This window comes from Callorhinus ursinus, unplaced genomic scaffold, assembly GCF_003265705.2.
Source record: "Callorhinus ursinus isolate GAN/ISIS: 27379988/994484 unplaced genomic scaffold, GSC_fseal_2.0 scaffold28, whole genome shotgun sequence".
Lineage (NCBI taxonomy): Eukaryota > Metazoa > Chordata > Mammalia > Carnivora > Otariidae > Callorhinus > Callorhinus ursinus.
Window position 1 is genome coordinate 15,469,811 of NW_027397090.1, and position 72,089 is coordinate 15,541,899.

A 72,089-nucleotide genomic window follows, 5' to 3' on the forward strand; every position below is an offset into this window, starting at 1 on the left:
CAGCAGGATTAATTTGCTCACAGAGGTAACTTCCTGGGTAAGATTTCATTTACTAGCTTTCTTCTCTGTCCTATCTCACTTCACCAATTCCCCACCAGCGCTTCTGGGATTACCTGTCACGTAAATGACTTGCTCAAGTCACTATTGCAAAATTTGCTTCAGGGAGATCTTACACTGAGACAGCTAAAAAAGATAAAAGTGAATATCTCTGAGGAAAAGGAAATGGGAGGGAAGATGGACTGTTTTTAGCCATGACCCCTGAACCTATTTGAATTTTTTCATTTCCTAAAACACCCCTGGTAGGAAATTGATGTCTCTGCTTGAATTGCTGAAGAGAACTTTATTAAAGTTGAACAGAACTCCCTTTGCCTGCCCACTTAGACTTTCAGGCAGTTTCAGAGACATCAGGCTTGTCCTAAGCTTCCAGTTCAGACAAGGAAATTGTCTGGAAGGTCAGTCCAGTACTCTGTCCAGTCCATGGTTATTGAATTCAGAGAAGTAGCCATCCTTGCCACAAACTGTATTCAAACCCCAGGTGTCTTTTTATTGTTTCTAGTTCTTGAAAGAGCATTAGTTGGAATCCTTTCAAAATGTTTAATTCCTTGAGGATGAAAAGAAAGCATTCCTGAGGGCAACTTTTCTCTGGAGTAATTTAAGATGATGTGAAATGGTCAATTATTTCAATCCATCTTGGGTTCCTAGCATTCTCTCTCTCTCTCTTTTTCTCAAATCCCCTTGGTGGGTAGAAAGGGTGCAAGTCAGATCCTGGTCAGCAGTAAATTAATGGTAAGGGGGTGGTAGGAAGAGAAGGAAAAACAGTCACCTGTCCTGCAGAGCCCAGTCATATTATCCTGATATCCTGACAGCTTTTCACAGACTTCATCATATTTCAAAGTCAACTAGTATCTCTGATCCATTGACTTTCACATATATTCAACAGCTGTTTCCTTATAGTTTTTTTAAGCCTTCACAAGCCAGAATCACAGATTGCCAGTCCTCCGTAGGACATGACTTCATGTGGACACATCCTGAACTTTTTTCCTCTAACACCAAAATGAAATGCCAAAACCAACTCAGGGTCATTGTCTGCCTATCCTCTATGTCCAGGCAGAGCAGAAAACATCCACAGAGTGCTGCTGGCCAAGGATGAAGTCCTCCAAGAAAAAATAAATAAACTGAGGTTAGCAATCCATCATTCGACCCCATGACACTTTTGGACTGAGAAATTGTGACCCAGGATTGTCTTCTAAACCTGACACTTAGCAATATCATTGAGTCTTTATCACTGGGATATAGGTTTCCAGTTGCTTTTATTGTTGGTCATGATGAATTTGTTTTACCCAGACACACTTCTTACTGTCATCCAAGTTGCCAAAGGAATAAATTAGCACAGCAAAATAAACTGGCCTGCAAGAGAACCCCACAGGTGACTTTGGTCCCTGGGGGCTCAGCTCCCCCAACCAGTGGCTCCCTTGGCAACCATTTTTGGGCTATTGACTATAAGGGGCATTTGAGTCAGTTCCATCCATTCATGAAGACTACTCTTCTTTGGCCCTTTTCTTATTTTCCTTATTTTTTAGGCCTTTCTCACTCCCCCTCCACTGCCCCTAGCCAGTCTGGGCTTCCTGGTACACCTGCAGCCCAAACATTTCTCCAGTCTTCATAAACTCCAAGAGTGACCCAAAGTTACCAGTAGAAAAATCAGCAGAGATGCTAAGTAGTCATCCCTGAGTACTAGAAACTACTTTCTGCAAACTGGACAGTTGGTAGGATGCAGGGTATTCCTGAAATCTTCTGTAGGCATCCACAAGGCCAAACCTAAGGAGCGTTTCCAACTCTCTAGCAGAACAGACACACTCCAAGACCAAGAGATAGTGTAACCCCTGAGTAACAGGCTTTATTTAGTAATATTTTCCTAGCAAGAGTTTGTTCCTTTCTCAGAATAGTTGAGCAGAAAAACTATCTAGGTTCTGGCTAGTGTCTCTAGAATATCGCATTTGAACCTGCATGTGTTAATATTGTCGAAGTCTATAAAATATATTATGAACTTCAGATTGCTCACATTCAGATCCCATTGGTTGTAGGTATTTTGTGGAATTTGAGTCCACTCCCTCCTCATCCTCTGCTAACCCCTGCCCTTGTCATCCCCTCTTCTAGGATTCTGAGGCTGAGGATATATGATAATTGAAACATACATTTTTGATTTTGACTTTCATTGTTACTCCATGTTTCAGAGTCATGCAGCATGTTGCATTGGAAAGAGTCCTGGCAGGGATTCAAAACACCAACATTTTAGTACAAACTACCCATTACCAGATGTGGAATTTTAGGTAGATCGCTAAAGGCCTCCATTTTCTTAAGAAAATGGGGGCTTATACCAGACCATTTTAAGGGTCTTCTCTTTTTAACATCTTGACAGTAATTCTACTATTTGTCATTAAAACTGTTTTGAGTAGATTTGGGGCACTTCTATAATCTTTACAAAGTGTAGCTAGACCATAAAGGACCCTTCAGTGTTACCCCAAACACAAACTGAGTTGGGTAGAACACCATATAAACTTTATTTGTAATTTTAGTGCCTGTAATTTTAGTCCCCAGTTCTCTCATTTAAATATGATTTTAAAACATTCAAAATGGTTAAGTACTACGCTCTTAGAAACTATATTTTTACCATTATATTTTATTACTATAAAGTGATTTCCAAGAAGGGTCATTCTGCTGCAGAGAACTTCTGGGCCCGTATTTATTTCCTTTACACCACGACTTAACCTCCACATGAAGCAGAGGGAGTCCCTTCATTGTTTTGGTTGGGTCAGCAGTGTCTTGGGGGAAGATGCACAGTTACATGGAATAGAGATGAGATCCCCCCACTTCAGCTTTGTTCCTAATCACTGAAAAGACATCAGGTGAGGTTACCATTATTCTAATCTCTAAATCCTTGCTTATAATCAGACCTTAGTTTCTTTTCTCCTAATTTACTTTCTTATAATAATTTCCTCATTCTTCTTGTAATATCACAAAAATCTGTGATTATAAGCTAGCCGAACAAAGACCACGTCATGTTCAGTATTTAGAAATATCAGATGCCTGGTTGGTAATCAGAACTTACTAATAGTAATAATAGTAATTAATGCAAATACTAACATAATGACTAAGAAGGGCTCAACAATGTCAGAGCAAAAATATTTGTCCATTCAATTATAAGTATTATATTCAATAATATAATAATAATAGTATTGTTATATTTAATAATAAATAAGGGGAAAAGTTTTGGATGATAATCAGTAATACCAAAGACAGTTGGGATATATTTTAATATAGTTGAATTGCAAAGCCATTATTTAATAGCTTTGCTTTGACTTTTGCCTCACAATTGGGAGCAAACAAAAATGTGAATGTGTGTATTTAGCAGAGGCTCTATTGAATAACAATTATTAATGGGCTCAGGGTCAATGCCAGGGTGAGAAGCAAATGCAAATGAATGGCCTGGTGGTCCAGAGGTTGCTCAGAGCCTGCTATGTTGCATACCAACACAAATCCTGTGTAAGGTCTTTAGCTAGTCAACCCTTGCAGGGCACTCAAACCCATTCTTGGTGATCTCTGGCTGGACCAAGTTAGGGATGTTTGGACAGCATGACTAAATTTAAGGGGAAAGAAATACAGTTCCAGCTTCTGGCATGGTCCATAAACCAGTGCTGGATCTTAAGCATCCCTTAGACCACTGGTGTGCTTCCCAATCACTTCTTTCCTATATCTTCCAGAAAAATCCATGCTAATGACTCAGTGAAGTGAAATTACCTTCTCCTTCCACAACCTCAAATGATTTTCCCAGTTTTGCTGTTCTTGCAGGTTCTGGGATCTTCCTCCTGTAATAGACTAATTCCAGTAAAACCCCAATGCAGATTCTTACACACACACACACACACACCTGGTTATCCTCAGGATAGAGTGCAAATTCCTTAAGCCCCAGAGCTAGTCAGGAGATAAGCTGTGCCTCCAGGCTCATTTCTTAACTCCCTTACCAGACGAAACCTTTGTCCCAGGCAAATGGAATCAGCAGCAAATCCTTGGATTTATAGCCTGTCTTGCCTTTAATCACTTTAATCAAGCTTCTTCTGCCCAGCCTGCCTCCTTATCTCCATGGAGTACTTCAATGCATCCTTCAAGACCTCAACCAAAGTTCTCTCCAACTATGATTGTATCAAACTCATATGCTGACATGTGGTCAGCGACATTTTGTCGGCTATTCATGCTTGTTTTCTCCCTTCAGGTTTCATCTCCTATTATTCCGCTTGGCCTTTCTATTCTTTCGCCATGCCAAGTCTCTGAGTCTCTGGCTCTTCCCTTTGTGGAGAGATCCCTTCCCTGTCCCCATTCCTGCTCTTCACAGGACTGGCTAATTCATCATTCAGCTCTCAGCTCAAATGTTACTCTTCAGAGAGGCAGTCCCTACTGTCCCAGATTTATAGTCCCCCCTCCCACATCCTCCCAATCATTCTTTTATCATCCTGTTTCATTTCTACTGAAGCATTCATGACCATCAGAAATGGTCTTCTTTATCTCCATGTTTATTTGTTCCTTTCCTTAGTTCTCCCACCCCTTACTAGAACGTATTCCACTGCCTAGGATGCAATAACCTTGTCTTCTCATTCACTCATGTAGCCCTAGTGTCTACAATAGTGCTTGATACAGAGTGGGTATCAGGAAATGTCTTTGGAATTATTGTATCATATGTAGGGGTTACAACTGTGGGAAGGGGTATAAATACAGTTACAAGTATAGGTTTCCTGGTGAGTGAAAATAAAAAGGTAGGCATCCTAATCAACGTCCCCCATTCTCATCTCTTCAGCAACTCTGTCCTGAGTCATCATTTGAATGTTTTTACCTTTTGTCTTTCAAAGCTGTATTTGCATGTCCAGAATGTGTTAAAGACCTAAGCTTTTCAAAGCCTTTTAGAGCGTATTCACTGGAACCAAACCATTTAGATTCAAGTCTCAGTTCTGCCCATGTATGACCTTGGGCAAGTAATTTAAGCTCTCTGTGCCTTAGTTTACACATCCGTAAAATGATGCCTGCCTCAAGGGACTGTTGGGATGATTACAATAATATATGCAAGATACTCAGAACAGTAGCTATAGTAAGTACAATATAAATGTTAGTCATTAATATTAGTTGTTTTCTGTCATGTGGAGACAGGACACAATTGATAAATCCAAATAAAAGAAGTATCTGTGGGAGATAAATGTGATGGGGAAAGTGTGTGTGACAGAGAAATGAGAGCAGTAGGACATTTGCTTCCAGGAATTCAAAACAATATAATTTATTAATTATACATTTAGATATTTGTAATACACACATTTATAGGAAATATGAAACTTATTTAGCATACCTCCATGATTTTGTGTTGATGTTATAAATTTTATTTTAAAATAGTTTAACAAAACTCATCTTGCATTTTAATATTGTAAAATAAAATCCATTATATCAAAATCTCAATCATCTAAAAATTTGTAAAAACCATGATTCAAGTTAATAATTATGTGTTTTGAGATTTGGTGGGTAAACATGATTTCATTTGTCTATGAAGAATTTACTCTGTTCCCTTCTGGCTTTTTCAAGGTTTTCAAAAGTGATCACGCCTCTTGGCAGCTGCAACTTACTCTTTTCTGTTTCCAGTATGTTCTCAGCTTCACCTTAAATAAAGTACAGAAATATGCAAGGTGACAAAAAGGTCATTAGTGTTTTGTGAAAAGGCCAAATTACTATATTCCAGTGACAAGCTGTAACACTGTGTGGAGGCATGCCTCTAAATCTCACACTTAAATATTTTACCTGTTGTCCTCAGGAGAAGCCATCTCCCAAAGGAAGGCCATTCTTTCCTTTGGGAGGAAAAAGGAATTCTGAAGACAGAGAGAGAGATCAGTCAGGGGCACCTGGTTGGCTTAGTTGGTTAAGCCTCTGCCTTTGGTTCAGGTCATCCTGGGATCAAGCCCCACCATCGGGCTCCCTGCTCAGCAGGTCTGCTTCTCCCTCTCGCTCTGCCCCTCTTCCCTGCTTGTGTTCTCTTTCTCTCTCTCTCTACCTATCTTAAATAAGTAAATATATAAATAAATCTTTGAAAGATCAATCAGATGCCATAGGTTTTACTTGACAGAAGACAGCATTTTAAGATGCAGAAGAGAAAGAATACCAAGTAATATTTTTTCCTTGGATGGTAAGCATTAGTTGTGTTTGGAGGGTTTTGGGATGGAGAAACCAAAATATAGTCTTTGCTGTATTGCCCCTTAATATGTGACATGAGAGAAAATAAAGCTTAATGAATTTCTGCTTTTTCAGGAAAGCTAATCTTTTACCCAAAACCACTTGTAAATACCCAAAATAATATTAAATGTTCTTTAGTCTGTATATATACATACACACAAGTATAAGCATTTTTTTTTAAGATTTTATTTATTCATTTGACAGAGAGACAGCGAGAGAGGGAACACAAGCAGGGGGAGTGGGAGAGGGAGAAGCAGGCTTCCTGCCAAGCAGGGAGCCTGATGCAGGGCTCGATACCAGGACCCTGGAATCATGACCTGAGCCGAAGGCAGACGCTTAACGACTCAGCCACCCAGGCGCCCCAAGTATAAGCATTTTTATAAACAATTCCTCTTTGAAGTAATAGCTAGTAATTTCTTAGGCCCAGTTGAAGACTAATTAGCAAAATTAAAAAAAATTATAATATACATTGTTGACATTCTATAAACTTTCCTTGGGAATGAAAGCAAATGTTTCTTTTTAAGTACTTCTCTTTTAGCACACAATTAATTTACATTCTAGACAGAATAGGGCAGGCTACAATTTTCAAATTATAACATTTCAACCATCTGCAATCATATTTTTTTTGCCTCAGTCTTAAATAGTAAGTAAAAATCATTATAAATTATATGTAATTAGACATGGGGCACCTGGGTGGCTCAGCTGGTTAAGCGTCTGCCTTTGGCTCAGGTCATGATCCCAGGGTCCTGGGGTTGAACCCTGCGTTGGGCTCCCTGCTCAGTGGGGAGCCTGTTTCTCCTTCTCCCTCTGCCTGCTCATGCTCTCTCTTGCTCACTCTCTCAAATAAATAAAATCTTCTAAAAAATATATGGAATTATACAGACCTCTGATGACAGACTAAATGTTTCCATGTGATAGTGCCTCACGTATGGCAAATTCTCATGTGTTTGCAGAAAGGCTAATGATAAAGTCTGTCAAACAAGGATTGGGTATATCTTGGGTTTATCACTAGTTAACAGGGCTAAATGTTATAACCTAAACTTTCAAATACCGCAAGTTTCCTGGTAGACTGTAAAGTTGTATTTTTTTTAAACAGAAAATTCCCACCTGTCTTGAAAGTCTAAAATTGTATGTTCTGTGGACTCTGATGGACCTGTAATAAAATTACTTCCCAAATATACAATCATGATGTTCCTAGAAAATAAACTTGTTCTCTATTAGTAATATGTTCAAGTGAATGCATATTAATTTTAATTTTTATGAGGCACTGAGAATTCTAATGTCCATATAAACAATGAAACAGAGTTGAACTCAGACTAATGAATTCTTAAGCAGATGAGTAACATGAAACTGAACATGTTATTGATATGGGCTTTAACATTGGCAAATCAGTTGTGTAGTTAGTTTCCAGCTTAAATGGGATTGTACTCCAAAATTTAGTTTGTGTATCAGTGTTTTAGAACTCAAAGTACATTTTCCCATAGTGATAATGCAATAAATCACTTGCTAGACCACCAACAAAAAACTGTTTAGTCCACAATATAGCTGAACTATGATACCGATAGTGCTTGACCCCAAGGGACCTTTTAGCAGAGTTTCTGTGTGGAAAATTCCCATCTTCAATGGGAATTTTTAAGAACATATAATCCTTGTATCTCCCTAGGCCTGGGAAAGAGATGTTCTACTCCCTAGTCCCAATACCTGCAGAGGAGTCAGCACTTCCTCCTTTCAGGTACCAAATCAGTCCCCACAGAGCTTTAGCGATAGTGATGTGCCCACAGATAGCCCAGGAGAGGAAAGGATGGCAAAAATGAAGGCTTGGGAAAGCACAGTTTCCAATATGCTTTGGGTTGAAGGCTCAAGAAGAAAGGACACGGGCCCCATGAGAGAGTCTTCCTGGTACAGGGATGGCTTCCGAGGCAGCAGTGCTATTTTCTAGGGCACTCAAAGCCAGAGTTCATGAGAGCAGCACGGTGAGGTGATTATTTAACAACCAGCTCTCCAGAAAAACAAATGTACATGAGTTATAAACTTATGAACATAAGTTCATTATTAATTTTACTTATATAAAATAGATGTAGCACATAATTTATAAAAAATAATGAAATGTTCAATATACTTTATTATAAATTTCACATAGCAAATGGATTCTCACGGAATGTTTTGCCTGACTTTTGTTGAACTCTCATATTCATAGCTGAGCTATAGTTGCAATTGATGAGGGAATATAATTCCAACATGAATGATGGTTGGTATTTTCATTTACCCTAACAAACAGGACAAAAGTGGAAACAATGACATATGTTGGAACTTTTTTTGTTTGGGAATGATGTAAACAACTTGGCTGAATCTGATAACAGTTTTTAAATGTTAGGAGAATATTTCCTCAATTGTTTGTGCTATTCACAATGTAATGGCTACTGACACAACAAACATTTAAGCATAATCCGCAGTATTAACATTTGCTTTATCACTTCCTTAAATCTAGATTATGGGTTGGCAGGTTTTCTTAAAAGGGCCAGACAGTAAATAGTTTAGGTTTGTGGGGCCTTACGTCTCTGTTCCAGTAACTCAGCTCTGTCATGGTAACGGGAACACATCCATAGACAATTCAGAAATGAATGGGCATGTCTCTGTTTTAATAAAACTTTACTTTCAAAAACATGTGGCCACCCTGCAGGCCATAATTTGCCAAACCCTGGCTTAGACGGTCAACAAAATAATAATTCAAGCCTTTTTGTGGTATGTGCAGATTCCATGGTATAACTATTCCCACCATGACCAACTTCATGCCACTGAAGTTGGAGTTGTATCTGTTATTTATTGTGTGTGTATATTGTATCTGCATTCTATCACCCAGATACAATAGATAAACATAACTTCAGAGTACAGATAATAGTAAAATAATGAAAAACTGATAAGTTCTGAGTATTTATTGCCATTGTTTTTAATATAATTTAATATTAATATTATTTTTTGTAATTTATTTAATTGTAAGTTTATCTAATTTAATGTTTAATAATGACTGTATTTAATAAACAGCTTACAAATTCCTGAAAATTTGATAGTCAGTTCTTGTGAGCTGGTATGAGCTGACTCCAGCATACTGCTGTGAGAGGGAGCAGAAATGTTGGTCACTGGAAGCTCAGGGAGAGGCGTCTTGTCAGAATGTTCATAAATCAAGGGTCGTAAGAAGAGGATCCTTGAATCAGAAAATGAATCAGGAATACATTCTAGTTTATCAAAGACTGACCTTTCATTCTTTGTAGAAGGGTTCCATATCCTAAGTCATACTGGTATGTGAAGATGAAGCTTAATGGAATAATAGGGAAGAGGAAGGCTGGCTTCTTCCTTCTTATTGCTCTGGTTCAAGAAAAAAAAGAAAAAAATATTAAGAATGACCTGTAAAGGGGCACCTGGGTAGCTCGGTCGTTAAGCGTCTGCCTTCGGCCCAGGTCATGATCTCAGGGTCCTGGGATCGAGTCCCGCATCGGGCTCCCTGCTCTGCTTCTCCCTCTCCCACTCCCTCTACTTGTGTTCCCTCTCTCGCTGTGTCTCTCTCTGTCAAATAAATAAAACCTTTAAAAAAAAAAAAGAATGACCTGTAAATACGTATCTCTATACTCAATGAAAAAAAATTACCTGCTTTTTGGAAGAATGTTCTCCATTTTAGAAGTTACTTAGTTCATTTGAGTCTCCTATGGAAATAGGATTTTCTTACCCACAATGCCTCACCAGATTCTGCAATTCTCAAGGGCAGAATCTGTGATTTGCCCATCTTTGTTTGATGTTGAGGCTCAGATTACTCATTTAAAAAAGATTAAGTATTGATATCTACCCCTTAGGGATTATGGAGATAAATTTGCAGAGGCCTTCTTCTATCTTGGTGTCAAGTCAGTCCTCTCTCTAACTTACATAATGGAGACAAGGATGGAAGAAATCTGAGAAACTAAAGGTAGAATTAACTATTTCTACCCTGGTTCTACAGTTACTTCCAAGTACTAAGCTATAAGGGGTTATATATACAGTATTTGGACCAAAGTCCTATCTTGGCCAACTTGATAGTAATATGATAATGTCAAAAACAAAAAGAAGCTAATTATTTAAGAAAAATTTAAAGTAAATAGCAAACATACCCAGCTGTTAAAGAGATGGCTGCAATGCCAAAAAAGGTTCCAAAATATTTGAGGAATTCCCGAGACCAAGCAATCTGCAAGGCCATTTGTCTTTCTCTCATTTCATTCTGCATCATTAGCTGCCTTTCCAGCTGAGGATGAAACAAATGACAAAGTCTGGTTATTCATCTTTTGATCCTGAGCACGGAGTTAATAATCTGCTTTTCCAGGGGATTTTCATTCTTCAGTTGCTTTGATTTGTCTTTTTTTTTTTTTTTTAAATCTCAGTAGACTTCGACTAAAGTTCTTCTGGATAGCTATCCCCACCTGTCACCTTGGCAGTGAAATCTTCCTGGAATATATACAGAATAGATGTGATATTCTTCTTCTGTGTCCTGAGGTCTCAAATGCATGTGGTCTGGGGCTTTTATTCAATCCTAAAATACATGTTCAGCATATTCTGTCACATGTGAGGAAAGATCTATGTGCCTTTAAATGCAGGTACGTCTTACTGACCTTTATTACAACTTGCACTGAAATTGTTTTGCCTTCCAAATTTATCCAACTGCAAATTGACATTCGTATGGAGTAGCAGGTCCATATCATATTATGATATGATGGTAGAAGGTATTATTCTGAGACATCAATGGAGATTTTTCTTTGCCACTATTCTCTTGATGCCTCAAGTGCTTTGTCACTTTAGTCAGTGTCTTTCACTGCAGTGGAGCAGAAAGCAGGTATAGCCCAGAACACAGAAGGAGACTGGATTTCTGGATGGATTTTTAGAAAACACACAAGAGAAGCAACAGTGTATAAACCCATTATTTTGAGAAAGATTCTTGAGAGAGAAACGTTTTTTAAATTCTAAAATCTTGGGCGCCTGGGTGGCTCAGTTGGTTAAGCGACTGCCTTCTGCTCAGGTCGTGATCCTGGAGCCCCGGGATCGAGGCCCGCATCGGGCTCCCTGCTCGGCGGGGAGTCTGCTTCTCCCTCCGACCCTCTTCCCTCTCGTGCCCTCCATCTCTCATTCTCTCCCTCTCAAATAAAGAAATAAAATCTTTAAAAAAAAAATTCTAAAATCTTGGCACTGTGTATCATTAGCAGAACCTAGAGGAGAGCAAGCATCGAATTCATGATGTAGACCATAGGTTGGGGAGGAATAAGTAATAATGTGTCTCAGTTTTCTCTTCTTGCCTTCTTTATACTGTGAGAAGAAACTGGAAGAGGAAAAAGGAGACTTAAGATATAAAGATGGGGCTTGGTTCCTTGGCCTCTCTTAAGGGTTGAAACTCTGGAGAGTTGTGATGGATTTGGGATTTGGGGATCCCTGGACAGAGAGCACTTGTAGACCTATATTCTGTCAAGAATTCTGGGAAGGGGCAACTAAAGTAGAGCAGAAATGGTTTCAGGGCAGATCTAAGCTTAGAGCAGACCTGAAAGAGGCCACCTAATCTCCCTTAGCTGCCAAGGGGTATGGAGAATGTTTGCAAGGTTTGCATTATCAACCTGAAGAGGGGCACAGTTGGTAGCTGAGAACTGAAAGCAGGTGGCTTACCAGGTAGTCACCAAAATCTAGAGACTGGGGACCCTTTAATAGACACTTAGGTAGAGGCCATAAAACAAGTGCTGGGCAGGGAAAGTGGCTGGATGTCAGAGGATTAGCAGTACCCTAGAGTGCAGAGGTGATGGCCAAACCAACCTGAAACATGGTGGAACACCCAGAACAGATCACCCAGCACTGCCCAGGTTGATCAAACAGAAAATAACTACAGAAGCCTCCTCCAACCAGATGTGCCTTCCCCGTGACCATGCCACTCAAGCTCACTTGGACTCAAACCGAGATGGGGCAGGGAAAAAAATGGACAGAGAAGGGGAGAGGGCCAAGCTGAATTTTAAGAAGTGAGTTTTAAGGTGAAGTAAGTTTTAAGGTGAAGTAACTGAGTCCCTTTGACTTGTCAAAATTAAATTTGCCCTCAGCAGTAGAAATTGAAGTTCATTTTGGGTTCAGTTAGAGAGTAAATAGTGTTTTTGCATACATGATTATTTAGCATGTGAAATTCATCCTTGCTATATTACTTATTTAAAAAACTTACATGATAGTTCATAGTATCCCTCCGAAGTGGTGTAGAATGCATGAATTAATCATTTGTGTTGTTATCAAAAGGCAGCTGAATCCAGTCATGACACAGATGAATGCAAGATCAGCGGTTCTGAATCTTAACTGCACATTGTGAGCATCTAGGGAGCTTTTCAAAATCTCAATGTCCAGGCCCACATGTCAGACCAATAAAATCAGGAGGGACCAATGAAACCAGGATCTGGAGTTAGGACCAGTCATTAGTATTTTTTAAAGGTTGCCACGTAATTCCAGTGTACAGCTAGGATTGAGAACCACTGCCTGAAAAAACTCATAGCCTAGGTTTTTCCCACCAAAGATCAAGCTGAAATATCAGTTGAAAACTGATCCTCTTGGAACTCCCAAAAGATTGGGGACAAGAGTGCTTTTTAAGATGGTGGAACTCATCTGTATGGTACTGTCATGGTGGATACGTGATACCTGCATTTGTCAAAGCCCTTTAAACTTCACAGCACACAGTGAACCTCATTGTCTACAGTAATGGGGCATCCAAGATGGGATTCTGGCACAGAAAAAGGACATCAAGGAAAAACTAGTGAAATTTGAATATGGAATTTATTTAAAAGTGAAATACCAATGTTAATTTCTTAGTTGTGACAACTGTGCCATAGTAATGTAAGCTATTAACGGTAGAGTATACAAAGGGTAGGGTATTCAAGAACTCTGTCCTCATTTTCTGTAAATCCAAAAGTGTTCTAAAATTTATTTTTAAAAATGGTTATGAACAAATCTTATATTCTGGGTCTCTTCTGAGAAGAACAGAGGCACATATCTCCATATATCATAGATAAATTGTGAAAATCAGCAGGATTGTGTATCTGCAACAAACTCTGAGCCTAGATTAAAAAAAACAAAAAAATATGCATACCTTTTCCATGGGCAAACATTTCCTGATGAAAGATGTCATTGAGCTATAATTTTAATTATCAATTCAAGCTTTTTTAACTACCTGTACTTCATAAAATTATGCTTAAAATCATAGGTCTAGATGTAAATACATTTAAAAATTCAAATTAATAAGGGGCACCTGGGTGGCTCAGTTGATTAAGTGTCTGCCTTCAGCTCAGGTTATGAGCCCAGGGTTCTGTAATGCAGCCCCAAGTTGCATCCTGCTCCCTGCTTAGCAGGGAGTCTGCTTTCCCCTCTCCCTCTGCCTGTCCTCCTGCTCGTGCTCTCTCTCTATCAATCTCAAATAAATAAATAAAATCTTAAAAGAACCAAATTAGTTAATTATTTATTACCAAACTTCTTCAGTAGCCATAGAGGGATAATTATGTTGATGCAGTTGTTAATTTATCAATAATAGGCATCATGTAACTAAGTGTACATTTTCACCATTCTTCCAATATTGACACTAATGAGAAATAAGAGCAAAAGAAAACATGTACAGTAAGTTTCCTTAGCAGTCTTTAACCCAAATCATAAATGTAAAATTCTTTATTTTATTTTATTTTAATTAATTAATTATTTTTAAAGTAATTTTAAAAGACTTGTTTAGAAGAATGTTTAATTATAACTCTGTGGTCATATGCCAAGGAATAATAACTAAATCTATGTCAATTTATTTTCCTCCTTGTTTATGTATTTATTTATTTATTAGAAAACCAATTAAAATATAGTGTATTATTAGTTTCAGGGGTAGAATTTAGTGATTCATCAGTTACATACAACACCCAGTGCTCATCACATTAAGTGCCCTCCTTAATGCCCGTCACCCAGTGACCCCATCTCCCCACCCCACCTCCCCTCCAGCAACCCTCAGTTTGTTTCTGAATTAAGAGTCTCTTATGGTTTGCCTCCTTCTCTGATTCATCTTGTTTTGTTTTTCCTTCCTTTTCCCTATGTTCATCTGTTTTGTTTTTCAAATTCCACATATGAGTGAGATCATATGATAATTCTCTTTTTCTGATTGATTTACTTCACTTAGCATAACACCCTTTAGTTCTATCCATGAGGTTGCAAATGCAAGATTTCATTCTTTTTGATGGCTGAGTAATATTCCATTATATGTATATACCACATTTTCTTTATCCATTCATCGACGGACATTTGGGCTCTTTCCGTATTTGGGCTATTGTGGACATTGCTGCTATAAACATTGGGGTGCATGTGCCCCTTTGAATCACTATGTTTGTATCCTTTGAATAAATACCCAGTAGTGCAATTGCTGGGTTTTAGGGTAGCTCTATTTTCAGCTTTTTGAGGAGCCTCCATCCTGTTTTCCAGAGTGGCTGCACCAGCTTGCATTCCCACCAACAATGTTGGAGGGTTCCCCTTTCTCCGCATCCCCGCCAACATCTGTCGTTTCCTGACTTGTTAATTTTAGCCATTCTGACTGGTGTGAGGTGGTATCTCATTGTGGTTTTGATTTTTATTTCCATGATGCGGTGGGATGTTGAGCATTTTTTCATGTGTCTGTTGGCCATTTGTATGTCTTCTTTGGAAAAGTGTCTGTTCATGTCTTCTGCCCATTTCTATTTTAAAAGAATTTTAGATCTTTTCATAATACTAATTTTTTTGTCTCTGTTATTTTTTGGTTTTGCTTTACAGAACAATTTGAAATTAGAATGTTTCAGATTCTGACTTCAGACTAGTGACCTTACAGGTCTATCTGATACTACTTTAACAATTATAGAACCATAGTTAATTTTAAATAGAACGTAATAAAAGGGAGCTAGCTTATTAGAAATAATTGTATATAGTAGGAGAAACCACATTCTGACCATCTGCATAAAACTGTTATATCTGCGGGCGCCTGGGTGGCTCAGTTGGTTAAGCGACTGCCTTCAGCTCAGGTCATGATCCTGGAGTCCCGGGGTCGAGTCCCGCATCTGGCTCCCTGCTCGGCGGGGAGTCTGCTTCTCCCTCTGACCCTCTTCCCTCTCGTGCTCTGTATCTATCATTCTCTCTCTCTCAAATAAATAAATAAATAAAATCTTAAAAAAAAACTTTGCTCTTTCTTATTTTAATTCTTCAGTTTTTTTGTTTAAAAAATATTAAGAACAGCCACAGAATTACTGATCTCAGTAATTTGTCGATCTCTTGAGTTTCAGAAGGGACAGTTACATAAAGGTCCACAGACCACTTAATGCAAGTTTTCCTTGCATTTTGTATTAATAATACAATGATTAAATTTTACTTGGACACATAAAACATTTTCAGAGCACAGAGAAGGCAATGACAGTGTCCTATAAATTATCTTCATTGCATTTTTTTATATTGAAGCCTTTTCTATTTTGAGAAATAATTAGGCCATTCTCAAAAAAATTCAATTATTTCTGTGTTTTTAGTTTCCAGTGGTCTCTTAACTTATGCATAATGTATTCCCAAGTAACAGAAAAGTTCTATTTTTATTTGCTTAATTGGGCAATGCCAAAAAGTATTCTATGTGTGCTGCCACAAAAGAGGTTTATTTTTACCAGAAATGAAAAAATTTTGTATTTGTCTTTGCGTTTGTTAAATTAACAGAAACATTATTGATACCCTCTAAACTAAAAGCAAAATCAGAATTTCAGATAAACAGAAAAGAAACTAAGATTGTTAAAGCAACTGTAATGAAAGCTCTGACAAGTAGATTTATCCTTAAATTGCTCTACAGATATTTTAAATGCTCAACATTTAATCCAGAAGGGGAAATGAGTAATAAGTTTGAGCTTTAAAAAAGGGCACTATTTTTTTATGAATGACTTATGAAAATAATTGAACATAAACAAAGTTATAGTAGTATTTAGAAGCTTAAAAGGTTTGCTTGTACAGCATCTTGTTACACATCTTCCTATAAAGATTTAACACAATTAAATCCATTTTTACTCCCAGATGTTTGTAAATAGTAAGGTCACCCTAAGTAAAAAATACAAATGCCAGTTTGGCAAAAACCCTTTATGTTAAGCTGTGGATTCCAAAATGTATTGACTCTGGTCAGATGTGAAGCCCAGCTGCATGGAAGTCTGAGAAATTTGCCTTTGGCTTTCCAGCCTCTGTTGTATTGGTAGGCACTCTGTAAGGGAGTTGGAATGGAACAGAAGTTAAACGATCCAATCAGCATTAACTGCCACAGAAGGTATTATCTCAGTTTACAGTTAAGGAAACTGATTATTAAGTTTGAGTGATTTTCCCTGTGGCTTTGCTTACTGAATAGCAGACCTGGGATTCTTACCCAGACCTGCCTGTCCCAAAGTCCAAATTTGCAGTCTATTGTAAGTATACTTGCAATAATCAAGTCAGTGTAGAAAATCGAGGTGAATGGACAAGGTATGTGATTACCATCTGAAAAGCCATTAGCGTTCCATATTAATTAATGACAGAATTTTAGAAAGACTGAATAAAGAGCTCTAAATTGACCTGGGGTGCAGACTGACCTAAATTATTCTGCTTAAATCTCTTTGAAAAAACCTCAACAACCCACTGCCTCCAATTTCTCACCAGCATTTCATGCCTCCCTTCCCTTAGTGATTTCAGTGTTCACCACTCTCTGAATGTGAGCCTCCCAAGGTCCTTATAAGACCCCCTTCTCAATGCTATATCTAATTCGTCAGAGAACTGGGAGGCACCACCACTTCCAAATAATGACCATGGTCTGCAGACTTGACTGTCTAAACATTTCTTGAGAGATGTGGCCTCCCATATCCTGTGGCACAGGCATGGGTTTGGGGCTCCAGGCCAAGAGCCCTGAGAGAGAACAAGGCCAGCCCATGGCTTTTTTTTTTTTAATTTTATTTGAGAAAGAGAGAGAGGACACGTGCATGCACTCGAGCATGAGCAGTGGGGAGGGGCAGAAATAGAGGGAGAAGCAGATTCCCCGCTGAGCAGGGACCGGACAAGACAACACAGGGCTCCATCCCAGGACCCGAGATCATGACCTGAGCGGAAGGCAGATGCTTACCGGGCTGAGCCACCCAGGCGCCGCCCCCCAGCCAATGGCTTTATAAGGAAAATAGTGTCTGTGCTCAGGAAGAGGGCAGAATGGAAGTTCTGAAAGGTCCAGACCTGCTCCCCTTCTCACAGAAAGGGATACAAAGGGATACAAAGGGATACAAAGGAATACAAAGGAAAAAGGCGACTCCTAAAAACAGATGAGCGCTGGAGCCTTTTCAAGAAAAGGTCCTTCAGATCCTCTGTTTACATTCCCCCAGAATTTCCTGCTTAGCCATCTCCTCTTGGTCTTCCAGCTCCTCGTGATATCATCACCTTGTAGTTTCCGACTATCACCGCTTGCAGATGACTTCTGAATTCTAAATCTCTCCTAGAACTCTTTTTAGTGGTAGATACTATTTCCAGCTGCCTTCTGGGCACCTCCCCTGGGACACTGATAGGCCGGTCTTAACCAAAATGTCTCTGCGTATCTCTTGAATCCAGTCTCTTTCTTCTCGGCTGTCTTTGGTCTAGCTCCAGCCCAGACCATCATTGTCCACCAACAAAAGCACAGTGTTACCGCCAACAGTGTTCTCTGTTCCTAGTTTCTTCCCCATCCCATCTATTTTTTAATACTTCTCTCTTTATCTTTATTTATACTTATATTCCTGTCTTAAAAAGGATTCTTATATTACTTTCCTGCTGAAAAACTTTCACTGGTCCTTTAATTCCTAGACATGACTTGGCCTTTAAAAATTCTACTCTGGTTTACCTTTTGCTGCATGTCCTGCCGGTCTTCTCCTTGACTCCAGCCACCAGCCTCCCCTGTCCCAACCACGGTCACCTTTCCAGCACATTTTTGCTTATGGAAGGAGACAGCCTTTGCGGTTGCATGGACTAGGTTCAAATTCTAGTTATGTCACTGACTTGCTATGTGATTGTGGATAAGACCCCTAAATGTCTTGACTCCAATTTCTCTATCTTTAGGAGCAACATAGCTATCTTACAGGGTGTTTTTATAAATAATGTGGCATATTGCAAGGGACTGGTGCACCACAGCTATTGGTGTGTGGTAGCCCCTTTGTCTTGCTTTTCCCTCTTATCTCCTGTCCCTGGTGGATACTTAGACTTAGAGCCTTATTCTTTCACTTTCTTCACTCTCTCTTTCTTGGAGAGTTTACCTGTTTTCCTGACTTTAAAATCCTCTTTGCTAAAGGCCCCCACATCTCTTTCTGGAGCCCCGTCTACTCACTGAGCAGTGCTGCCGGCTGCAGCCATCTACCTAGCTTTCCTGGCACTGTCCTGAATTCACCACTCCCTACACTCCAGTCATTGTTTCCTCCTGACCAGCTGCTCTGCCAGCTCCTTGTATTCCTCCCAGGGGATGAAAACTTTGGCTTCATATTCACCTTACCCCTCTTCTTAATCCCCCAGGTATCTAATTCAGAAATTCCAACTTTTCTTTTGAAATCTCCCCTTTTCTCCATTCTTGTCACCTCCCCTGGAATCCAAGTCCTTATCACCTCAGACCTTGGCTACTGCAGTGACCCATGCTAGCCTTATATGTCTAGCCTGTGGTATAAGTCTTATTAACAAAAGCACTGTGGTCCAGAGGTTACTGCTGCACACTCTGGGGCAGACTGCCTGCATGTGAAGCCTAGTTCTGTCACTTGCAAGCTGTCTGGATTTTGGTGAGTTCTTGCATCTTTCTGTGCCTCAGTTTTCTCATCTGTAAAATGGAACAAATGGCAGTGCCTAACTTTTAAAGAGTTGTTGTAAGGATTAAATGAGCAAATACTTGCAGAGGCCCAGAGCAGAGCTTTAATAAGGGTTCAATAAAAATTAGTTGCTATTATTTGCCTAGAAAATAGATATAAAATTTTAAGATTGATTTTTTAAAAATATCAATTCTGCTCCTGTTGCTGTCCTGCTCAAAACTTGTAATGCTTCTCTTTTTGCACAGACCAGGTCTGTGCCCTCAGACAACCTTATTTTCCGCCGCAACCCTTCCCAGCTCTGCTCGGCCTGCCCTCCTGCAGTTTTCTAGATGGGACTCCAGCCCTCTCTTCCCAGCCCTGTGACCACAGAAGTCAGAACATATCTAGGCTTCAGTTTTCTCATCTGTAAAATGGGCACAGTAACAGTACCTACCTCATGGGTTTATTTTCTTAGGAGACTAAAAAGAAATTATGTATACTGAGAATCTTTTCTTTCTTTCTTTTATTTATTTTTTTAACATGCCTGGGGTGGTTGGAAGAAAGCATGTTTGTATGGGAAGAGCAGAAGCAGCTTTACATGGTATCAATCAGAAATGCATTTCTGTAACTCTTGAAGCCTAGGGAAGTAAAAATGTGTTTCAGGGGGAAAAGACAAAATCTCCACAGAAATGAACATATTATTCCTAAAAGCTAATGGCTGTTGAGTCATTCACTTCCTATAACAGTCTGTTTGGCAGATGTTACTAACATCCCCGTTTTTCCAGAAGAAGAAACTGATGGTAAGAATGATGAGGTGACTCGCCAGTATGTGTAGTTCTGTATGTACTGGGTTTTCTTTTCCCTCTTATATAAAGACACTGTTGCTCCAGAAGTTTAGAAGTCACATGCAAATTTGTAGAATGAGTGCTTGGCAAGGCTAGAGCTCCTTCTCTGGACTGTTAATCCAATGTTCTCAATAAAACCCATCTTCCCTAATATTTATTTTCAGATAATAGGTCATGCTGTTCATTTAGGAATCGAAAAATGTTTTACATAACCTATTTAATTCATAAGATGTTTGCTTCATTGCACATGTAACTTACCCAATCATCAATAACTTCTTTGTAGAGTGAACGTTGAATGTTGTCACAGCTGGTTACAAATGGAGTTGCAATCTCCCAAAGGTTAGCCTCGCATCTTAATTTTTGTCAGTTGATAAGAACAGGCCAAAAAGAGTTCCGGCAGAGAGCGAGGTGAGAAGCGCAGCGCGGCCGTCTGTCCCGGGGCCCTGCAGGCCCCCCGGCCTCAGGCCGGCGGGTGCCCTGGGGGGCCCGGGGACAGGTCACGGGCTCTGACCCGCAGAGACCCAGCGCCCTCGCCGCAGCCGTCCGCCGGCCAGACGCAGGCCGTGAAGCAGCCGCGAGGCTCTCCCCACCCCCACTCCCACCCCCACTGCGGTGCCGATGGCGGCGGCCTCTCGGGGCCCAGGCCTCGCCAGCTGCCCACTCCCCTGCCCCGACTCTGCGGGCCCTGCGCGCAGCCCCCGCTCAGCCAGCGGGCACGCGGCACCTTCGGACGTCGGGTGTGGCGGGGCAAGAAGAACGGCGGCCACTCGAACGCCGCGGACGGCCGTTGGGGCCGCCGAGGGCCTGAGAAGGCGGGTCTGCGTGGACGCAAGCTCGACCACCCTTGGGCCTTGGAGCCCCACAGAGCTGGGCTCTGGGATGACCAGCCGTCCCCACTGGACGAAACCTCACCTTCTACGGAGAACAGTGGACAGAGGCCCAAACGGGCCCGGACGGTGAGCGAAGCCCCTGTCGACGACGGGTGGAGCGGTTAACGGGCCGTAGGCGGTTGGTCCTCGTTCTACCAGACGTTGACGTTGGAAGATCGAAATGGGAGAATTACGTACCGCATTTGGCCAATAGGAAGACCACCCTTTGGGAAGATTTACTGGCCGTTTTTAGAAGGCCTGTGTATATAATATGAAAAAGCTGCTCTCAACTTTCCCCCCAACCTTTTAAAAGAAAACTTTTGCCACATCTAGGCCTTCTAGATGTAAAGAGGTTGCCGACATATGATAAAGTAGAGTTAGAAAAATCACACGTCTTGTAAATGCCTATTTGTTTTTTTAAAAAATCATAGAAAACTAATGTCTTTTGGAAATGACTTTGGAAATGGAATTGTTAGACCACTTCTAGAAGCGACATCAGGAGCGACACACGTCCACGTTTGTTCAGTGGGTAAGAGGAAGGAGACGACCTTGAGGAGGAAGAAAAGAAGGTTCTGTGCCAGACTGGTCATATTTAGAAGACATTTTCATATTACAACCATTGTTTTGTGTGTGCGTTTTATTCCTCAACTACTGTATATATAGTTGACAATGCTAAGAACTTTTTTGAAATATCTAGTCTTTCTAGATGTTCTGAAGTGCCTGCTACATGTTAAAAATAGAGATAGTAAAAAGACATTCTTGTAAATATCCTTTTAACATTCATATGAAATGCTGTTTAATTTGGGGGGAATGGCCAAACCACCTCTTTGAATAGTACACATTGTGTTTGTGCACTGGTCCAAAGGAGGAGGGAGGAGAAGGAAGTGCAGAGAGCTCTGCCAGTGTGTTTATAATGAGGGAAGATAAACCATTGTCCTTTATGTTCCTGCATTTGGTTTTACTTAGCTGTGTATGTATATAGTGTATATACTGGACAAATGAGTCCTAATTTTCAACATCTAGTCTTTCTAGATGTTAAAGAGGTTGCCAGTGTATGACAAAAATAGAATTAGTAAACTAAAAAAAAAAAAAAGGCCAAAAAATAAAAACAAAAAGAAATACAGAAATGCTACATTTTGAGCAATATCAGGGAATCAGCTGTTCATATTTAAAAGCATTATCCAGAGGACTCAAATACACTCCTTTAAGCTAGAAAATTTGCAAAACATTTCTAACCATTTTAATAGATGTTTGTCTAAAAGCTATATACTGCTTTTACTCTGGTCTACAGTGTAATATGCTATTGCCTTCATAATAGAATATAGCAAACCAAAGTTGTTTGATGGCTTATTTATATATAAATTTAGTCAGTTAGTGGTTATATATCCTTTTCCAGGAAGGTTTGGAGGTGGTTTGAACATTAGGAGACTTCCTTTTGTAAAGATCACAGAGTCATCATTAGTTCTCCTGTGCTGTAATGCAGGAGTGCTGCCAGAGTCCGCTGAGTAGCCCTGGGCCTCTGTGTCTACCTTCTGTCTCCTCCTATATCAAGTAGTTACTTCTCATTCTTAGTAGCAAATCCTCTTCTAAGCACCAGTCTCTCCTGGATTCCCTCTCTACTCTGTGTCTTCCTTTCGTTCTGCCTCAATGATCTGTTGCCTTTAATTGTCTTAGGGACAGTAAGGAAGCAAAGCTTGTTAGAACTGTGTATAAAATAAAAATACATACATTCCTAATACATCCTAATGAAGACCTGAAAGTCAGGGGTTTCCTGTGGGTGTGTTGCATGCATTTTAGAACATGACCTTGTGATAATTATTTGGTTCTTTTGTCTTTGTACTGTTACTGTGCCCATTTTACAGATGAGAAAACTGAAGCCTAGATATGTTCTGACTTCTGTGGTCACAGGGCTGGGAAGAGAGGGCTGGAGTCCCATCTAGTATTTCTTCTTGCTTCTTCATCATGTTCCAGATAAGAGGTTGTCAAATAGATGACTTTGGTCTAATCAGATGCCATTATAGTCAAAATAAAAAGGGGAGTAATATTGTTTACACCTCTTATAATAAGAGCCAGAAAATTTGTGAAGTACTTATTTTCAGGAATTGAGCCAAAGCAAAAGAGAAGTAAAACAAAATAAAACAAAAAGACAAAACTAACCCCCCACCAAATACAATTAGTTTCCCTTCTATCTTCTCAATGAGTTGTGCTTCTAATCCTATGTTTTGATAACTTAGGGGAAATCCTGAAACTGAGGGTTTTTATCCAATAAAAAGTACTTTTGTACTTTCATATGGTTTTATTACATTCAGAAATGTTCTAAATCTAAAATAAGTCTTCCAAAATGCTTCAGAAGATGGAGGAATCCAGAGCAAGAAACAAATAAGGGTGATTAAAAGCTATGTTGAGCAAAGGCCTTCCCACCTGGTTGGCAGAAATTTTTAAAACATTTTTTTTTTTGACAAGCTGATTCTGAAATTTCCTTGGAGGAGGAAATATACAGCAAAATGGATGAACCTCAAGAATATTATGCTTACTGAAAGACGCTGGACACAAAAGACCATGTATTGTATAATTCCATTTATGTGAAAGGTCCAGAAAAAGCAAATCTGTAGAGAGACAGAAAGTAGATTAGTGATTTTCTGGGTCTGGTATTGGGATCAAAGACTTACTATATGAGCACAAGGGAATTTTTGGAGATGATGGAAATGTTCTCAAACTGGATTATGGTGATGGTTGTATAACACTATAAAATGTACTAAAAATCATTGAACTGCATCCTTACAATGGGTGGATTTTATACTATATATATCACACCTCAACAAAGGTGTTTAAAAAAACAGAAATGGGACATGGTACCCTTTCACCATCAGTCATGATAGGTAAGTAACAGCATGTGTTTATTTTTAATCATCATTAAAAACAAGGAAGATGTGTGGTGATATAGTTGCCTGACTACGTAATTATTCCTGCATCTTTAAAAAGGTCTTTTTTGATGGCTAACAGACACATGAAAAAAATGTTCACATCACTAGCCATCAGGGAAATACAAATTAAAACCACAATGAGATATCACCTTACGCCAGTTAGAATGGCAAAAATTAACAAGACAGGAAACAACAAATGTTGGCGAGGATATGGAGAAAGGGGAACCCTCTTAAACTGTTGGTGGGAATGCAAGCTGGTACAGCCACTCTGGAAAACAGTATGCAAGTTCCTCAAGATGTTAAAAATAGAGCTACCCTACGACCCAGGTATTGCACTACTAGGTATTTACCCCAAAGATACAGATGTAGTGAAAAGGGCCACATGTACCCCAGTGTTCATAGTGGCAATGTCCACAATAGCAAAACTGTGGAAGGAGCCAAGATGCCCTTCAGCAGATGAATGGATAAAGAAGATGTGGTTCATATATACAATGGACTGTTACTCAGCCATCAGAAAGGGTGAATACCCCCCATTTGCATCAACATGGATGGAACTGGAGGGGATTATGCTAAGTGAAATAAGTCAAGCAGAGAAAGACAAGTATCATATGGTTTCACTCATATGTGGAACATAGGAACAGTGCAGAGGACCACAGGGGAAGGGAGGGAAAACTGAATGGGAGGAAATCAGAGAGGGAGACAAACCATGAGAGACTCTGGATTCTGGGAAACAAACTGAGGGTTACAGAAGGGAGAGGGGTGGGGGAATGGGGTAACCAGGTGATGGGTATTAAGGAGGGCACATATGGCGATGAGAACTGGATGTTATACGCAACTAATGAATCACTGAACACTACATCAAAAACTAACGATGTACTCTATGTTGGCTAATTGAGCATAATAATAAAATAAAATAAAAAGGTCTTTTGTGTTCCACTCTCAGTAATTGTTAAAAAACATCTGAACTACTTGGTAAGGAATAATTCTATTCAGATGCAAAGACTTTATAATTTTATAATAAAACATTTCATCTTTACATTTATTAAAGAGGGGAGGAAAGACTGTTTAGCACTGTATATGTTCCTCTTTATAAATCATTACTTTTAAGCTTCATATTCCATACATTTTCTATTCTCATACTAAAACATACCAAATTTTCCTTGCAGTTGCAAGAGGTGGGGAGAATATTGTTTTTTTTCTTTCTTAATGGTTCTTTATTCTCTCCAAGTTTTCTTATTACTAATACTAATATCACCCTCCCTGGGTATGAGATGCTTACTTACCCTAAAGAGGTGCAATCTACACCACAGCAAATTTTTGGTCAAGAGGGTGAGTTGAAGTGATTTGCCTTCCTTTAAAACATTGCTGAACTATCAGCCTGTCACTGTTTTTGCAACGAAGTGGGGAGCTCAGCTTGTATGGTTGTTACATCTGGAGATTCTTTTATTTAGAAGAAAATGTATTTGTACAGAGGCTAAAATCAGAATCCAATTAATATCAGAAAGTTAATCTAGTGATATAATGATTACTAATAGGAAGAATTCATGGGGCAGGTCATCTCCAATTCTAACGAATTTTAGGCAAACCTTTAAATTAGAAGTTTCTTATTTAAACCTGATTTCAACATAAAGACAAAAGTAGGTTGTGGAAAGAATTCTTTACCTGGTTATTCATTTCTGGGAAATAATAATACCAATACTCATGTTCACATGTGATTTTAAAAATAAAATACCATCTCATTATTATAAGAAAGATGGGTATTAAGGAGGGCACGTATTGCATGGAGCACTGGGTGTTATATGCAAACAATGAATCATGGAACACTACATCAAAAACTAATGATGTAATGAATGGTGATTAACATAATAAAATAAAATTTAAAGAAAAAAGAAAATAACCATTAATTCCTGAAAGGGAAAAATTGTTATTTTTACATCTGTCCTTTTCTGATGTGTGTGGGTCTAAGAGTTCTATAGAAAGGTGAGCCTGATCCAGTCATAACCAATAAATCTTAGATTTGCTGCTGCTTAATCCCTGCAGTGACACTCATTCCTCCTGCAATATAATGCTAAATAAAAACCCAAACTGAATAGCCACAGATAAGGAGAGGTCAAATTGGGAAACATAAGCATAAATGTAGAGTTTTATGCCATAAAATTTTCTTCTATAATCCTCCTGAATGTTTTTGCTTAATGAGAAAGAGGTACATTTTTTGTTTTGGCTGTTTATTCACACTGACTTCTTTTTTTGAAGACTAAAGCCTAATTTGATAGTACTGATAAGCTAAGATGGGAAGTATTAAAACAATAGTGGCTTAGTATCAGCTCACAGTGGGCGGGGGGAAAAAAGGCCACAGAAAAGACAGTGTGTTGGAAAGGGAAAGGCATGAGCTTTCATGAAAGATACTGGCATCGTTAATTCTTAGTTTGGAAGAAGATAGCACTCCTTGTGTCAGATCAAATAGAAAATGAATTCCAGGTGAATCAAAGCTTTAAATGTACCAAATGAAATGATAACTATATCATAAGTAAAGTTTGGAGATTGCTTGTATAACCTTAGAGAAGCAAAGACCTTTACAAGGAAAGGAGGAAACACGAAGGAAGAGATGAACAGATTTTATACATTAAAAATGAAAAAGTCACTACTTCATACCCATTAGGATAGGATGGCTATCATTTAAAAAAACATACAGAAAATAACAAGTGTTGGCAAGAGGCAAAGATGTGAAAAAACTGGAATTGCTGTTGGGAATATAAAATGGTGCAGCTGCTATGGAAAATGGTATGAAGATGTCTCAAAAAAAATTTAAACATAAAATTACCATATGATCCAGCAATTCCACTTCTGGTTATATTCCCAAAAGCAATGAAAGCAGGGACTGGGATAAATATTTGTACACCCCTATTCACAGCAGCATTATTTACAATAGCCAAAAGGTGGGAGCAACTCAAATGTCCATTGACAATTGAATGAATAAAAAAATGTGGCATACACACACACACACACACACACACACACACACACACACACTGGAATATTATTCAGCTTTAAAAAGTAAGGTGTAGAAGAATATATAATATGCTACCACTGTGTGCACACATGCACGCACATGTGCACGCACATGCACACACACACGTGTTCATATTCATATACACCTGCCTCTGTATGGACTGTCTGTGAAAACTTTTTGAGAAACTAGTAACAGTGATTGCATCTGAGGAGGGAAACTAGATGGCTGGGGACAGGGGTGGAAGGAAGTTTTCACTATATATTCTCTTGTTCTTTCAGAATTGTGTGTCATATGCACATGTTAACTATTCAAACATAATTTTTATAAAGAAAGAAAACAAAGCCCCCAAGCCCCATTTCAGACTGAACCTGCACTTGAGCTATCTGGGAAGCTAAATATTTGTTTTCATACCCAACAAGAGGGCAGTGGATAAGTGGGTAATGGAATATTCATATAACGAAATATTCTGCAGCCTTAACAATGACTGTCCACATTGTGAAGGCTATCCACGACACTGGAAAATGCATAGACAATGTGTCAAATTTAAAAAGCAAGATATAGAATTTTATATAGAGTATGATAGCAGTTAGATAAACTTAAAATGTAGCACAAAAGAAATGACTGGGGAAAATGTTAAGCATGATTATGTCAGAGCCATAGCACTATGGTAATATTTTCTTCCTTCTACATATATTTTACAATTTTTTGTTTATGAGCTCTTTCATCATTTTTGTTGTTTATTTATAATTGACATATTATATTATTTCAGGTATGCAATATATAGTGATTCCATGCTCTTATACATTACAAAATGATCACCTCAATAGCTCTAGTTACCATCTTTCACTACACAAAGTTGTTACAGTTTTATTGACTAGATATCCTATGCTGTACATTACATCCATATGACTTTTTATTTAATAACTGAAGTTTGTATCTCTTAATCCCCTTTACCTTTTTCACTCATGCCAACACCCCTTTCCCCTTCAGCAATCATCAGTTTGTTCTCTGTATCTATGAGTCTGTTTCTACCTTGTTTTGTTTGATTTTTTTAGATTACACATATAAGTGAAATCATAACATTTGTCTTTCTCTGACTTATTTCACTTAGCCTAATACTCTCTAGGTCCATCCATATTGTTGCAAATGGCAAGATCTCATTCCTTTTAATTAGCGTGAAATATTCCATCATATATATAATTATATATATATATATATACACCACCTCTTCTTTATCCATTTGTCTATCAGTGGACACTTAAGTTGCTTTCATATATTAGCTGTTCTAAGTAATGCCACAGTGAACATAGGGATGCATATATCTTTTTGAATTACAGTTTTCATTTTCTTTGGATAAATACCCAGAAGTAAAATTGTTGAATCATATGGTATTTCTATTTTTAATTTTTTGAGGCACCTCCATACTGTTTTCCATAGTGGCCTACCAATTTACATTCCCACCAACAGTGTACAAGGGCTCTTTTTTCTCCACATCCTCACCAACACTTACTATTTCTTGTCTTTTTGATACTAGCCATTCTAACAGGTGTGAGGTGATACCTCATTGTGGTTTTGATATGCATTTCCCTGATGATGAGTGATGTTGAACATCTTTTCATGTGCCCATTTGCCATCTGTATGTCTTCTTTGGAAAAATGTCTATTAGGTCTTCCACCCATTTTCAATTGAGTTGGTTATTCTTTTGTTATTGAGTTGTATATATTCTTTATATATTTTTGATATCAACCCTTCTTTGGATATATCATTTGCTAATATCTTCTCCCATTCCGTAGGTTTCCTTTTCATTTAGTTGATAGTTTCCTTCACTGTGCAAAAGCTTTTTTGGTTTGATGTAGTCCCATTTGTTTAGTTTTGCTATTGTTGCCCTTGCCTGAGGAGACATACCCAGAAAAATATTGTGACTACTGATGTTATAGAGCTTACTATGTTTTCTTGTAGGTTTCAGGTTTTACATTTAAGTCTTTAATCCATTTTAAGTTGTATTTTTGTGTATGATGTAAAAAAGTGGTCCAGATTCATTCTTTTGCATGTGTCTGTCCAGTTTTCCCACTACCATTTATCAAAGAGATTGTTTTTTTCCTGGTATGTTCTTGCCTCTTTTGTTGTAGATTAATTGACCATATAAGTATGGATTTATTTCTGGACTCTCTGTTCTGTTCCATTGATTTTTGTGCCAATATCGTACTGTTTGGATTACTATAACTTTGTAGTATAGTTCGAAATCAGGGAACTTGGTACCTCCAGCTTTGTTCTCCTCTCAAGATTATTTTGGCTATGAGGGGTCTTATGTAGCTCTGTACGAATTTTATTATGTTTTCTGGTTCTGTGAAAAGTGCCATTGGTATTTTGGTAGGGATTGCATTGAATCTGTAGACGGCTTTGGGTAATTTGGACATTTTTAACAATATTAATTCTTCCAATCCATTAGCATAGTATATCTTTCCATTTATTTTCTGTTATCTTCAATTTCTTTCATCAATGTCTTCAGCATATAGGTCTTACCTTCTTTGTTAAATTTATTCCTAGGTATTTTATTCTTTTTTATGTACTTATAAATGGGATTATTTTCTTAATACCTTTGATAGTCATTATTAGTGTATAGCAATGCAGCAAATTCTGTATATTAATTTTGTATCTTACACTTTACTGAATTTATTGGTTCTAATAGTTTTAGGGTGGAGTCTTAGGGGTATTTTTTTAGTTTTTTTTTAATATATAGTATCATGTCATCTGCAAATAGTGACAGTTTTACTTCTTCCTTTCCAATTTGGATGTGTTTTATTGTTTTTTTCTTGCCTAATTGTTGTGGCTAGGACTTCCAATACTATGTAGAATAAAAGTGGCAAGAGTGCTCATCCTTGTCTTCTTCCACATCTTAAAGGAAAAGGTCGTGGCTTTTCACTGTTGAGTATGATATTAGCTGTGGGTTGGTCATATATGGCCTTTATTATGTTGAAGTAAATTTCATCTATACCCATTTTCTCGAGAGTTTTTATCATAAATGGATGTTGAATTTTATGTATTGATTAATTTTGTTTATTTTATAATGAAAGAATTATGTTAAAATGGAAAAATATAAGTAGGGATTCCTGGGTAGTGAGATGATGGACTATTTTTTTATGATTATCTATATAAAAATAAACTAGTAATATTTTTTAAAAAGAATACATCTATAATGATGTCTGGAAAACAAGGAAGGGTGCCATCAACAAGCAAGGAATTTTGAGGAATTTCTGAAAGAGAAGAGAGCAGATGGGATCAGAATGATGGTAAAATCAGAGTAGAAGAAACTAAAACCTAAAACAGACTCAGGGGAGGACACTTCTACCTATAAGAATGCTGGAGAAGCTTCAAGCTTGGGGAATTAAATAACTACCTATAAATGTAACTATAAAGGTTATCCCTGCCCTCTAACACAGAGAGAAAAGTGGCAGTGTTTGCCCCTAGTCAAATTTTCTCCGAAGTGGAAAATTTCTTGGAGGAAGCTCCTTTTCTTGGGGATGGGATCAGAGGTAGAAGAAGTATTATTGAGGCAATTCTGGACTTCAGTAACAGACAGACAAGGAGGACATTTTTTAAAAAGTAGGTTCATTTAGTCTTGAGTATGACACCATGCTCCATTCCCAAAGCGAATCTTTGTTTGACAGTTATGGGGTTCTTCAGCCTGCTCCTTGCTCAACCACCCTAAAGAGCAGCTCTTGTGTTGGCACATGTCATTGTACAAAGCCCACAGACTTCAGAGGAAATTCATGCCAGCTACTTACATTAATCAACTTACTTCATCATATATATGAACAAGCAACTAAGGGCTACCAGATAGGTAAGGGCAATCAAGAACATAACAGAGAAAGACCAAGGTACATAAAGAGAAAACCTGGAATCTGAAATAGAGATAATATGAAACACAAGAAAACTGTAGTCTGTGTTATTAGAAACTTCTTTCTCTGTTCCTGGATGTGTCTATGAGGGAAATTGCCTGCGTGGTTTCTCTAGCTGGCTTTTAGGTCCCACTGGGGTAGACCACAGAGAGGGTGAGGGCATTGCACTTGATATCAGTCAGTCCTACAATTATAATGTTGAACAAAAGGAGCCAGACACACAACAGTACAAACCATAGGATTCCAGTGATATAAAGATCAAAATCAGATACAAAACTAATTTGTGCTGTTGGAAGTCAGGAACATGACTATCCTTAAAGGGGGTGGGGAATGACTGCAAGGGGTTGTAAGGCTTAAGAGGTATGTGAAAATTGACTGAGCTGTACACTTTGTGATGAAAGCTATGTAAAACTAATCAAGAAACTGTTAACAGTTCAGAAGCTTTTATGCATTAGACAATATAGCATTAGAATATATAAAGCAAACCTATTGGGGAAAACAAAGAAAATTTTACAAATTATAAATAATAATGGTAGGATTTAAGCAACTCTTTCAGAAATTGATAGCTCTGATAGATAAATGTAGAAATATTGAGGATTTGAGCCATTAAATTAACAAATTAATTGTACATGTATGTGTATAACCCAATAAACATAGAAAAACATTCTTTGTAAATATTCAGGGAACATTGTGTTTACCACAATAAAATATCTCAATAAATTCCCAAGGTAAAAATCTCATAGACCATTTTTTTAATCATAGTGCAGTAAAAGGAGCTTAAACAAATGGTAATGATTGTGTATCTGTAAGAATTTAAGAAAATAAATTGAAAAATGTCTCAAATTAAAAAAAAAAAAAACTAAAATGAACAAGATAATTTAAGCAGGTTGGCTGAATATAGGATCATATAAAGTCAACATATAAAAATTAAAAAATTTCTATATGCCAGAGACCATTAAAAAAACTATTCATAATATTACAAATACTATATAATACCCAGGGATAAGTGAACTTCACTTGTTGTAAAATTTACTTAGAGGGAAAATATACCAGAAAAGTCAGTTTTGAAAATTGTCTTACCTGCCAGACATCCAGAGTTACTATAGAGGTGTGCTATATATTATGGTAACAACTAACAATATGTTCATATTTAACTTGAAATTAAATAAAATTAAAAAATCAGTTTCTCAGATGCACTGGTCATATTTCAAGTGCTCAATAACCATAAGTAGAGTTATATATGCATCTGCGATGTATATATCATATGTCATGTAAATAGATATGAAATACTTCCCTCAGCCTATCACACATATATAGATGCATGGGGATATCTACATCATCTCTGTCTCTGTATTTATATCTGTATCATCCATCATGTGAGAAGAAACTGCTGATCAGGTCCTGCCCATACCACCTCTCAGTTATGAGCACGCCTGGGATATTTTGAGTCTTATCTAGAGCACGGGAGGAACTAAGCAAGTGCAAGGGGTAAAGAGTAAAGAAGCAGCAGCATTCTTATTAGTCAGCATGGGGGGGGTGCTTAGTCATTTCTGTAGTTTGGACAATGTTCGCATCTTTGGGTTCTGACATGATTATAGAGTGGTCTTGTCTGATGGTGGTGATCTGCAAAATTGTTTATGTTCCATAGGAGCACACCATGGCCTGATAGTGCCAGGTCCTAGCTGCCAGGGGTACCATTTTGCTTTCTTAGTCTGTACAAACTGACATGTGCTTTAAGGGGGGATTAAAAGACTCTGGGAAGATTTTTGAAGTTTCCTCTGACAACATCTGAGTAATGAGTCATCAAAGAGAACCTGGGGAGGTGGCAAGAGGGGTAAATTCTGAATATTTAGATCTAGGTGTACTCATCATCTCTGCTTTGCAGATGGCGCACTCTCTGGAAGCTCTCAGGAAGGGAGAGAAATTTAGGGGGTCACCCAAAGTGATACCAGAGAGAAAATAGGAAGTAACAGGAGTTTGCTTCTAGCGCATGGAGGGAAGAGAGTCTGGCATGCTCTCCAGGATAAGATGGCATTCTCCTTGGTGACCTAAGGCCATTTCAAACATGAAGTGGAGGAATTAGCTTCACAGTAGGTGAAACTGACCTTCTCTGAAGGACAGGACCCTGGGAACTCCCAGCCAGAATGCACATCAGAAAAATTGAACTGTCAAAGAGAACTATCGAGGAGTAGTGAGGAGCAAGGGTGAGGTTTCCAGGGGCCCAAAGTGTAAATACTCAGGAGGGTTGGTGGAGTGTCTCCAGAAGCCCTAGGAAGGTATCTTTTGAATCAGATATTCATTGGAGAAATCTAGTAGAACAGAAGAAACCAGTACAGGCTGTCTAGAAGGTTCTGAAACCCTGGTGGTAGGCCTCATCTGCCTCATGCTAGGAGGTTTTTGATTTAGAATCTCAGCAACTGCCTACTCTTTACCTAGTTAGGGCCTTGTTTATATTTTGTTTGCCTTTCTCCATATAAAATTAATCTGTAAAACCATGGGACTGCTAAGGGAGCTAAGGGAAGATCTGGACATGTTGACAGAATTGATCAAGGCAGCCTGATGCTGGACCAGGTTCAGAATCTGGAGAGACCAAACAGAGTGGCCTCAGACAGAGACTAAAAGAGGCAGGCTGTGAGGCCTGGAGACCCTTCCTACCTGGGCTCTCTCCCACAGGGTCCAGGGGCAGAATGTGAATACTGGCACACCATCCTCACCTTTCTTCTACAGTATATATTTTCGGTGGCATTCCATAATTCACCTAATAAAGTTGGGGTCTGTGAGTTTGGATCCAGGGAGATCCAGACTTTGAACTCAGGCCCCTTTGGGTATTAGCTCTCTGATCTTAGACATGGGACCCTACACTGCAGTTTCCCCAACCCATAAAAAATGCAACCATTCTACCTACCTTGCAAGGCTCTTGTGAGATAATATTTGTAAAAAGGTAAGCCCAGGTGTTGGAAGCAAAGGAGAGTGATTGCTTTAACAAGCTGATAATAAGGACCAGCAAACTCAAGGAATCAAGTAATTTCCTTCTAATTCTATTTAACCACTTGTTGATTTAAAGTAAAAATCAGTTCTTACTGAGCAGGTTCCAAAAAGAATATATTTCTATTTTAAAGATTTCTACGATCAGCAATAACAAAAAGCCTAATCAAGTACAAGCCTGTGCCTTCATGGAAATGAACATGAAAAACTGAATTGTGATAACACAATTATCATATGTATTTAGACATCTGGTGATTGGGGAAGGAAAGAATCTTATATTTATTGAGATGCATTATCCTTCAGTTGGTAAATCTATAGAAATGATCATCTTCCTAGCCTAGCACTCTATCTAGTGTTGCTGTTTTTATTATTAACACCAGCTTTCATACATATATATGTATATATATATATATATATCCCTTTCCTAAGAACTGTGAACATTAATTATAATTTATCTTTGTTAAGTGAATTTTTCAAAATGTTTCAAAGGCCTAATGATCTAGACTTTTTGATGCAGTGACCGAGGTTTTTTAAACTTCTGAGAAGTGAGAATATGCAGCCCACATTACTTGCTGATCAATTTGGGGGGGAGGGTGCAGAGCAAGAAAGTAGAGGAGGCAAAATACATTTATCAGTTTTTCAACATAGTCACTGAGGAAAGAACCCAAAATGAATGATTTAGATGTAAGGAAATGAAGAAAGAAGTAGAAATAACTGGAAGTGATAGAACTGAATGAAACTTCCCAACATGAGGACTCTTTCATGAGAAGTTTTTTAAGGTAACTTTTCATTTAAAAAAAAGAACCACATATTGGATGCTGCAGACAAAATTCACCCTCGGTTCCCTCTAGCATTGACTTAACATGTCTGTTCTTGATCAGTTCTGTTTGTGCCTGAGACAGAGGCTAGGGCCGAACTGTTTGCAAACAGCAGTTGGAGGTGCCGCTGGCTGCAGCAGGTACACTGTGGGTGAAGGTGCCGGTGGTTCAGAGATCAGGGCCAGAGGACAGACTTGGATTAAGGTCTGGGCTAAATTACTTATGTAAGCTACAAAACCATGTAAGTGAAAAATGAATCTCACCTGACTGTGTTGATCATTACTCTGAGGCATATTAGTTTGTTGACAGTAATTGGCATGAGAGCTCTGCAGTCAGTCCCTTAATCCAGAAGACATTGAGAGCTTGGTCAGCAGTTCTGACCATCTGTCTGTAAGTAACTCCACAGACACATGGAGCAATTCCATCAGAAAAAAAGAGCAGCAATCATTAGGGAGTAAGAAAGTAGGGACTCAGGGAGCAGAAAATAATGTAGGAGGAAGAAGAAAACATTACATTTAAGAATGTCTTTACAACAGTGTACATTTCTTTGTGTAATAATCTCTATTCACTACTCACACTGTATCTTCCTTTGTCCTTCTGTGTGATAGCATTATAATTTGGAAGCCTGTCTCTTGGAATAGGCAGTAAGAACCAAATGGAGATGTGGGTTCTTATTCCTAATTTGCATGGTTCTCATTTTCCCCAAAAATCCTCATGCACACATTGACCCCCCCCAAAAAGTGGATTTTTTACTTGGTCAGATACTACTAAGAAATTCATTAAGGCTGTGTTCTTTAACATAACACCTCAAATCATACTTTATGATTCTAAGTGAATCTATCTGGTGGTTTGTGGATACTAATAGGAAGACTAAAAAAAACATATTTAAATAAAGCATTTTCACATAGGAAAGGCTATTTTTATTTTTATACTTAAAAACTCTTTCGAGAGCATTTAAAAATATTAAATGAAGAACTTTTTAGGAAGGACAGAAACCTAGCAGAAAAATGCCTTTGTGGACTGGGTAATCCGTGCTGGAAGGCTCTGTAGAAATAAGTATTATTTTGTTGCATTTATACCATTATTGGTCTTAAACAACAGAAGCCAGTTTAGATAAATTTAAAGCTACAACAAATATTGAAACAATTTATTTCACCAAAATTAGGCACTCTGTTTTACAACAAGTTGAGGGATCACAGAATGATTCTTATTCTTAATGTGTGAAATTTTGAAGTAATTCACACTTCATAGTAAGAATAAAGGCAAAAATAAGAATATTTTTCTATTAAAGCAGAATTTTAAAAAGCATAGTTTTAACCAAAAGTTTAAAACTTAATTCCATTCTTGTTTTCTCTGCTAAGTAAAATTTCTACCCTGGAAGCAAATATTTCAGTGCCAAGTATGTATGTGAAGGCTTTCATTTCACAAAATGAAATTGTGGGCTTCCTATTAGTGGTGACAGAGGAACCAACCTATCAGGAAATGAGTTCATATACTTCCAGGAAAGATGAATGAAGTGACCACTCTTGCCATTTCTTCCATCTTGTTCATGGTTTTTTCCTCACTTCACTCAGGTCTCTGCCTAAAATGTCTTCTTCAGAGACAGCTCTTCCCTGACCCCACATCCAGCCTTAGTGTTCATCATACTGCATATCTCAGCCTAACTTATATTTCCTTGTGTGTTGTTTGTCATTTCCATTAAAATGTAGACTTTATATAAGCAGTAATTTGGCTCAGTTTCATATCCCCATCATCTGACATGGGTGTTCAATAAATATTTGTTGAATGACTAAGGCACAAATGAATAAACAAAGGAAAGCATGAAGTAATGGCCAGCAGTGTAGGCTTTCAGGCATTTGCCTGTGGCTGGGGCAGGAGGAAGTGGAGTCGCTGCAGACCGTTGTCCAAGGTGCTGCCCTGAGGTTTACTCAATGAACGGGGTGAAAAGGGAGTTTTGGCTGGCATCCATGTCACTTGTACTCAGCACACCCCCTCAGGTTTGTGAACTTCTATCCTTAACTCTGAAGCAGTGCTAGGGAGCCTCGGTTGCTTTTTTTCTCCATTTGATTTCCTTGTATTTAAAGGGTAGGACTGTGAACAGAGAATTTGAAAGGTGGCCTAGTTGACATATACGCAAATAAGAACTTTGTAGCAGAGGTGCCAGAATTTGAGCAGATAGGTTAAAGCTGAGCCTGGAGCACATCTTCTGAAGGCATGCAGCAAGGAGGATAAGAGTATCTAGTGGATGCATGGCAAACTGGGAGCAGACAAGAATAAGGTCCCATCCAAGTGTGAGGTCCTCTTTCTGACTGTGTGAGCTGCTAGGGCACTAGCTGCATTTGCATTCCCTCCCGCAAAGGAGGAGCATTGGGGGAGGCTCACCCTCCAGAAGTGATTTGCTGCTCCAACTTAGGAAGAGTGGGAAACCTACGGCCTAGTCACGGAACTTTAGCTTGCCAGGGAGACCCCTCCTCCCGGCCCCCCGCCACTGGAAGTTAGAGGCTCTTAGTCGTAAAAGTGAGGTAGACACTGAACTCTTGACAAGGACCACATCAGGTGATCCAGTGGGAAAGCTAATTCTGCTAAGTCAAAAGAAAGTGGCACAAGGCTTCCACTAAAGGAAGGAAAACAGAGAGAAGTGAGTAATGATCTTCCCTCTTTATAGCAACATGGTTTGATTCTCTTTGGTGAAGTCCCTTTGGTGAAGTTTCATTTTGAAGTGATTACTACTTAGCTGCTCTAACTTTTCAGCTTGATAAAGCTATGAACATGCTAGCATTCTTTTCCATTGCACCCCACCCCATGGTAGAATGTGAGGGTCATAAAGCAAATCGATGGGCCTTTGGGATCTTCTTACTGGAGAGGTCCACATCTGAAATGCCTTCATTTACATTATAAATTTTAGGCAAAATTATGTCATATTTAAACATATATGTGTATTTAAACATATATATGTGTTTAAATATATATCTAAATGCACTCCCATATACATGTATATGTATACTTAGAAATGAATTGAACAGTTTTTTAAAAAATATCTAACTTAATAGAATTTCCTTTGCCTTCAAGTTCATAAAGCCTTTAAACATGCAAATATTTAAATGCTGAAAATATAAAGAAAATATTTAATTAAAATATATATTCCCAATCAGCTCTTAACAGTGGAGTTGATTTTTTATTATAATATGTGTCTAAAAAAAACCCTTACAAAGCCTGTGAGTAGATCAGCAGTTGCTAATGTTAAGACCTATGACGATGGCTGTCAGTGTGCTTTTTATTTGTTTGTCTGTATATATTATAGAGATATATATAATTGCAGAAAGATTTGTCAAAAGAGGAAAACCACCTATAATCACCTGCTCCAGTATAATTTAAGCTTTGAAGTCTTCATGTTCAAATTTGCTTTAAAATAAGTATGGCTTCAAATTAATATTTTTCTTTTTTGATGCACAACTGAAAATAAGTATTTTATACTATATAATTTGTCACCCACACCATGTATAGTGATTTAAAAATCAGGTGAAAATGTCCATACACAACAAAAATTCAAATCCTGGGTGCTTGGGTGGCTCAGTCAGTTGATCAACTGCCTTTGGCTCAGGTCATGATTCTGCGGTCCTGGGATTGAGTCGTGCGTTGGCTCCCTGCTCAGTGGGGAGTCTGCTTCTCCCCTGCCTCTGCCTCTCCCTCCGCTTGTGCTCTCTCTCTCTCAAATAGATAAATAAAATCTTTTAAAAAAATCAAATCCTAAATTTTATAATACTATTCATGTAATAAGTCCAAAATTTAATGGCCCACATATGTCTAATTTATCATCGGTAAATACTTGAATTGAACCTAACCATAAACCAAAACTAACATCATTAATTTGTCAAATAGATTCAAAGAGAACACAAAATTTTTCTTTACTGAAAATGACCCAACCAACTCTTTTTCCAGGAAAAGCACTATGTGAAATAATGAACCATTTCAGAACATATAAATATTATAAAATTACTCAATTTTGTCTCTTCATCTTTATGTCTTTATTGACCAACACAGTGCCTGGCATCTGTCAGTGCTCAATAAGCCCTAAAAAAATGAATGAGTATCAGAATATTCTCTTTGGGGTTCTATACTTTACATAAACATTAATAAGAAGTAGAAATGCCAACATGTTGATTACAGTGCTACACAGCAGTATAATTATAACATATTTTTCCAAAAACATTTTGAGGCATTGCTTTGCAAATTTATACCTAAGTTTAAGAGGACAAGTGTAGGAGAAATGGGGTACTGGGAGTTTTCACCCTCAAAAACTCTAGAAATCAAGTTATATAGATCATAAAATAATAGGATTAGAATTTTAAAAATAATGCTTTGACTTTAAAACTTTATTTTTGGAAGGAGAGAAAATTTGCTATTGCTGGCTTTGATTATACCTCTTTTTTTGTGTGTGTTCGTGATTGATATGAGTATCTATCATTTTCAAATACAAAAATTTAGTGTTCTGTTATCCAGCCTGTGCAATAGACATCACTATAAGCTCAAACATGGAAATAAACAGGAGCTCAGCAAAATCCTAAAATAATAATAATTTAAGCAATAATGGGGTGCCTGGGTGGCTCAGTCTTTAAGCGTCTGCCTTCAGCTCAGGTCATGATCCCAGGGTTCTGGGATCAAGTCCTGTATCGGGCTCCCTACTCAGTGGGGAGCCTGCTTCTCCCCCTCGCTCTCCCTCTGCAGCTACTCCCTGCTTGTGCTCTCCCCCAACTCTCTCTCTATCAAATAAATAAAATCTTAAAATATATATATAATTTAAGCAAGAAGAAGTTTAAATGTAGGAAGGGCTGAAAAAATTATGTTTTTGATTATGCTTCTAACACTACATTAATTTGTTCACACTAAAACTTTGTCTAACGTGATTGATTGTCCATCACATGGCGTTTGGAATACAGAAGATTCACAGTAGAAAAGTAAGATGATTCACATCTAGTACAGTTCTGTGGCCTGTGCTTTTTAGAGAAAGATTAGAAATGGCTCCAGTATACTAAATAAACTTCACAAATGAACAAGAAAATTTTATCTTCAATTTTTTTTCAGAGCTTTTTACCTTAGGACCAATATGTTCCCCTCATGGATGAAATAAATCAGCACTGTTTACTTCAGCTTGATAGCACCTTGTTGTCACATGGCTAAAGAAACTAGGTACTTGGAAGCCAGTATTTAGCTTAACTTTGCTCTACATACATACATAGGTTTTAACTTTATAACTTCTCTGTAGTTCCAAATTCTACATCTGAAAGGGGACATCAGTTTTATCAAAATACAAGTAATATGTTTGAGTTCTAGGTCTTGTCTTTTTGGTCAGCAGAGACACTCCTCATTTCATTTGATGTACACACCCAAGGTGGGAATTGAAAAAAAAAATTACCAACTAGTCAGAGAGCTCAAATGAGTACAGATTTAGAGCAAAGTCTGATCCAAGTTTTCAATTTTTAATTTTAACTTGTATCTCGGATAGTTTGGGGGGGCACTGTACTCAGTCTACAATTGTCAGAAGCATTGTTAGAGTTTAATGCATATTAATTTAAAAATGTACATTTTTAGGGGCACCTGGGTGGCTCAGTCGGTTAGCGCATCTGCCTTCGGCTCAGGTCATATTCCCAGCGTCCTGGAATTGAGCCCTGCATTAGGCTCTGTGCTCAGCGGGGAGCCTGCTTCTCTCTCTCCCTCTGCCTGCCTGACTGCCTGTCTGCCTACTTGTGATCTCTGTCAAATAAATAAGATCTTAAAAAAAATAAAAATAAAAAAAGTGTAGATTTTTAGTGTTCATAATAAATGCAGGTATCTTTTAAATGTTAGTTTTTCATAGGAAAACATAAACATCCCCATTAGTTTGTGTGGTATCGACAAGTGGTAGAGAGTGCACTCCTTCAAATGAGTTTAAGTGAAAAGAATGTAATTGAAGGGACTGCACTGACTTCTGGCAGGGTTTAAGGTAACCACAAGGGACAATGAGGTACCCAAGGGCGATAAACAGCAGGAAGCTAACACTGAGGCTGGAAGGGGAAAAGGAAGGACGCAGTGTTAACCAGAGCCCAGTGAGGGCTGAAGCTATGAAAGAGACAAGGATTGAAATGAGCTGTGACCATATACCTAAATTCACTGTATTCCCACCCTTCAGGCTCCTGCTGTTGCCTCCCACTGGCTGAGCCCAACCTGAAGCCAGAGGGCACAGGAGCCTGGGAGAGGCAGGGCTGAGGTTCAGACCCCCAGGACACAGGGCAGGGAAAGGCAGAGAATGGATCTAGGTAGGGGCAGGAAGAGGGGGACAAACAGAGAATAACAAAGCGGTGACCTGATTTATATGAAATAATGATTTGATTGTGCAGGAGAGAATGTTTTCAGAGTTCTGGTTTAGATCAGATCCAAAGTCTTAGCAAATATTAAAGATGGGCAACAAATTTTAAGTTGCTTTTTAAAAAAGTTTTAGTAAGAAATTATGGTTATGTACAAATCAATATTAGTTGTAAAGTAAATGCTAAGTATTGGAATAGATGTCCAAATCTCTTGACAAGAAAAATTGGAAACAGGAAATATTTTTATTCAATGATTATAATAAAAGCATACTTTATTTTATTTTTATTTTATTATGTTTTTAATTTTAATTACAGTTTAGTTAGCATATAGTGTTATTTTAGTTTCAAGTGTACAATATAGTGATTCAACAATTTTATAATAAAAGCATACTTTAAATTGCTCTTAATTCAATCAGATTTAAATACATGTCAGTTAAGAGAGGAACTATTGTTGGCCGAGTAGTATTCCATTGTGTATCTATACTACATCTTCTTTATCCATTCATCTGTACTACTCAGCCATCAAAAAAAATGAGATCTTGCCATTTGCAATGACGTGGTTGGAACTAGAGGATATTATGCTAAGTGAAATAAGTCAGAGAAAGACAATTATCATATGATCTCACTCATATGTGGAATTTAAGAAACAAAACAGAGGATCATAGGGGAAGAGAGGAAAAAATAAAACAAGAAGAAATCAGAGAGGGAGACAAACCATAAGAGACTCTTAATCATAGGAAACAAACGGAGGGTTGCTGGAGGGGAGGGGAATGGGAGATGGGGTAACTGGGGGATGGACATTAAGGAGGGCACGTGATGGAATGAGCACTGGGTGTTATATAAGACTGATGAATCACTCACCTCTACCTCTGAAACCAATAATGCATTACATGTTAATTAATTGAATTTAAATAGAAAAAAAAGAGGAACTATTTTCCTTCCAATTACTCTGTTTCTTCAGGACAATGCTTACTCATTACCTTCCTAAATTTATGCCGATTCCTTTGTATGTGTTCCACATAAATCACAAGTAAGTTAGAATTTAATGAACTAATTTTAAACTGGGATTTCTTTATTCAGAAATTTCCTGGGGGGGAAAAGCATAAGAAACCTAAAATATCGTATGAGCAAAAGGAATGAACAAGAAGCCATTCCTTTTTGTACTAAGGTGGGCACAGAAATACATTTAATGTTCTCTGGATCAGGCTGCAGAACTTTCAGGAATGACTTAGGTTCTGCCATGGCTCTAGAAGGGACACCTGTAAACACCTCAGTGTCTTATGGCTGAGCATGCTCAGGGGGATCAGCAGTGCCTTGAGAGGCTGTGGGGATGACCAGGCTAAATGGTCGCCTAGCCCTATTATCAGGATTGATCGTTTAAAGTGCTAAACACTTGACAAGGCAGAGGGGAAAGGGAACTAGAAAAGCATATGCCTGACAGCAGAATTGAAGTTATAGAGAAGGGGAAGATAAAAAATGATGAAGAATGAAAAATGGAGAATGAAATTAGAGACGGAATAAAGAATGAAGTAATGACTGTGAGCACATAAGAGAGAGGAAAGTAGATAAATGAGAAAGAAGGGAACATTTTTGAGCATCTCCTCTACCATACAGGATAGTAGTTGGGTATCGTTCTCCCCATCGGAGTGATGAAGCTGAGGTCCAGAGAACCTACATCATTTATCCAAGTGATGGAGCCAAGGTTGGCCCTACATGTGTCTGCCCCTAGTACCTGTGATTTTCCCAGGGCATACAAGGAGAGTAAATCCACCGTCCTTAGCAGCCATATCCTGGCCTTAAATCCAGTGGGCAGCAGTCTGGGTTCAGTTTTCCTTTCTAGATTTCCAGTTGTGCCACCGGAAGTTCTGCCATTCTCTGTCTTTCTACTCTTCAATCTTGCACATTCCAGATTAAGAATGTCCTGCCATCATTAGCAAGGGACTGCTAACATAGTCCCTTGCCAAACAGGCAAGGAACTCAACTGAAAGATTATTTTTATAATCATTTACAGGAAATTTTGAAATTTAACTTAAATGTCTTTTTTTTTCCTTAACAAAAAACCCATTTTGGTTTAGACTGTAATTCATTTGTAAACTCCTGGAAGACATAAAAACAGACTCTAATAAGAGGGGAAAACATACTCTGTTCTTGGGTAGAATGACTCAACAGTTCTTCCTAAGTAAATTTATAAATGCATGCAGTCCTAATTTTAAAAAATCAACAAACTATTTTATAGAGTTGGACAAGTTGATACTAAAGTTTTATGAAAATACAAATATGTAATAAACATTGAAAAAATAAACCACAAAGATATATTAGCTTAAGCAGGCATTAAAACATACTATAAAGCATCTAAAATTACAATAGTGAGGTACTGGTACATGAATAGACAAATTGGCCACTGGAATAGCATGTCCAGAAACAGCGTTGAGTACATACAGAAGCTTAGTGAAGGTGAAATCTCAAATCACTGGGAGGGGCGGGTAAAGATGGACTTTTTTTTTTTTCTTTCAAATTTTAGGATGGCATATTCTAGCTCTGTGAAAAATGCTTTTGGTATTTTGATAGGGATTGCATTAAATGTGTGAATTGCTTTGGGGAGTACAGACATTTTAAACAATATTTGTTCTTCCAGTCCATGAGCATGAAATGTTTTTCCATTTCTTTGTGTCATCTTTAATTTCTTTCATCAGTGTTTTATAGTTTTCAGAGTACAGGTCTTTCTTTGGTTAGGTTTATTCCTAGGTATCTTATTGTTTTTGGTGCAGTGGTAAATGGGATCGATTCCTTGATTTCTCTTTCTGCTGCTTCATTATTGGTGTGTAGAAATGCAACAGATTTCTCTATGTTGATTTTGTATCCTGCGACTTTACTGAATTTGTTCATCAGTTCTACCAGTTTTGGTGGAGTCTTTTGGGTTTTCTATGTAGAGTATCATGTCATCTGCAAATAGTGAAAATTTTACTTCTTCATTGCAGATTTGGATGCCTTTTATTTCTTTATGTTGTCTATCTGCTATGGCTATGATTTCCAGTACTATGTTAAATAAAATGAACATCCCTGTCTTGTTGAGGGAGGAAAAGAAAAAGAAAAGCTTTCTGATGGTCTATAATGGCATTCATTGGTCTCATTGAAGTTTGTGAACAAACCTAAAACCAATGTGTCCCCTTTAGAGTATTGATTGTAGGAAGGGTCCTGGAAGGACTAGGCAGGAAAATATCAACTTGGTGGCTTGACCTTTCTTTGTTATTTGTTTACCTTTGTAGAAGTAAGGGCCTATGGGACCGATGACATTATTTCACTTCCATTTCCTACCATTCCTACCATTCCTAAATATGGACAGTATGTAGGAAATCCTAAGTATTTTCATTAACTCCTCTAAATGATTCCAGACATATTTTTTGCCCCACATTTAAAGAGATCTGCTGGACATTTTTAGCCTCTCTAAAAGTCAATTAACATTGTATTCTTTGTATTTACCCAATCCTTCATAATGTTGTTAAATTATTTCTATCCATTTCAACTTTAGTAGAAAAAGACACCAACAGGTTGCCACCATCTTCAACTTCAGGTACTTGAGGACCACTAAAAGGTCAAGATGCTCTTTTCAGAGGGCCTGAATCCTGATGAACAGACTCTCCATCTGAGTCAGTTACAGATTTAGTATGTGACCCCTAATCTTTACTGTGCAGTGTGAAACTTCCTTATGTTCATAAAGAATGAACTTGTGCTGAGATAACTGGATATCCACATGCAAAAGAGTAAAGTTGAACCTTTACTTCACACCATATATAAAAATTAACTCAAAATGGATCAAATACCTAAATATAAAGGCTAAAACTATAAAACTCTTAGAAGAAAACATAGGGGCAAATCTTCATGATCTTGGATTTAGCAGTGGTTTCTCAGATATGACACCAAAGTACAAGCAACAAAATAAAAAATGAATTGGACTTCATAAATATTAAAAACTTGTATGTGTGAAAGAGCACTGGGAGAGTGTAAGAAGACAACCCACAGAATGGGAGAAAATATTGGCAAATCTTATGTTTGATAAGGATCTAGTGTCTCTCGTATCTAAGCAACTCCTGCCACTCAAAAACAAAAATAAAAACACCCAATTTAAAAATGAGCTAAGGACTAGAATAGACATTTCTCCAAAGAAGATACACAAATAGCCAACAAATACATGAAAAATATTAATTATTAGGGAAATTCAGGTCAAAACTACAATGAGGGATACCTGGGTGGCTCAGTCAGTTAAATGTCTGCATTTGGCTCAGGTCATGATCCCTGAGTCCTGGGATTGAGTCCTGCGTCAGGCTCCTTACTCAGCAGGGAGTCTGCTTCTCCCTCTGCCTGCCGCTCCCCCTTCTTGTGTGCTCTCTCGCTCTCTCTCTCTGACAAATAAATAAAATCTTAAAAAAAAAGACAATGAGAAACAACTTCAAACCCACTAGAATGGGTAGAATTTTTTTTAAAAAGGAAGATAACATGTATTGGCAAAGATGTGGAAAAATAGTAACCCCCATACATTGTGGTAAGAATGTAAAATGGTACAGCCTCGATGGGAGACATTTGTGTGGTTCCTCAATAAGTTAAACATAAAATTAAATGATCTAGCAATTCCACTCCTAGGTATATACTTAACTGAAAATCAAGAGTTCAAACAAAAACTTATAAGAATCATCATAGCAGCACTATTCACAATAGCCAAAAAGTGGAACTCTTAATGTTCATAAACTGATGAATGGACAAACAAAATGTGGTATATCTATACAATGGAATGTTATTTAGTTGGAATGAATACTGATTCATGCCAGACACAAAAATATATTGTATGATTCCATTTATATTAAATGTCCAGAACAGGCAAATCCATACAGACAGCAGATTAATGATTTCCAGGGATTGGGGGTGATGGGGAGTGACTGCTTAACGGGCATGGAGTGTCCTTTTGATGACAATGTTATGGAACTAAATAGCATTGATGGTTGCACAACATTGTAACTGTCACTGAATTATATACTTTAAGATGATGAGTTTTATGTTATGTGTGTTTTACCACAAGAAAAATAAACCGCAGAAGAATGATTATGAATGAGGGACACAGGGAGGCTAAGAGCAGGTAGCAGGAGTAGGGACTGGACAGAAGTGAGTTTCAGAGGGTTAAGTTGAAGACTGTTGTAAATCCAAGATCCCCTGCTGTTGGTGAGCTTGCGTTGACATGCTGCCTCTTTTATTCAAGGCACTTCCTGGTCACTTCTTGTTCTGGAGCCAACTCACACTTGCTCATCCTCCTACATACAGAGACAGTTGGCTGCTTCCCTCCTCTCTTCACTACCTGCTTTACATTTTGTTGCGGCAAGACTCTACAAAGCAGACACTGTACTCTCTTGCTTGCCTCAGAACATTAAGCTCTTCTTTTTTTTTTTTAAGATTTTATTTATTTGACAGAGACACAGCGAGAGAGGGAACACAAGCAGGGGGAGTGGGAGAGGGAGAAGGAAACTCCCTGCTGAGCAGGGAACCCCACGTGGGGCTCGATCCCAGGACCCTGGGATCATGACCTGAGCCGAAGGCAGTCGCTTAACAACTGAGCCACCCAGGCGCTCCAACTTAATTAAGCCCTTCTTATTTCGAGATGTTGGTACAGCTTTCACCTCAAAAAAACAGATGAGAGGGCATAAGAATGACAGATTGTTGGGAGTTATAGAGATTTAAGCAATTTCAAAAAGTTCTCATAATAGTTATTTGCTGTTTTAATTTTTGTATATTTGAAAAAGCATGTATTGAGTACACACTCTATTTTATGTTGTAGAAATAAGCCTATTACAGCCCATGCTGCTGTATAGACAAATTACTACAAACTTAGTGGCTTAAAACAACACAAATTACTATCTTCTACTTCTGGACATCAGAAGTCTGACACAGGTCTGAAATCAAGGTGTCTTGCAAGGCTGCATTCCTTTCTGAGAGTCTAGGGGAGAATCTGTTTCCTAGGATTTTCCAGCTTTTAGGGGTCACCTGCATTCTTTGGCTGGGGGTTCTCTCCCTCCATCTTAAAACCCAGCAATATCACATCTCTCTCTTTTTAAAAGATTTGTTTCATTTATTTTTAGAGAGAGGTGCAAGTGGGGGGAGGGGCAGAGGGAGAGAGAGAACGAAGAGAAAATGCTCAAGCAGACTCCCCACTGAGCATGGAGCCTGACACAGGGCTTGATCCCAGGACCCTGAGATCATGACCTGAGTAGAAACCAAGAGTCAGCCCCTTAACCAACTGAGCCACCCAGGCGCCCCTCTCTCTTGGAAAAAAAAAAAATTAACTCCAGGGGCACCTGGGTGGCTCAGTGGAGTGGTCAACTCTTGATCTCAGCTCAGGTCTCCATCTCAGGGCTGTGAGTTCAAGCCCTGCGTTGGGCCCCACACTGGGCATGCAGCCTACTTAAAAAATTTTTTTCTTTAACTCTAGTATACTTAACATACAGTGTTATATTAGTTTCAGGTGTACAATATAGTGATTCAACAATTCTATACATTACTCAGTGTTCATTCTATACATTACTCGGTGCTCATTATTCTATACAATTCTATACATTAAAACAGCAAATAACTTATAAGTGTATCTTAATCCCTTTCACCTAATTCACCCATCCCCATCACTTGCCCTCTGGTAACACTCAGTTTGTTCTCTATAGTTAAGAGCCTTTTTTGTTGTTGTTGTTGTTTCTCTTTTTTTTCTTTGCTCATTTGTTTTGTTTCTTAAATTACACATATGAGTGAAATTATATGGTATTTATATCTCTCTTTTTTGTCTTTACCTTTACACTTTTAAGAATTTCTGTGTTTAGATTGGGTCCACATGGATAATCAAGGATAATTTTCCCATCTCAAGGTCTGCTCCCTTAATCACATCTGCAAGGTCCATTTTGCCACATTAGGTTACACATTCACAAGTTCCAGGGGTTAGGGTGCGGACGTCTTCGGGGGCCGGTGCTCTGCCTACCATACACATGCATACAAACACCTGGTTATTGCAGCATAACTCATCGTCTTCCCACCAAACTAAATGAGAAGTTCCTTGAATACAGCCTGTACCTTACACATTTCTGAGTCCTGCTTAGCACATAGCACGTTATTTTGTATATATTAAATAACTATATGTTTTTGGTTTATAACTATACCTCACTTCCTTAACACTAAACTCTAACAATAGACGTACAGGTTAAAGGATGGTTTTCATGTATTTTTTAAATCTTTAGTTGTTGCCTATACACAGTAAACAGTAAATAAGCTACCTGACTCATCTTTACATGGACCATATCTGCTTTGCCTACATAGTACTAGAGCACAGCATGGACCTGAGGAATCTTCCTTCATTCTTTCTGCTTTCCATTTCCAGTTTCCATCCTATTGTTTAACATCAAAATGCCTTACTGGCCATTCAGGTGATATACAATTAGTTTAGGTATGCCATCTAATGGCATTTTAAGGAAGTATTCATTTTTATCTGAGTGATACTTAGTTTACTGAGTATAGCCATCCGTCTACCATCCTCAGTAACAGAGGCTAAACAAAGCAATGGGAAACTGAAGTTTGCTGATGATCTGAAACATCATTATAACTAGTAATGTAATCCCCTCTAGCCCAACTTGAACCAGAGTTGTTCATGAAGAAAACTTTCTGATTTGAAGCCTTTTATAAACTTTTATTAATCAGACTCCAGTGACTGGTTTAATTTCATTATTAACTTACTTAAATTGAAAACTTACTTGGTTCCATCTTCAATATGAATTCCTGCCAATCATTAATTATAATTATGTAGCATCATAGGAAAAGAAAAGGCAGAGGTCTCAAGCTAGGCTGGGCATTACAGTCCCCTGGAGAGCTTAGAACAATAATAACGTGTCTGGCCATGAAGATGTCTAACTGGTCTGAATGGGACAAAACATCCCAAGGTCCCCATGTGAATAGAATGTACAGCCAGTTAGGAACCTGGACACTGGTATGAGATGTAGCTGAATCTCTAATTCTGGTCCTTTTCCCTGAAGGGGAAAAAACCCCCAATAATATGGGATTATTGAGTTATGATTTATCTTTTTTTACCAAAAAAAAAAAAAGAGAGAGAGAGAGAGAGAGAGAGTAGAACTAAGAAAAAGCCACCGGGAAAAGGATTCTGGTCATTAGGCTTTTCTTTAATAAAAGTTTTGCTTTATTTCTTCTATTTACCCTTGTTACTGAGATGCCCTTAAATAGGAAAAGAGCCAAAAGACATACTATCACGAGCTAAAGGCATTAGTACATATGGTGTTTCAACTGGGATTTAAAAACAATCTTTTAAAGAACTTGCAAAGACATGTAATCTACTCCAGTGGCTCATTCCTTACATTTGCCGAGTCCTTCTCAGTCCCAGGGGCTCTGGGATATGAGGTCAATTCCAGGCCAGCTTTAGCCGTTTGGGTTCATTCAACATGTAGGATGGAACCTACCGATGGGTAGCTTCAGGGGTATTGTGATCATTGGTGCTCATTTTATTATACCTCATAACTTATATTATAAATATATTCTCTAGTATATATCAAATGTTTTGTGATACTTTTTTTTTCAATAAAAGAATAGCTCTAAACCCTAGGAATGATGTTAGAAGTTTAATTCTTTTAAATGGGGAACATTTGAGGATCCACCCGATCTTCCAAAATTTCGACAGATTATGTTTCTCTCTAGGCTGTCCTAGTTAGTATCAGAACTTAAGTAGCTTTAGGGTTGGAAAGCTGCTTCAGCCATGTTGATCTATATATTCTCTTTGTCATCTTTCCTTAAAAGTAGAAGATAAATAATAAAGTATATCCTGATCAACAAGGAAAAACTAACCTTCTTAAGCAAACACATGTTAGGAGAATCAATCTGCATGGGCCATGAGCATTCCTGTACTTTTTACTGGGTAGGCCAAGGATACAGGCTCTGACCGCTGTTTACATGGGCCATTTCTCCGGGTTGTGTTTGCAGTAAGGAATCTGAGAGATGAAGTAACATGTCTTACCTGAGAGCAGCCTTGCTGACCACTCATGGTAAAAGTAGTAGATTCTACAGTTTTCTGTTTCTCAGTTATATCCCAAACCCACTGTATCCACCTCAGCATCCAATTAAGTCTACCTCCATGCCCTCCATGAGACGTGGGATACATATAAAGCATCTCATGCTTATAATAAACATACTCATGCTGCTTGCTGCATTGTAACAAGTCTTCTGCCAGTATCTGTGAAGCAGCGGCAGACTAAATTGTTGACTTGTGAGTTGGGTAAAATCCCAGACCCTTCACAGAGCCTGTCAGCTTGAGTGACAAGGAAGAGATACTGATAGAGACATGGCGTTCTGAAAGAGAAAGGACATGGGCCCTCATTGGTTGGGTTATCGGATATGAAAAGACTCTCTGAGATCTGGTAGAAAATAGTCTAACCCAGGTGGTGGTAAGAGTGGGAATGTAGGGCAAGGTCTCTCACTGTCCAGTGTGTTAAATGGGCTGAACAACAAAAGGTAGAATCCAAATAAGCCGCCCAGGTAGTGCTGTGATTATGGCATGTTGTCCTATGGAGTGGGAGAGGGAAAGGATGTTATTGAGAAGATGCAGCGGCAAGTCCTAAAGCCTAGCCAGAAGGCAGGCAATGTGGCTGTGGCTGAAGGAAGGCCCCTTGAAATGGAGAGTAACTGCAAAGCCTTGCTTACTGGCACTCAGCTACTCTCTCCCTCTCCCTCTCCCTTTAAATTCAGCTGCTTTGGAGAGGAAGGTTGGGTGTGCTGAGGAACTTCAGAGAGGAGTGAGGAGGAACTCCAATGTTTATGGCTCTGTTGGATACAGGTGCCCAAGTACACTTGGTCCCATGTGGGGAGGGTGAACTCGGCACCAGGATGGCCCAAAGAGCTGAGGGTGCAGGACAGAGCAGTGACACCAGTAGAGGCTAAAAGAATGATGCCCCTAAACACCAGTGCCTTCCAGAAGCCAGGGGTGTGCAGGAGACAAAGCAGCACCAATTCAGAATGAGGAGCCAAAGGGCAAAAAGCTGTCCTTGTCACTCCCCAGTGTCCCCCAGCTATGAGACAGTGTAGTCTCTTTAACTATGAAGGTAACCCTTGCTATGACAACTATTTAACCCCTGTGTTAAATTCTTTGGTCTGTGTTCCCATAGAGGGAAAAAAAGGCACTGGAATTCAGCTGACAAGAGTTTGAGCAACATTTGCAGTAAGGAAGGGAAATGAAAGTGATCCTTGAGCTGACTCAGGATACTGCAGTTATGTCCCCTGTGTATAAATGTATAATGAAATATAATGTGTTGCTTATTTTGTAAATATTCATAGTGATAAGGAGACACTCTTTCATTCAGGGATTCCCTGACCCCTTCCAGGTGATCTATTAAAAACAATATAGAATTCCAAGGAGAAAAAGAGAGAATCACAGCCAATCTCCAGAGTGGCCATTGCCTATACAGCATCACCACCTGCAAACACAGGCACCAGATACCTCCTGTATTAGTTTCCTGGGACTGCTATAACAAAGTATACCACAAATTAGGTGGTTTAACAACAGAAATTTATTGTCTCCGTTCCAGAGGCCGGAAGACCAAAATTAAGGTGTCAGTAGGGTTGGTTCCTTTCCAGGGCTATGTGTTAGGATCTGTTCCACATCTCTCTCCTTGGCTTATAAATAGCTGACCTCATAGTAACATGGCATTCTCTCTGTAGACATGCCTCTGTGTCCAAATTGCCCCATTTTATGAGGACAGCAGTTATATATTGGATTAGGGCCCATGACTTCCTTTTAACTTGATTGAGTCTGTAAAGACTTTTTCTCCAAATACATCACATTCTGAGATAGTAGGGGTTAGAACTTTAACATATGAATTGTGGGGAGGACACACAGTTCAACCCATAAAATACTCCTTTCAAAAAGGGGAGGCAGCTGTTGATTACTACTAAGCTCTTGATAAAAATGAGTATCTGACCCATGGAGGCTTGTGACTCTCAAGCTTTCTCCCCATTTTGGGGAGGGTCAACTAGGACATGACACTTACAAGGAAAGGGCCTATTTGCTGGTTAAATAAAAATGTATTTGAGGCTATGACTGGCCTGGCCCTACTGTCATCTCAGTTTTGCATAAAGAAGTAGTAGCTACCCCTTTGGGACAATCTTCCATCTTCTACTCTGCCACATGAAGTAGAGCTACTGGTTTAATAGGGCCCTTGGATTCACAGAGATTTTCCTAAATGCATGGGCCTGGTTTACCTCTGGTTCAGCTAAGCTAAAAACTGGTGGTGCTGATAGTGGTCCTGCTGGTTTGACCTCAGCACTAGCTATGGTGATCACTGGGATCAGTGGGCAGAAGTCAAGGCTGTTCTCAAAGCTCTGGTCAGCTGGGCTGAGGGGCAGGTTGTTGGGAGGGGCAGCTGTCCATGGGCCCTGAATGTCCCCACACATGCTTGCTGAGTAGGCCAAGAGTACAAGGCCCAGACTGCCCTTTATTCAGGCCATTTCTCTGGGATGTGTTTACAGCGAACGACCTTGAGGAATAAGGTCAAGTCCTCCCCCAACTCTTCTGGCTCGCTGATCACTATAAAAGCAGTAGATTCCCCAAGCCCAGTGTTCCTCAAATGTGCCATAAACCCTATGCCTAATGTTTGGTCTACCCTAGGTCACTCTACTCTGTTACAACAGTTCAGTTTCCATTCTTTAAATTGTTCCATTCTCCTAAAAGAAATTGTTAGCCTGCACAAGACACTCTCAATAGCAGTAACAACAGTAGCAACAACTAATACTTTCAAAGTGAAAGACACTGTTCTAAAAGACTTGAGGCATTGTTCTGTGTACTCTCTATATACTACCATTATTACTCCTCAAAACCACCGTCTGAAGGGGATACTGTCACTCCAGTTGACAGACTAGGAGACTGAGGCACACATCATACTGTTAGTCAGGGGTAGAGATGGGATTCAAACCTAGTTGGTCTGGCTTTAGTCCTTGCTTTTAACCGCTCGCCATATTGCCTCACAGTAGGAACTTCAACGCCCAGGGCCACAATGAACCCCAAAGGCCAAGAGATCTTCGTTTGAAATCTTAGGAAAATAATTTGTCAAACTTTTAACACTTGATTACGACATCCAACAATTTAAAATCCTTTTTGACAACCTATCTTAGGCAATCAGACAGTGTTCTACTTTGCTTTGATCTTTTCTATCCAGCCTATGTATAAATCTAGTGTCAAGTTTTCACACTGTATATTAATTTCCTATTGTTGCTATAACAAATTATCAACTTTAGTAGCTTAAAACAACATAAATTTATTATCTTCTATTTCTGGAGTCAGAAATCCAAAGTGGGCTGGTGGACTGTGTTCCCTCTGAGCTCTAGGAGAGAATCCATATCCTTTCCTTTTCCAGCTTCGAGAGGCTACCTGATTTCCTTTGCCCATCATTCTGTCTTCAAACCAGCAGTGTAGCATCTTCAAGTCTCTCTTTTAGCTCTGACTTTGACCTCTTGCCTCCCTCTGTCCCTTATAAGGAGACCTTTGTGATTTCATTGAGCCCATACAGGTGATCCAGGATGACCCAGGACCTTCCCTATCACAAACTCCTTCTTAACTTAATCACAGTGCAAGGTCCCTTTTGCTGTGTAAGGCAGCATATTCACAGGGGATTAAGATGCAGATACTCGGTGGGGGGGGGCATCATTCTACCTACCCTACTCTCTAAGCAGTTATGTCTTACTTCATGGAAATTTTTACACAAGTATCTGGATTGGAGATCTAAACACACCCATTCACCTGATAATTAATAATGCATTTCATCTTGACTCTGAGGATGGAGCCCCAAGAACATTTTACCTTTTGGGGTCAAAGAGAACAGTACTGCTGGAGTACATGTTGTAGAAACTTTAACCACTCGAACAACATAAAGCTTAATTATTTGAAAATGTACCTGGAGTCGAGCATTCATAAGCATAAACTCCTGTTGGTTTTTCATGTTTTCACTCATAGATTTTGAGAATATAAACCCCATCTTGACCTAAAATGTGAAAAAGCAAAGAGGCTTAAAACAATGTATTCTACATATCTGCTTTGGCTACCATAGGCTTATAACAATGTGTAAAAAAAAAAAAAGATTTCCTGGGAACACGGTGTAGATTATAGTCCTTACTTCTAACTAGCTCTCTGATCTTGGGCAAACTTAACCAGCCTGCCCAACATTTACTCACCTAAGACCAGGGACTTAGATGACTTCCAAAATCTTCTCCCGCTCTCCCTGTTGCCTGATTTTTCTTCCCACTGTAAATCTTGAAGAACTGAATGCTTACAAACAAACAGACCACTCTCTTTTCTGTGAGGGACGGGGTAGGTACCATCCATCCTCTTACCTCCTGTATAGTTGGATGACAGAAACTTTGCTTCTGAGAAGGGGTGATTCAGAAGATGCATTGTACACCTTGAGGACAGATTTCTCTCTGCTCCTTGCATTGTGTTTTAGGAAGTTTTCGGTGTCTCAAGGTCACTCTGTCAATACTCTTCCTGTAATCCCTGCCTCTCTCCTACAGTACCACTTATTATGTCACCCACTGCTGATATCCCTTGGTCATCCTTTTCTGGCTTCACCTTTGTTCTCTTCAGGCTACTACTCAAGTTCTCAAGAGGGGAAGAACAAAATAATACTTAAATGTCCTGGGAAGAGCAGTTTTTAAATGAACACATGGCATTGCCTATCTTAGTTATCTTACTTAAGAAGTTCTTAAGTGGGCCATCACTTCTAGGGGGCCCAAATTTCAATTTTCTGTTCTTAATCCAATTGGGTAGATACAGAAGGCCTTCAGTTAGTTATTAATTTTACTTTCAGAAACTGCAAGCCTCAGGTAAGTTACAACTGCTCTATTTTCAATAATATTGATGATTCTCTTTGGTAGGCTACTGAGAAGGGTTGTGAACCTTGGGTCAGAGTGGTCAGTCTCAATGCTTTCTACCCAGATTCACACTCTTCTGTGAGAAACCCAGCAGAGCTACTATTTTCCATATCCTTATCAGGAAGGAGTAAGTTCTGATTAACTGGGGAGAAGATGCGGGGGGAGGGAGGGCATTCCATGCCAGGTAGGTAGAATGGGTTATCCTTGCTAATTTGGCTCCAGGCGAGTGGGAACTGCAAGCCAGCCTTTAGTGGCTTCCCTATATTCTGGCCAAAGATGGATCCTTGAATTATAGGGACCTCTGAGCCAGAGTCAGCCTCAATGCTGGACATAGGAAGATGAACTGTAGAGAAGAGGCAGGTCATGAGGTTTCCCTCCCCCTCCGCCACTGCCCCACTCTATCCTCTGTCCAGAGAGTTAGAGGCCACCCCGTGAGGATATGGAGACCTACAGGAATTCTCTCCTTTCTGGAGACTTTGACACCCCCAAGTCAGCTGTCTCCCAACAGCAGACCAGAACTTGCTTGAAGGAAGGAGCAATATGTTTTCCATCTTGGTATTCCCCTAATGTCTTTTGCCCATAAATGTTTGCATGACTGGTACAAGAGAAACCTAGCTCAGGTCACTTGCCATTCCTTATTTTTTTTCTGTACATAGGAGTAGATGACTGAATTTTTCCATATGCTGCAAACATTTATAAAGAAAACTCTTCGAATCCCATTCCTATACACACAGACACACACACCATATATCACAGAATTGTGTCTCGTACAGTGCCCCTGTTTATAAGGGGGTGGGACCTCTCCTGAAGTGAAGAGAGAGTCCTCATGTCGGCCATCTAGGAAAGAGAATATTTGTAAGGTTAGGGTGTAGGCTTACCTGTTTTGGACCTCGGTTTCTTGAGTCTGGATGGTAGTTTGGATGTGTTAGAGAATGCTCCCCAGGGCTAAAGGTAGAATCCAAGCAGGATGAAGAACTTCCCCGTGTTCAGCGGAAACCACACCTGAAATGAGTGTACAACACCTGAAATGAGTGTACAACACCTGAAATGAGTGTACAACACCTTGTGAACTATGCCTTGGAGTTCAGTACTGTCAACTTCCCTCTCCTTCCCCACCCTAACACAGCCGTTTTCCAAAGTCTAGGAGGTTCCTTAAGATGCCCGGAATACTCTGCTTTCTCTCTCCGAAATCAAGCAAGAATGATCTTGCAATAGGGATAATTTTGAATTTACTCGAATAAGTAAGTCTTTCAAAAATTCCAACATTTTATCACTGGTGACACATGTCTCCCTACTGAGAATGCTGATTTGGTCCCTTCTGCCTTCATTTTTCCTTTGATTACTCCTGAGACCTTAGAAAGGGCTCTTTGATGCTCCAGCCCCTTTCAGCTGTGCTGTAGTTTACAATGGGAAGGGGTATTTCTGGGAGTGCAGCTGAGGCAGCCTTCCTCCAGTCACCCCAGGGAACTGGGATTTGATTTTACTTATTGAAAAAAGGAGCGTGGGAGATAAGTTCATGGTTCATAACCTCCTGTCATCCAAATGTCGGTGCTGATTCATTTCCTGATCAAATGACACATTACCTACATTTATGACTGGTGGCATAATTACAATCGGTTTCTGGTCTTTTTTATGTTCCATTCAAACTGGGTCACTTCCCCTGCGTATTTCAGCCCAGAACCAACCCATGGCTTACGGGAGGTTTTCCCTAGTGTAGACCCAACTGTTGCAACTCGGGTATTTTCTGCAGTCCTGAGCTTATTTCCGTTAGCAATGCCCTGCCTGCTTTCCCCAACTCCGTTACATCGATACGGGAGGGGCCAGGAGTCCTTTTGCGAGGAGAAGGGGCTCTTCCGAAGCGAGGTTAGAGATGCTGGTCAGCACTGGGGACCGGAGGGGAGCCAACTGGGGGTGCTCCCGGGGAGCGGGCGCAGCGCGGCCCGGCAAGCGCGGGGCCTTGGAGCCCTCGTGGGCAGCGCGGCCCGCGCCCCCCGCCCCTCCAGCTTTCGGCCGGCGGGCCGTCCGGCCGGCGCCCACTCACCGGGCAGGGGGCGGCGAGGGTGTGGAGGGACCGTCCTCGCTGCAGAGGCCTGCAGGCCCCGGGGGTCCCCTTGACCGCGACTGGACCGGGACTCGCCCTGCAGAGCCTCGGGATTGGATGGCCTTGACAACGACGCCGAAGCTCGGCCAATCAGCGCAGCGCTGGCTTCCTTAAAGGGGCCGCTCGCCCGACCGAGGCCTGGCGTGTGCTTTCCCGCCAGGCGCCGGCACCGCAGAGGCGAATTCAAACCAACGGCCGCCGGGCTGTCAGACTTTGAGGGGACGAAGAGGAGGCAGAATGAAAATCTCACGTAAGGCCCTCAGTGAGGTCCCTGAGTCACCCGCGTAGGTGGGGAAATCCGTGCTCCCACACCGGGCCGAGCCTCTACAGAGTTTAACGAGCCAAACCGGCGTTCCGCTCCGGAAACGGTGTCCGCCACCACGGCCGGATCTGTTTGCCAGAGCAGAGTGTCTCCTGAGAGGTTGTCGCTTAAACATAACACCCACCGTTGCAAACACTGATTAAAATGGAAGAGCAGTTGGCGCGCGTCACGTTAGTGTCACGGGTACCACGGCGGTCCGACAAGTCTCCGCGCCCCGCGGCGCCCACCCTCGTGTGGCCGCCGCCGTCACCGCACCCTGACGGCGGCACGGGTGCCACGTCCCCGCGCCGGCCTCCCGTCCCCGTGACTCGCGCACGGCGTCCCCGGACGCCCGGACCCCTCGGCCACCTTGCCCGTCTCCCTAGCCCCTTCCCGGCCCGCAGCCGCGGGCTCTTCTCTGGATTCATGGGTCGGTTTTTGCTTGTGTTTGTTTATTCGTTCGTTTCGTTTTTTGGATTCCGCATATAGGTGAAATCATGTATTTGTCTTTCTCTGTCTGACTGACTTCCCTTAGCATAAGGCCCTCTATGTCCACCCGTGGTTACAAGGGGCAAGATTTCGGGGCGCCTGGGTGGCTCAGTCGGGTCAGCGTCTGCCTCCGGCTCGGGTCGTGATCCCGGGGCCCTGGGGTCGAGCCCCGCGTCGGGCTCCCGCTCGGTGGGGAGCCTGCCTCTCCCTCTGCCCTTCCCCCTCTCCCCAGCTCATGCTCTCTCTCTGTATCTGTCAAATGAATACATAAAAAAAAAATCTTAAAAAAAACTAATGGCAAGATTTCACTCTTTTTTATGGATGAGCAATATTCCGTGTGTGTGTGTGTGTGTGTGTGAGTACACACATACATATATATCACCTCTTTATCCATTCATCTGTTGATGAATTTCATATGTTGTAGTGCAAATGCTGCAGGGTCTTTTTTTAAATGCTGCAATAAACATAGGGATACATATATCTTTTTGAATTAGTGTTTTCATTTTCTTTGGGTAAATACCCAGTAATTCTAATTTTAACTTTTTGAGGAAACTTCATACTGTTTCACACAGTGGCTGTACCAATTTGCATTCCCACCAACAGTGCACAAGAGTTCCTTTTTCTCCACATTCTTGCAAATACTTGTTATTTCTTGTCTTTCTGATCCTAACCATTCTTACAGGTGTAAGGTGATATCTCATTGTGGTTTTGATTTGCATTCCCTTGATGATTAGTGAAGTTGAGTGTCTTTTCACGTGTCTGGCCATCTGTATGTCTGCTTTGGAAAAATGTCTATTCAGGTCATCTGCCCATTTTTTAATTGGATTGTTTATTTTTTTTGGAGTTAAGTTTTATAAGTTCTTTATATATTTTGGATATTAAGCCCTTATTAAATATATCATTTGCAAATATCTTCTCCCATTTTGTAGGCTGCCTTTTTATTTTGTTGATGGTTTCCTTTGCTGTGCAAAAGCTTTTAATTTTGGTGTAGTCCCAATAGTTTATGTTTGCTTTTGTTTCCCTTGCCTGAGGAGACATATGTAGGAAAATGTTGTGCTAAGGCTGTCAAAGAAATCACTGCCTATGTTTTGTTCTAGGAGTTTTATTGTTTCACGTCACATTTAGGTCTATAATCCATTTTGAGTTTATTTTAGTGTGTGGTGTAAGAAAGTGGCTCAGTTTCATTCTTTTGCATGTTGCTATCCAGTTTCCCAGCACCACTTATTGAAGAGACTTTCATTTCCCCATTGTATATTCTTGCCTCCTTTGTTGTAGATTAATTGCCCTTACAGATGTGGGTTTATTTCTGGGCTCTCTATCCTGTTCCACTCATCTGTGCATCTATTCTTATGCAGTTCCATACTGTTACTACTCATACTACAGTTTTGAAGTATATCTTGAAAACTGGGATTGTAATACCTCCAGCTTTGTTCTTCTTTCTCAAGATTGCTTTGGCTTTTCAAGTTCTTTTCTTTTGTGGTTCCATATAAATCTTAGTATTAATTTGTTCTAATTCTGTATAAAACACTGTGGGTATTTTGATAGGGATTATATTAAATTTGTAGAATGCTTTGGGTAGTATGGACATTTTAACAATATTAATTCTTCTAATCCATGAGCATGGAATATATTTCCATTTGTGTTGTCTGTAGTTTCTTTCATCAGTGATTTATAGTTTTCAGGGTGCAGGTCTTTCACCTCCTTGGTTAAGTTTATTACTCGCTGTTTTGTTCTTTTTGGTCCAATTATAAATGGAATTGTTTCCTTAATTTTTCTTTTTGCTACTTCTTAATGTATAAAAATGCAACTGATTTCTGTATGTTAACTTTGTATCCTGCAACTTTACTGAATCTATTAGTTCTAATAGTTTTTTGTGGAGTCTTTAGGGTTTTCTGTGTATGGTATCGTGTCATCTGCAAATAGTGACAGTTTATCTTCTTCCGTGAATTTGGAAGCTTTTTATATCTTTTTCTTGTCTGATTGTTGTGGCTAGGACTTCCAGTATTGTGTGAATAAAAGTGGCAAGAGTGTGCATCCTAGTCTTATTCCTGATCTTAGAGGAAAAGTTCTCAGTTTTTCACTACTGAGTATAATGTTAGCTGTGGGTTTTTAATATATGGCCTTTATTATGTTAAGGTAAAGTATGTTCCCTTTAAACCCACTTTGTTGAGTTTTCAGAGTTATAAACATTTTAATGGCTTTTCTATTTGCAAAATAGGTTTAATGTTGAAGGTGGACTTTTTTTTTTCTGGTTGAATCTAAACACAGTTTAAAGATTTATTTATTTGGGAGAGAGAGAGAGAGAACACGTGGATGGGCAGGGGCAGAGGGAGAGGGAAAGAGGGTCCTTTTTTATGATTATCTTTTATTAACTTTTATTTTGAAATAATTTTAGACTTACAGAAAATATTTTACGTAGTATAATTATTGAAACAATTGAATCAACACTGACTCAATACAATCAACTAATCTATTGGAATTACCCACTAGCATTCTTTTCCTGGTTCCAGGTTTCAATCTGGGATCCCAGATTTCATTTATTTGTCATGTTTTCTTAGTCTTTTCCAATTTGTAACGGTTCCTCAGTCTTTCTTTGTTTTTCATTACCTTGACACTGTTGAGTATTACCCAGTTATTTTGTGGAACGTCCCTTGGTTTTGGTTAGTCTGTTATTTCTTCATGATTAAAGTTATGTATTTTTTTTACTACACTACCCTAAAAGTAATCGATGCCCTTCTCAATGCTTCATATCAGGAGGTACACAATGAAGATATGTCTTATTACAGGTGATGTTAACATTAATGACTTGATTAAGACAGTGTCTTCTCTGCTTTTCCAGTGTAAAGTTACTATTTTTCTCTTTGGAATTAATAAAATTCTTATGGAAAATACTAAAAAAATGCAATTTCCTGTTTCTTATACTTTAACCCACTAATGTACTGTCCATTATTGATTCTTTTTATTTTTTATTATTAACATATTGTGTATTATTTGTTGTTTCAGGGGTACAAGTCTGTGATTCATCTGTCTTACACAGCACACAGTGCTCACCACAACACATACCCTCCCCAGTGTCCATCACCCAGCCACCCCATCTCCCCACCCCCCTCCACTCCAGCAACCCTCAGTTTGTTTCCTGAGATTAAGAGTCTCTTATGGTTTGTCTCCCTCTCTAGTTTCGTCTTGTTTCATTTTTTTCTTCTCTTCCCCTATGATCCTCTGTTTCGTTTCTTAAATTCCACATATGAGTGAGATGATATGACAATTGTCTTTCCCTGATTGACTTATTTCACTTAGCATAATACCCTCTAGTTCCATCCATGTTATTGCAAGTGGCAAAATTTCATTTTTGATGGCTGTGTAAGATTCCATTGTGTGTGTATATATATACCTATATATATCAATATATGTATGTATGTGTGTATATATATATCACATCTTCTTTATCCATTCATCTGTTGATGAACATCTGGGCTCTTTCCACAGTTTGGCTATTGTGGACATTGCTGCTATAAACATTGGGTGCAGGTGCCCCTTCGGATCACTACATTTCTATCTTTGGGGTAAATACCCAGTAGTGCAATTGCTGGATCATAGGGTAGCTCTATTTTCAACTTTTTGAGGAACCTCCATACTGTTTTCCAGAGTGGTTGCCCCAGCTTGCATTCCCACCAACAGTGTAGGAGGGTTCCCCTTTCTCCACATCCCCGCCAACATCTGTCGTTTCCTGACTTGTTAATTTTAGCCATTCTCGCTGGTGTGAGGTGCTATCTCATTGAGGTTTTGATTTGGATTTCCCTGATGCCGAGCACTTTTTCATGTGTCTGTTGGCCATTTGGTTGTCTTCTCTGGAGAAATGTCTGTTCATGTCTTCTGCCCATTTCTTGATTGGATCATTTGTTCTTTGGGTGTTGAGTTTAAGAAGTTCTTTATAGATTTTAGATACTAGCCCTTTATCTGATATGTCATTTGCAAATATCTTCTCCCATTCTGTTGGTTGTCTTTTGGTTTTGTGGACTGTTTCCTTTGCTGTGCAAAAGCTTTTTATCTTGATGTATATAGCAGTACTTTCTCAAGAAGCAAGAAAGGTCTCAAATATACAACCTAACCGTACACCTAAAGGAGCTGGAGAAAGAACAGCAAATAAAGCCTAAACCCAGCAGGGGAAGAGAAATAATAAAGATCAGAGCAGAAATCAATGAAATAGAAACCAAAAGAACAGTAGAACAGATCAATGAAACTGGGAGCTGGTTCTTTGAAAGAATTAATAAGATTGATAAACCCCTGGCCAGACTTATCCAAAAGAAAAGAGAAAGGACCCAAGTAAATAAAATCATGAATGACAGAGGAGAGATCACAACCAACACTGAAGAAATACAAACAATTACAAGAACTATTGTGAGCAACTATATGCCAACAAATTAGACAATCTGGAAGTAATGGATGCATTCCTAGAGATGTATAAACTACTAAAACTGAACCAGGAAGAAATAGAAAACCTGAACAGACCCATAACCACTAAGGAAATTGAAGCAGTCATCAAAAATCTCCCAATAAACAAGAGCCCAGGGCCAGATGGCTTCCCAGGGGAATTCTACCAAACATTTAAAGAAGAATTAATACCTATTCTTCTGAAACTGTTCCAAAAAATAGAAATGGAAGGAAAACTTCCAAACTCTTTTTATGAGGCCAGCATTACCTTGATCCCAAAACCAGACAAAGACCCCACCAAAAAGGAGAATTACAGACCAATATCCCTGATGAACATGGATGTAAAAAATTATCACCAAAATACTAGCCAAGAGGATCCAACAGTACATTAAAAGGATTATTGACCACGACCAAGTGGGATTTATTCTTGGGCTGCAAGGTTGATTCAACATCTGCAAATCAATTAATGTGATACAATACATTAATAAAGGAAAGGACAAGAACCTTATGATCCTTTCAATAGATGCAGAAAAACCATTTGACAAAGTACAGCATTCTTTCTTGATTAAACTCTTTACAGTGTAGGGATAGAGGGTACATACCTCAATATCATGAAAGCCATCTATGAAAAACCCACAGCGAATATCATTCTCAATGGGGAAAAACTGAGAGCTTTCCCCCTAAGTCAGGAATGCGGCAGAGATGTCCACTCTCACCACTGCTATTCAACATAGTACTAGAAGTCCAAGCCACAGCAATCAGGCAACAAAAAGAAATAAAAGGCATCCAAATCGGCAAAGAAGAAGTCAAACTCTCACTCTTTGCAGATGATATGATACTTTATGTGGAAAACCCAAAAGACCACCCCAAAATTGCTAGAACTCATAGAGGAATTCAGTAAAATGGCAGGATATAAAATCAATGCACAGAAATCAGTGGCATTCCTATACACCAACAACAAGACAGAAGAAAGAGAAATTAAGGAGTCGATCCCACTTACAATTGCATCCAAGACCAAAACATACCTAGGAATAAATCTAACCAAAGCAGCAAAGGATCTGTACTCGGAAAACTATAGAATACTCATGAAAGAAACTGAGGAAGACACAAAGAAATGGAAAATGTTCCAGGCTCATGGATTGGAGGAACAAATATTGTTAATATGTCTGTGCTACCTAGAGCAATCAATCTACACATCCAGTGCAATCCCTATCAAAATACCATCTGCTTTTTTCTCAGAGCTGGAACAAATAATCCTAAAATTTGTATGGAACCAGAAAAGACCCCAAATAGCCAAAGGAATGTTGAAAAAGAAAACCAAAGCTGGTGGCATCATAATTCCGGACTTCAAGCTCTATTACAAAGCTGTGATCATCAAAACAGTATGGTACTGGCACAAAAACAGACACATAGATCAATGGAACAGAATAGAGAGCCCAGAAATGGACCCTCAACTCTATGGTCAACTCATCTTCGACAAAGCAGGAAAGAATATCCAATGAAAAAAAAAAGTCTCTTCAGCAAATGGTGTTGGGAAAATTGGACAGTCACATGGAGAAGAATGAATCTGGACCATTTCCTTACACCATACACCAAAATAGACTCAAAATGGATGAAAGCCCTAAATGTGAGACAGGAATCCATCAAAATCCTTGAGGAGAACACAGGCAGCAACCTCTGTGAGCTCAGCCGCAGGAACTTCTTCCTAGAGACATCGCCAAAGGCAAAGGAAACAAAGGCAAAAATGAACTATTGAGGGGAAGAGAGTCTTAAGCAGACTCTACACTAAGCACAGAGCCTGACCAGGGGCTCCATCTCAGGACCCTGAGATCACAACCTGAGCCAAAACCAAGAGTCATACGCGTAACTGACTTTGCACCCTGGAACCCCTATACACAGACAAAGTTTATTTAATCTTTTGGAGCCTCAGTCTCCTCTCTTAAGTGCCAAAAAGGTTAAGGCAGGAAATGAAAAAGAGCAGATTTGATCAGAGTTACTAATTTTGTTTTTGGACAAAGCCATCTTTCTCTCTTGCTGCTCTGAGAAATACCTATTTCTTCTCTCTCTCACCAGCAGTTTCCATCTTGAGTATGTCAAGCCTCTCTCCTAGCTAGCCTCATGGAGAAAATACTTGAGAAACTGTTGGTACTCTGTTCTTTGCTACTAAATGACTTGGGAGAATAGCATGTACTTCAGGAGGTTCTAGCTTTGAGGAAGGTCCATCCCTGCCCTTAGCCCTGGCTGACCACCACATCAGTGGAGAAGGTGTCTAATCACCCCCAGGCTGAGCCTGTGAGCAAACACCAAACCAACCTCCTAGGCTTGCCCTGATGCTCTCAGCACTGACCATTTAAACTATATACTTACATTATATTCTTGTATGTATGATATCATTCACAATTTTAAAATATAAGTGAAAAAAGTGACCATGAGAATATATACCTTGGGAATTGAGAGAAATCTAGGTATAGATTTTGAACATACTTAACAGAATGTGGGGTAAGAGGATTAAAAGAAATTATTTCAGTATCAAATGACATATCATTTTAAGGGGTATCTGCATTATTTCTAACTGTATGAATTTGTGAATGTATGTGTGTATGTTTTTACACACATAAATAGGTGCTTTTAATCATTTTGCATTATAGCATAATGATTTTCATGTTGTTACATAGCTTTCATATGTCCATTTTTAAAAGGTGTATGATTTTCTGCAAGTATGTATACAGTTTTCATTGTTGGATTTTTTTTTTGCTATTATCAATAACACTGTGATGACCAATTTCATATATATAACTTTTTAATATGTTGATTTTAAATATTGGGTTAAGTAGTATAAATATGTTAGAGAGAATTGATGTAGTGATCTAAAATCAATCCATCTCCCCCAGGACAGTAAAATTATTCAGTATTTCCTTGAATATCAAAAACGAAATTTTTGAAAATTCAAAATATGCATAGTAGCATTTCCTTTTAACAGAGACGATTTCACAAGGAGTGTGAATTTCTTCATTAATCTGGGAACTAGGTTTAGCCAAGAACCTCAGTCTGTAAAGGAGGGCAAGTAGTTGGGCAGTGTGGGCTGAGGCTAGAAGCTCTTCAGTATTAAGCTATTCTGGAATTATTCCCCATGCTGCCGGGAACACAGTCTAAATTTTAACCTAACCCTTCAATCATGGAGTGTGCTTGGAGCTTGGACACAATTTGAACCAGCAGAACATCAGTGAGCTTTGTACATTCTCCCAGTTCCCCCAGCCCCTGGCAACCCCTAATCTGCTTTCTTTCTCAACAGATTTGCCTATTCTAGATTTCATGTAAATGGAGTCATACAATATGTTGGTTTTTTGTGTCTGGCTTATTCCACATAGCATAAGGTTTTCAGGGTTCATCCAAGTTGTGGCATATATCAGTACTTCATTCCTTTCTATGGCTGAATAATATTCAAATGTATGGTTAAAAATACAAATAAAAAATAAAAACCACTTTTTGTATATCCATTCAAAATTGATGGACATTTATATTATTTCCACTTGTTATTATGAGTAATGCTGCTATGAACATCATGTGTATGTTTTTGTACATATGTGTTCAGTTCTTGGGTATAAACGTAGGAGTGGAATTACTGGGTCATATGGTGACTCTGTGTTTCACTTTTTGAGGTTGAACAAATACACAGTGCCAACAGCAGTGAAGAAGGATACTAATCTCACTGCACACTTGTATAGTAGTTAAGAGCATAGACCCTGGAGCCAGAGGGCCTGGGTTTGAATCTTGGCTGTGCCACCTTTTAACTGAAAGCTTAAACAAGTTACTTAAGCATTATGCCTCAGTATCCACATCTCTAAAATAGGGGCAATAATAGTACCTCCTCACAGGATAACACTTAAATGTGCTAACATATGTCAATTACCAAGGCAGTGTCCAACATGTAAAAAATGCTATACGTTTTACTACTACTCTATTAATCTTTACTATAATTATTGCATTTTGTTTTGTTAATTTGACAGTTGAAGAAAGTGATGATATAGTTTGCTGAGGTTTGCCACTGAAATGGAGTAATCAGAGATGACAGTAATTTAAGGGGGCAGCAAAGTCAAGGGAAGCTTTTTTGAGTGGGGGGGGCAGTTATATTTCAGAGTGCAATGTGAATAAAGCTGAGGCTTCACATGGTTCAGTCCAAGCATGTAATAGCTTTCTAAGGAAACATAAACTGATAGCTGAAATATTGAAAAATAATACTTAAGCTTTCTTAAGGAGTCCCTGCAAATGCTCTGCACAGCATATTTAACAGACTCCAAAATCTTCTCTAGGTATTTCTCTCGTACCCAATTTTTTCCACTACAGTAGCTATTTATATTTCTCCTCCTTCTCAACTATGAGGTCTTCATACCATTAGACTACAGCCCTGTTAACTTCCTTTTCATGCAGCTCACATGACCCTGTTCTCCACCTGCGACTCTCAGCCTTCTACACCCCTGAGAAATTCAGCATGAATGCTTTTTTAAAAAATTGAGAACAGTCTCTGAACTCTGATGAGTAAAATGACCCACTTTAGTATCTATTCCCTTTCCTTTTCAGCTCTTCACAAGAAGGGTACAACATACGTTTGTGCTACCCAAGGACAGCAAAAAACCATACCCAGACCTCAGTCTTAATTCTTTTTCTTCTCCTCCTAAGGCAAGAAACCCTGGGAAGTGCTGCACCACTTGGCCTGGTATAGTCCCATTGATTTCTTCTAAGTAAACCTGGGAAGAAGCATCTCAATGTTAGAATTTATTCTTCCCCATGCCAACTCCCCATCTTCCCCTTGGCCCTCCATAAACACATGAAAAATGATGAGCTAACTGGGTTAAATTGTTGGTGGTTACAGCAAGCATTAATTATCCCCTTTACCAAAATCAATCCAATGAGGGTCTGTGAAATACAGGGTGACAGATACCAACGCTACTACACCGGAAGCAAAACTAGGACTACCTTTTCCAAACCAAACCTAAGCCAACCCTCACTGGGTTTTGGTGAAACTGCTCATCTTCCTGACCCTGTCTTGAAACAGAAAGGCCTAAATGTCCTTTCAGTAAAAGGTGAGGAAAGCAAAAGTACTTCTCATTCTTTTATGATGAGTCTTCAATCATGAGTGGCAGGTTAAGTAGATTCTCAATCCAGTGATTTGGACATGACTAGTAACCTTTAAATAACTTGGTCTTTGAATCACCACTTAGACCAGAAAACAGAAATCAGTTATTCCTTCAAAGGAAGAGCTTCAGAGACTTTTAGACATTTAAGACTCATTGTTCTCAGTTTAAATCTAAGTGTGAATATAAAATAATACTTCCGGAGGCAATTCCACAAGAGACATTTGAACTAAATCATGTCCTTAAATCAAGTGAAATGACTCGAAGAGGGCTGTTTCATTTGTACAACATTTGCTTAAGTTATTTAGTTCTAGGATATTAAGTCAATAAAATATTTCCTAGTATCCTCTAAAAGGGTATCTCTCAATTATAAACTTTATTTTCAGTGGCCTTCAGTTCATTTATTGAGATTCCTTCGAATTAAATTATTTACCATAGGGTCCCAAAGCTCCACAGCATTTTTTTTCAAGTCACAATTATTTATGTCTGGGTTTATGAATTCCTGAGGACAGGGGACATTGTTGGAGGTCTCATCTGTGCTTTAAAGTGCCCACAGTGTGGGAGCTGCCCTTTGAAGGCTGGAGCTCTTCACTTAGCCAGTTCTTCGCCAGAGCTCAGGACAGGAAGGAAGGAGACAAATACAGTGCAAGTGAGAGAAGCCGCTGAGCGTGGGCAGTGGGTGAAGACAGCTGCCGCTGTCTGGCCATCCATGCGTGTAAATTACTCCTATATTTTAAACAGTTGTATAACCAGGGCAAAGTGTTCTCCATGAAATCTGTTTGGCACAAATCTACAGATTGTGAATAGAGGCGAAGGTGGAACCAACAGAGGGCCAGAGCTGGTGGATGGGGACACAGAGAGAGAAATGGGCATAAAATAGGGCAGTGGTTTACAATCCTACACAATCAAAGACAGAATGTGGAGACAAATCTGGATATTGTCTTTGTATATAGAAATAGAATGCATTTTTAAACATTCAGTGCAAACAAAGCATGTTGTTGATATTTTTAAAGCATCTTCATTTTACCCTGTTTTTGATGATCAGGAAAGTTAACTGGAAATTGCTCCTTCGCCAGGAAATAACTAACAGCATTTCAAGCCCAGTTGTAAGAAGCTGGACTCTATCCTCCTTTTAAGATCAGGAAAAACAAAGATCATCTCTTTTATTTTAGGGGGCAAAAGTGGAAGTGGGATAAGCAGAGGTAGAGTGAAGAGTGGTATTGATACCAATGAACAAAATTAGATACAGGAAGGGGAGTTATGACTACACTTGCAAAGAACCCTTGCTCAATTTTTCCTTAAAGATCATGCCATCAGTTTTTAAAGCTTTAGTGTGCACATGAGCCACCCAGGGATGGTGTTGAAGTGTAGACTCCCAGGACCAGCCCCCAGAGAACTGGATTCAACAGGTCTGTGGCAGAAACCTGAATTCTGTATTTAAACACCTACCCCAAATCAACCGTGATTCAAGTGAACCTCGGAAACAGCATGTCTGAGAAACAGCACATCAGCAATGATGAGTTTTTTCCTCTAAAAATGAACAGAGTAAGAGGGGCATGAATAGGAACTAGCAATGGTGAAGATGATCTGGGCATCACATTCTCTACCTCTGGCTTCTCACTGGTCCTCTCCTATCTTAGCACTTCTCCATCTACTTTGCCCAAATCGCAAAATCAGGATTGTTTTGATTTTCGTATTTTTTAAGGTTTTTAATTTTAATTTCATTGTAGTTACATACAGATTTTCATATTTTTTTTGAAGTGGTAAAATCTCTTTTTTTCTAAACATGTCCTGTTTTTCTATCTCCAGGGGATATCAAAAACTTCATTAAGAAGCTTGATAAACTGGGGCACCTGGGTGGCTCAGATGGTTAATCGTCTGCCTTCTGCTCAGGTCATGATCCCAGGGTCTTGGGATCCAGCCCCTCATCAGGCTCCCTACCTGCTCAGTGGGGAGCCTGCTTCTCCCTCTCCTTCTACTGCTCCCTCTGCTGTGCTCTCTTGCTCTCTCTGTCAAATAAATAAATAAAATCTTTTTTAAAAAAAGAAGATAAACTGTATGGGAAAAATGAATGGCTGAAGGGTGCAAACAGGTGGGTAGGATGAACAAAATCAGCAATCATCAGATTACTAATATACAAATCAAATATGTAAAGCAGCAAGCTGAGTAAATACCTTCCATTACCATCATCAACTTCAAAGAAAGGCAAATTCTCACTCTCTGCCTTCTCTGTTGATCATTATGTAGACCCCGGACATTGCTTTGATGAAACAAACAAAAAACTAAACACCTAAACAAAAAACTAAAACTAAAAATGTTTAGTTTTAAAAATTTTTCATAGATCATAGAGGCCATCTAAGAAGATATTACTTAGTCCTGGCTACTACTCAGTAAATTGGTTGCTCAGGATAACTCAGCTAGTCAGTGGCAGGTGGCTCTAGAGTCAGTTTTTTCTGACTTGATTGTCATGACCACACTTGTAGGTCATGAAATCAATGTCCTCGGTCTTAACTATCATTTTTAGAAAAATGAAAGATTAAATAGAAAATACCAGAGGGGCTAAAGTTGGGATAACACTGTTGTATTCCACTATGTGGCCTTAAAAAGAGACTTGAGGGCTGCCTGGGTGGCTCAGTCAGTTAAGCATCTGCCTTTGGCTCAGATCATGATCCCAGGGTCCTGGATCAAGCCCCACACAGCAGGCTCCCTCTCCCTCTGCCTCTCCCCTGGCTCATGCTCTCTCCCTCTCTCTCAAATAAATAAAATCTTAAAAGAGAGAGAGATTTGAAAGAGGGAGCATCTCAGCTGAATCCAAGTCTATTTCAACTTTATTGAGACTTAAGAGAATTCCATACTCGCTACCAGATTTTTAAGGCAGTATCATCCTCAGTATTTTTACAAGTAAAAAAAAAAAATATGTGATAGTCTGAGAATGTGAAAATTCTTACTTGGGAAGCAAATGCCATAACCAAGCCAATGGACATCTCAATATTCATTTGCGTTACGCCCTAGTTTGAATTGCAGCTGAAATGAATAAGCAGGAAAGTCAAACAATGAAGACTTCAGTTTATCAATTTAAAATTAGAGAGAGGAGGAGGAGAAAGAGAAGAAGGAAGGAGAAAGAGAGGGAAGCACCTAGAAGTCCAACAGTGGGGAATGCTTAAGTAAATTATGCCATCACCTTCTGTGTGACTCACATGGTTTCTGGCTGGGTCATCCATTGATCTGGAGTTATCCCTGGAAGGGTTTTCTTAATCTTCACCTGGAATGTGCTAACCTAATCTGGATCCCAAAGACGGCAAGATAGCAGGGGTCCAGAGCATTCTGAAAAGGTGTAACTGGTGATAGGAAGTTCTTTTGATGACAAACAATTGAAGTTTCATTATGTCGAGGAACTTTGAGGAAGTCCTCAAAATCCACTTATTAAAAATATATTTCTTATTATAGACACACCTACTTTCTAGAATAAAAACCAAAGCCATGTGGAGCTGTCATCATATTTTGTATATATTGTAGAATTATATCAAGTTATGTCAAGATGTTCCCTCATCTTGTAAAAAGGTTTTTATCGGAGGGGGACACCTGATGGCAGAATTTAAGGTGTCTGGATCCTGAAGATAAAACTGACTGTCTGAAATCCTTACGGTAATTTACTTTACACGTCTGAAGTTGGTTTGTTTTAAACCTTTGTTTTTAAAAAATATGAGATGTTGGGGGCACCTGTGTGGCTCAGTCAGTTAAGTGTCTGCCTTCCGCTCAGGTCATGATCTCAGGGTCCTGGGATCAAGCTCCAGGTAGGGCTCCCTGCTCAGCGGGGACTCTGCTTCTCCCTCTCCCTCTGCCTGCCACTCTGCCTACTTGTGCTCTCTTTCTCTCTGTCAAGTAAATAAATAAATTTTTAAAATAGAGGATGGTGTTTCCTTTAATCCTTGAAGCTTTTCTTTTTAAAAGTTGATTTACAAGAAACCGGAATGGTGAGTTTCACTTTCGGTTTCCTGAATTTTTCTTCCAAGGGCAGCGAGGAGGGAAGTAACTGAACCCCGCTGCGGGGCTGACCCGGGCGGAGCGGGCAGTGGGCGGGGACGTCGGCCCCTCCCGCCGCCGGCTCCTTAGAGTGTCCCCGGGCCGCTGCCCTGGCAGCCTGCGTACAGCGTGCCGAGCCTCCGCGCCCGCCGCCAGTCCCCCCGCCAGCAGGTAGGGAGCGTCCTTCCCTCGAGAGGTGCCTGTGGCCACCTTGGGTGGCACTTTAAAAAGCAGCTGGTCTCAGACGACCTTTTCTTTGGGATGGAGAGACGAGAAGGGCCAGGGAAAGCGCGATGGTTTCACGCGGCAGTAGAGCCGGTACCTGTGTAGGCTATAATAGGAACAGCTGAGACGTTTGACCTTTCTTGGGGGGCGGGGGGGGATTCGGTTTTGCTTAATATCAGTTTTGTAAGTATGTGTTTCTGCACGTTCATGAAGGTGGTCCTGAGGTATGCAGCTGGGTCTAGAGGGAATTCCTAGGCTGGAGGTCGAGCACCCGGGTCCTAGTTCACCCTTAGCTGCTCTCTAGCAGTACGCTGAGTAAATCATCACGCCTGCGGCGTCTCCTAAGGCTCCCTCCTACTGTAAGTAAGAGCCAGGACACCCGAACCCTAGCTCTTTTTGCTTTATCCCTCTGAGGACCTACAGGAGTCCTGATGGAGAAAGACCATGGTCTTTTTCTTATAATACAGGTAGCGTTTCAAGTATCACTGTTTCACTTCGTTTGCACCTAAAAAAATACCTTGTGTGGTTTTTCTATGGATTATTTTGTTTTTTTAAGATTTTATTTATTTGAGAGAGAGGGGGAAAGCACAGAGGGAGAGGGAGAGGGAGAAGCAGACTCTCCACTGAGCAGAGAGTCCGATGTGGGACTCCATCCCAGGACCCTGAGATCATGACCTGAGCCGAAGGCAGACGCTTA

At 39.4% G+C, this 72,089-nt stretch overlaps 2 protein-coding genes across 12 annotated transcripts in view; one reads left to right on the forward strand and one right to left on the reverse strand.

Moving 5' to 3' along the window:
• Positions 1 to 5,302: 5,302 nt before the first annotated feature.
• PLGRKT (plasminogen receptor with a C-terminal lysine) lies at positions 5,303 to 56,960 on the reverse strand. Of its 8 annotated transcripts, none has more exons than XM_073878161.1 (7): positions 56,732 to 56,960; positions 55,569 to 55,692; positions 53,718 to 53,804; positions 10,893 to 11,146; positions 10,398 to 10,528; positions 9,515 to 9,624; positions 5,303 to 5,693 (listed from the first exon to the last, which is right to left on the reverse strand). In XM_073878161.1, the coding sequence occupies exons 4-7, from the start codon at positions 10,980 to 10,982 to the stop codon at positions 5,572 to 5,574; spliced, it is 453 nt and encodes a 150-aa protein (XP_073734262.1). In that variant the 5' UTR covers positions 10,983 to 11,146; positions 53,718 to 53,804; positions 55,569 to 55,692; positions 56,732 to 56,960; the 3' UTR covers positions 5,303 to 5,571. The 8 variants fall into 8 exon arrangements, with proteins under 8 accessions (XP_073734262.1, XP_073734256.1, XP_073734261.1 ...); XM_073878155.1 differs by lacking the exon at positions 10,893 to 11,146 and adding an exon at positions 23,310 to 23,381; XM_073878160.1 differs by lacking the exons at positions 10,893 to 11,146; positions 56,732 to 56,960 and adding exons at positions 23,310 to 23,381; positions 56,387 to 56,421.
• A 14,251-nt stretch (positions 56,961 to 71,211) lies between these two features.
• CD274 (CD274 molecule) overlaps positions 71,212 to 72,089 on the forward strand; it is a 65,415-nt gene continuing 64,537 nt past the window's right edge. For 3 of the 4 annotated variants that reach the window (XR_012374057.1, XM_025891580.2, XM_073878165.1), the window contains exon 1: positions 71,212 to 71,338. The gene's annotated coding sequence lies outside the window, so the exon portion shown is untranslated. Of the gene's footprint in view, positions 71,339 to 71,560; positions 71,752 to 72,089 lie in introns of those variants that run through there. The other variant, XM_073878163.1, reaches the window with a different exon arrangement.

Bases quoted from the DNA above. Each gene is read 5' to 3' on its own strand.
- PLGRKT (XM_073878155.1), bottom strand. From the start codon at position 53,798: ATGGGGTTTATATTCTCAAAATCTATGAGTGAAAACATGAAAAACCAA. The intron at 9,625-10,397 runs GTATGTTTGCTA...TTCTTGAACCAG, and splicing joins GCCATCTCTTTAACAGCTGG to AGCAATAAGAAGGAAGAAGC. The intron at 5,694-9,514 runs GTCAGTCTTTGA...ACTTTATTTAAG, and splicing joins CCTTCTACAAAGAATGAAAG to GTGAAGCTGAGAACATACTG.